Genomic DNA, 72,089 nt, shown 5'->3' on the forward strand with positions numbered 1-72,089 from the left:
ACGCTCCTCGTCAGTTGAAGCGACGGCGAATTCCTGATGATGACGTGTCACACAGCTGGATGACGTGTCACACAGCTGGATCTCTGGAGCACTCCGGAGCCCGGAGGGTTGTCATTATGGAGGAGGAGACATTATACGTCACGTATTCCTACGTAAAAAAAAAAACATCCACAAAGGGAGACAGGAAGGAGACACTTGATGTATCCTCGCCAGAACCTCGCCCCAAGCGGCTTGGGGGAGCCTCCTCTCTCCTCGCTCCCGGATCCTCCAAAAAAGCAAATTAACATTTTTGGGACGTGACCGATTTCCGGGTCACGGCCTGGAGGAACGGACAGAGTGCGGAGGAGGAGGAGGAGGCGAGGAGGCAGAAATGAAGAGTATCAGGATTCGGCTTCTCTTCTCTCCCTCGCTCTCCTCCGCTCGTCACTTCTCTCCTCCACTCGTCCATGTTTGCTCCGTCTCTTTAAGAAACCACGCAGTTTTTGCTCTTCCTCCTCTGCCGGGTGTGCAGCTGTTGGCCGTGGGCGTTCCCGTGCAGCAGGGGGGCGTGGTGGTGGTGGCCCCCCACGCCGCCTGTAGCGGGGCTGTAGCGGTGCCGCAGCTCCTCGTTGATGTACCTCAGCTGCACGGGCCGGGGGATGGGCTCCCCCAGGAAGTACCCCTCGTCCCCCCCCTCCTCCGAGCCCGAGGAGGACGAGGAGCAGCTGTAGCACCACGGCTCGCCGCCCGCCTCTCCCCGGTAGCCGTCGGCCCCCCAGCTCGCCCTGCCGCCGCCGTCGCCGCCCCCCGGTCCCCCCCCGCCGAGGGCCCGCCACCCCCCGGAGCCGGCAGCGTCCTGCAGCGTGAGGTCCGAGGTGGTGCGGGGGCAGGGCCGCTGCCCCCCGTAGGCCTGGTGGTGGCGGTACCCGGCGGGCGCCAGGCCCAGCAGCTCCCGGGCCGTGTGGCCGGAGGGGAAGCGCTCGTGGTCCTCCTGGACGCGGCGGTGCGGCGGCTCGGCCGCCGGCGCCGCCGCCGCCAGGTGCAGCGCGTTGTCGGAGCGGGAGCGGCGAGAGCGCTTGTGGCGGCGCCGCCCGCCGCGGTGGTGGTGGTGATGCTGGCCCTTGTTGCCGTTGCCGTTGTTACTGCGGTGGTGCTTGTGCCATCCCGGCTGCTGCTGGGGGGGCTGCTGCTGCTGCTGTTGCTGTTGCTGGGAGACGGGCTCCTGCCCGCCGCCGCCGCCGTGCCGGCGGGGGGTCCGCTCGCTGGCCGAGGTGACGCGCAGGTTCCCGCTGCTGCCCGACGGTCCCACGAAACGGGCGCCGGCGTCGAATGGCAGCGGGTGGGGGGCGTCCCAGTACTGCAGAGGGTAGCCCACCCTCATGGGGTGGGCGTCCATGTTGTTGCCGAAGGGGCGCGAGGAGGACAGCGACTCTGTGCTGTGGAACTGGCTGAGCGTTCCCATGATGCTCTTCTCCGGCACGTTGACCCCAGAATCCTTGCTGAGGTCAGGCATGGAGAACCTGGACAGATGCTCCTGGCGCTCCTGGCGCTTAGTGACCCCGTCCAGAGAGTTCCCTGCAACGACCACAGGCACAACTTAAGACTTTCGACTATGCAAGCTTTCTGGTCTGTGTGTGTACAAACAGGGAAGGTGTGTGTTGTTAAACCTTTAAACTGAATGACATTTCCCTTGGGTACTTGGGTCAAATGAATGTGTGTGTGTGTGTGTGTGTGTGTGTGTGTGTGTGTGTGTGTGTGTGTGTGTGTGTGTGTGTGTGTGTGTGTGCGTGCGTGCGTGCGTGCGTGCGTGCGTGCGTGCGTGCGTGCGTGCGTGCGTGCGTGCGTGTGTGTGTGTGCGCGCACACGTGCGTGTGCATGTGTGTGTGACCACAACATGGTGATATACGATATGACTGCATGTATTGTGCTATCATTAATATCATATCACATCATATACATTCATTTTCCGGCAGTCCCCCAAAAAAAGTTCGCCGTCACATTGCCTTCACATTTTGTTACTAATGTTTGTGTCCTGCTGTAGGCTATATTTATCAGATGCATAGAAGTAGAGATGGATGTGTTCAGTGTAGCTGAGCCAAGAAGCATTTGACAAGCGTATACCCCATTGTGAGTTATATTAGCTGCCAGCTGTGTTTATTTCCACCTGCCAGGACACATCTGTGACCAGTGGCTGGAAGGTAACTGAGTATATTTACTCAAGTACTGTACTTAAGTAAGTACAATGTTGAGGTACTTTGTTCACTTTACTGAATTATTTCAAATTTTCAATACTTGTACTTGTACTTCACCACATCTCAGAGGCAAACATTGTACTTTTTTACTCCACTACAATTATATGAAAACTTTAGTTACTAGTTACTTTGTTGATTTTGATTATTATTACAAAACATACATTAATCACTTCAGCCCGATATACAGTATACTTCGGCTATTTGAAAATAGCCGATCTACAAGCTCACAACGCATCACACTGTGAGCTTGTAGATCTGCTATTCTCAAAAGATGTTTTTATACATTTGAAAACTTGTGAAATGACACATTCTGCATATTGAGTACTTTTACTTTTGGTCCTTTAAGTATATGTTGATGCCAGTGCTTTTGTACTTGTATTCAAGTACATTTTGAATACCGGACATTCACTTGTAACAGAGTATTTCTACATTGCAGTGTGAGTACTTTTTCCACCACTGTGACAAAGGGCCCATGGCTTGCAAACGTTTGTCAGCGGGTGGCAGTATTGAGTAACTTGCTCTATGACAGCAGTGAAGGAGTGTGGGTGGCAGTGAATAGGTTTGTCAGTGATGTGCAGTGGTGGAAAAAGTACTCACAATTTTTACTTCAGTGAAAGTATCAATACTGCAATGTAGAAATACTCTGTTACAACTAAAAGTCCAGAATTCAAAATGTACTTGAGTACATTTCAAGTTTTCAAATGTATAAAAATCCTTAGAAAATAGCAGATCTACAAGCTCACAATGTGTCGCATTGTGAGCTTGTAGATCTGCTGTTTTCAAATGGCCAAAATTTAGGGCTGTCCTAAAGGATCCCAAAAACCTAGTGTTGTCCAAAAAGAAAAAAAAAAGAAAAATCACACCCAGTGTGAAGTGGGCGGTGTGGTCACAGTGGTCATCCAGCCTGATCTCCAGAGAATACCGTAACATTGCACGGAACGAGTGCACTTCATTCCGTGGATAGTCGCCTCGGAACTCCCAAATTGCGTTCATATGTACGGCGAGTCCCACGGTGGGCGTAACCAGTCGCAACACGGAAAAACCCGGAAGCAGAGCAGTCCGCACAATAAAATTTACGATTCTGTGCCTATCGGTGACTGCGCGCCTCCGAAATGGTTTTGTCACAAAGGCAGCGCCGTACCATATGCACGCAATTCGGGAGTTCCGAGGCGGCTATCCACGGAATGAAGTGCACTCGTTCCGTGCAATGTTACGGTATTCTCTGGAGATCAGGCTGGATGACCACTGTGACCACACCGCCCACTTCACACTGGGTGTGATTTTTCTTTTTTTTTTTCTTTTTGGACAACACTAGGTTTTTGGGATCCTTTAGGACAGCCCTAAATTTTGGCCATTTGAAAACAGCAGATTGAACTTGAAAAAAACATAACTTAAACATAAATGTGTTTTTTTTTTTATGTGTAAATGTGTTTTTTTTAAAGTGCATAGTCCTATTTATAGACACATGTGTCATGTTTCACTAGCCAATCACAGTCCTGAATAGACTGTGATTGGCCAATCACGGTGCAGGGTTAGGGGGGTACACTGGTGGCCAATCACAGCGCAGGGTTGGGGGGGTGCAATGGGTGGGGGGGGTACAATGGTGGCCAATCACAGTGCAGCGAATGTCGATGTCCAAACCTCACATATAGGGGCGGTTTCACCGCCCAAAAAGTGTACTGCACCTGCAGTGTTGGACATGGTGATGGAGTCCATGGATCCGCGGGGGGTCTGTTCCAGGGGCGTCAGGGTCTCGTTGAAGCTGCGGGAGTTGACCGGGTTCCTCCTGGTCAGAGGGGGGCGCCCGTCCCTCTGGAACTGGAAGCCCCCGTGCATGCTGACGGTCCTCTTGTCCTGGAAGGCGTGGTTCTGTATCTGGTTCTGGTTGTGGCTCTGGGCCTGGCTGGACATCTCGTTGAAGCTCATCTGGGTGCGCAGCTTGCTGGGCCGGAACTCGTCCACACTGGGACTGCTGTGCTGGATCCAGTTCTCGTTGAAGGAGTGGCCCCTGATTGATTGATTGATTGATTTATTGATTAATAATTACTGTATTAACCCATTCAATCCGGGAACGCATCTGTATCATTTTTTTTAAATTTCTTTGGCTATTCAAAAATAGCAGATATACAAGCTCATAGCGCGGCGGCACCGAGTATGAGCTTGTAGAACGTCTATTTTTGAAAGATTGTGAACATTTGTGCACAGTTTAAAAAAAACCGTTTATGTTGCTAGTGGTGCTCCAACTTTTCCATGTCAAGGACACCCAAAATGATATGTATTTGGCACAGATCGGAGTTAAGAATAATCGATGTTGAGAATAATCACGATTATTTTTTTGCAATAATCATATTGCACCATTTTATTTTGCGTGTTGGTACCCGTAATTATCAGTCATTTTCTTTGTTATATTTGGGGTTTTAGTCACATCTCTGCCCTGTGCAATTTTTGTTCACAAAAGCCTAAAAGTCACAGACAGAAATGTCATTTTTATTCATGATTTCGTTGCTGACTGGCAGAAACGTCAAAAAGGTCAAAACTGTTACTTTTCTGAAACTGAAAATACACGATCTACATGCTATATAAGCTCATGCATTGTGAGCTTATAGATCGGCTATTTTCACAATACGTTTGCTTGAAGCTCTTGTATGACAAAGTAGGGCATTTAATAACGATAATTTGGAGATATAAGGTTTCTGCCCGACAGCAATGATTCGATATGCTCCAACGTTCAATGTCCGACAACACAATTAAATCATTAATCACAATTATTTATACGACACTCGAATCGCCAACAATGTCACGATCGCGACGACAGCCCCTTACCTGAGCGCCGCCATCATTTGAGGGGTCCTCTTGGCGTTGGCTTGAGGCTCGTTCCCCCAGGAATCGGGCCTCTTCCCTGGGTTGACTGGGCTCTGGGCCGGGGGGTGAGGAGGAGGGGGGTTGGGGCTGGGGTTGCTGTACCCCTGCCGGGGGTTGCATTGGGCCAGCAGCTGTATGGGCGTGGGGGTTGGGGAGGGGTCTCGTTGGGTGGGAGGGTACGGTTCATCCCGGCTCATCCACACCTAATAATGATAATAATAATAAATGCATTTTATTTCTATTGCACTTTTCATTCACAAAGATTCTGTATATTTTCTAAACTGATATTTTCATCTTCCGTAAATAATCAAATGAATACCTGTCCACATGTCAAAACACACATAAACACACATAAACACAGTGTTACAGCCGGCTGTATTTTAGCCTGTATTGTTTATTAATTATTCTGCATCGAGATTAATTATGTTATTTGGTATTTTGTATTTCTTGTATATGTATTATTTCTGTGCTTTTCTCTGTAAGGTGGAGAGGTGGAGAATTGATTGCCAAATGACTGACTGACAGCTGCCTGTGAAAAATTGATTGTTCAGGTCTGTTGATTCCTGGAGAATACCAGCTGCCCTTGGTAGAGACAAGCCCCTTCCATAACCCTGTAGGCCTACACCTTTTTTTCCATTTGGGATGACGGTATCCACTGGATACCGTCATCGGCATTGACTTTGAAGGAACCCTGGATACTATCCAGGGTTACTTCAAAGTCAATGCCTTCTCCCTTTCACCCGCTGGTACCACTCTCTGGTCTCGGACAAATATAACGTCTCTAAGGTGTTGCAGAGATATTTCAAGGATACTCTGAACTGCGTTATAGGGTCCCGCGGAAACGTGTGTTGATCGGCGTTGCCGGTTGGTCCTTGGCAGTGGTGTAAAATAACTAAGTACATTTACTCAAGTACTGTAGGCTACTCAAGTACAATTTTGAGGTACTTTTAGTACTTTTACTTCTACTCCACTAAATCTCAGAGTCAAATATTGTACTTTTACTCCACTACAATTATTTGAAAACTTTAGTTACTAGTTACTTTGCAGATATACATTATTATATTATATGACATACATTACCACTTCAGCCCTATGTTACAGTATACCTAGGCTATTAGCCTATTATCTATTAGCCTATTAGCCTATCTACAAGCTCACAACGCGTCGCATTGCGACACGTTGTGAGCTTGTAGATCTGCTATTTTCAAACATTTAATACTTTTACTTTTGCTAATTTAAGTATATTTTGATGCCAATACTTTTGTACTTTTACTCAAGTAACATTTTGAACACAGGCCTTTTACTTGCAACAGAGTATTTTTGTAGTGTGGTATTGCTGAGTACCACTGGTCTTAGACGTGTGTGTCACCTGGTTTAGGCTGGGGGTGCGGCTAGGGGTGCGGCTAGGGGTGCGGCTGGGGGTGTGACCCGAGGAGAGGCTGAGGCGGTCCATCTGGACGGACAGGGGGTCCACGTCGGCGGACAGGCGGTCGGGCATGGGGGGCGGGGCCGGCTGGCGAGCAGCCTCGGTGCTCCGCTGGCGCTCCAGCTGGTGCTGCTCGGCGTTCCGGCGCTCCTTCTTCCCCACCTTGGTGCTCTGGCGAGACTCGCGGGAACGTGCGCTCTGGAACGCTGAGTCCGACGAGTCCGACTCGTCTGGGTCCTGAAGGGTTCACACACACGCACGCACACGCACACGCACACGCACACACACCTGATTAATAACCTTAATAATTACATATGAGCGAACGATTAGATTAATTAAACATAATGTGATTATCGGAATATATCGTCTCTGTCGGGTGGAAACCTCATATGTCCCAAAACTGTTACTTTTCAAGATTCTAATTCATAAAGAGCAGATCTACAAGCTCAAAACGAGCCTGTAGATCTGCTATTTTTGATACGTTTGTGTGACAATGTAGTATGATCAAGTTAAGTATAGAGCATTAATTCACGAAAAAACACAAATGGTTAAAATATGGAGATAAGAGGTTTCTACCCCACAGCAACAATATACACTTAATTCATATTTATTTTGACAGCCTCTATATACTGTAAACCGTTTTCTATCTTTACTTTTATCCATAGTTTTATCATTGTTTTGTATTGTCATTTATCACTGTAGTGGCACTGGTCACCCTTAGCCTAACCCAACCTCACTAAGACAACAGTAAAAATACCTGGCAAATAAAAGTATTCTGATGCTAATAAATATTGATAAAGATATATTACACACTATATAGATGGGTTTCCTGTTTGTAAACATGAGAGGATGATGCGCGCGCAGTGGAGGACGAGCCTGTAGAGGGCGCTATTACCCGCAGCAGCTCTGGCCATTGTACATTCATAAAAGAAATGGTCTTCACCGGGTTTAATGAAAGTAGATTAAATGATGCAGTTTGTAATATCTTCTTTACTCAATAAAAATGATTTGTCGGAAGTTGGATCTGTTTGTATATAATAGCAGCATTATGCCTATTATGCCTATAATAGCAGCATTATGCCTATCTAAATCCCGAACAAAACAACAGAGTGAAGGGCGCTTCCGGTTCGTTCTACCCCAAGCATGCGCAGATTGCGCACTCTGCTCTGTGATGACGTCGCGCGGAAACCCATCTATAAGAATTATATATATCTGAATCAGCTTCATTGTCCCATCAGAGGTTTTTACAGGTGTAAAGAAATGGGTGATTTATTATTATTATTTTTTTTCCCTGTGCAATCTCCATCATTTGTAGTTTTCAGGAAAGGGAAGAAGAAGAGAGATAGAAAGGAGGAAAAAAATACGATGATACATACCGTTGTCGGGCGAAACCTTGTATCTCCATATTTCAACTTGGAGATAAATTAACGCCCTACTTCAAAAGTAGCGAAAATAGCCGATCTACAATTGTAGATCGGCTATTTTCACTATTTTAAGACATTTTCTTAAATAATATAAAAAAGGAACGGGTTTTGGACATACAAGGTTTCCCCCCCGACATCGGCGATTATTAGTGCATGGGTTTGTTTATTCTCCACCTGTCCGGCGCTGCAGGATCGCGAGCAGAAGATGTGTCCCTGTTTGGGCAGGAAGGGACGCCCCAGCAGGGAGCGCTTACAGCGGGCACAGCAGAAGCACTCCTCCGTGGCGTGCCAGTGCTGCCCGTCATATGTCATCTGACCCTGGTCGATGCCTGCAGCAGATGGGGGGAAAAGGGGGGGGGGGGGGTCAGCCCTAAATTGATATACATTTGGCCACGGACCCCATCTGAAAATGTTTTGTGCCAGGGACCCCCAGAAGCAAATATATCAGTTAAGTTTCGCTTAAAAAAATATCAATATTCAAAGATATGCACACTTTTTTCAAAATTAGCAGATCTACAAGCTCATAGCGAGGTGCCGCACGGTGCAGCTATGAGCTTGTAGATCTGCTATTTTTGAATAGCCAAAGCTAGGTGGTTAAAAATGATTGTGACGCTATTAACACATTTTGCTGGGGACCCCCTGGTACTCCCTCAAGGACCACTGGTGGTCCCTGGACCACTGGTTCAGAACCACTGCTCTAGTCCATGGGTCTTCAACAGGGGGTCCGGGACCCCCAGGGGGTCCTAGTCCTCAGAGTTACTACAGGGGGGCCGCCAAATCTTTTTGTGATAGGGGGGAACATTTGCCGAAAATAGCAGATCTACAAGCTCACTGCAACGCGTTGTATGCTTGTAGATCGCTATTTTCAGCAGAGATGTTTAGTGTAGAGGGGGGGAAAAACTAGTAGGCCTACAAGTAGGCTACAGAGCGAAAGGTCAAGTTTACAATTATTGAGGGTTTAAGTGGTTAAATGTCTGAAAATACACATATGAATCCAACATATTGATCGAAATTCACAAAAACGAAATAACAACATTACTGATGATAGTGCTGTCAAACAAGTCTATGAAGCCTTCTATGAAAAGTTTTATACAGTATAAAGTGGGGGTCCCTTCTCCATCTCTCTCTCAGCTAAGGGGTCCGTAGCCTCGGAAACCCATGTCTTTTTTTTTGTTAAGGGGTCCGTGGCCTGAAAAACTTTAAAGAGCCCTAGTCTTAGAGAAACCAAGGGTTTCCCGGCAGTCCATTGCGCCGGGCCTGTTTTTTTTTTGTTGCTGCAATGATGCAATATTGCAATGCACGTGCAAGGCTCAGGAATGTTTTTAATAAATGCAAATAGCCGCCCATATTACAGTAAAGGCATCTGCTATTATATATTATTCATATTATTTCGAGAAGGGCACTGTGGTAACCGTTCCTCGCCCCAAATCACACTCGCCCCCATGTATTTCGCGGACGGAGGCCAACGAAGACCCGGGGGTGAGCGTGTTTTGGGGCGAGCGTTCTTCCAACAAAACAAAACAAACGAACAGCTGATTGCGCGTGCAGCGACACACAAACACACACACACACACACACACACGCACACATTTAAATTGACAGTTACTGCGCTCCCAGCAGTTACAAAAGTTACGAAACTACCTACGACGCAGTTTATCTTCTGTCGCCGAGTCGTGGTGTTTGCAACATGATATTTATCAAGTTTATGTTCGCCAAGCGACAACAACGGAACATAATTAGACTTTATTGGACTAAAGAACAGGAACATAATTAGACGTTATTGGACTAAAGAACAGGAACCTGGCTGATGTGATGGATATAATCCCGCCCCTCCGCCCCCCCAGGCATTGTGTGGAGAATGTGAGTGGAAATGGTCAATGTATGTTGAAATGTCAGCTGTCTTTAACGTACCATAAACCTGTAGCCAACCACGTAATACAATAATAGTAACGTTAGCCTAGCTTGTGGCAACACGGATGAGTGCACGCGCGCGCGTGCGTGTGCGCGCGTGTGTGTGTGTGGCATTACTGTTCTAACCTGTTTTTTAGACGTTGGTTCTGACTATAACCAAGTGTTGTCTTGTTAGGATGTTATGGGATCAGTGTATAGTTCTATACCAGGGGTCTTCAATGATTTTTGTCATAGATTTCATAGGTAGCTTCATAGATTTATTTGACAGCACTATCATCAGTGATGTGTAAATTCATGATTCATGTTTGTTTGTTTGTTTACACATTATATTTTCTATTAATGTGTTGATTTTCAGTAATGTACCACTTACCCTCAACTTAGTACTTTGTAAAGTTGACCTTTGGCTCTGTACTTTGTTCACTCTTTTTTCCCTGTACACCAAATATCTTTGCCGAAAATAGGGAGCTTGTAGATCTGCTATTTTCGGCAAATGTTCCCCTCAGAATAAGGATGCTAGGGTTCAAGTGGTTAATGTAAGATCAAATAAATCCTATCACACAAACATTTGGTGGCCCTCCTATTGTAAATCTAAGGACCGGTAGGGGTCTCGGACCCCCTGTTGAAGACTCTATAACCAGGTGTTGGCTGTGTACTGGCATCAGTGTGGGTTGGTTCTATATTATAACCAGGTGTTGTGTTGTCAGGCTGTACTGGGATCAGTTGGTAGAACTGGACATTGGTTCTATAACCAGGTGTTTAGTGTTGGGTTGTACTGGGATCAGTGTGGCAAAATGGCAAGTTTGTATGGAATGGAGTAGAGTAGACTAAAAGATTTATCATTGACTAAAACTAGACTAAAATGTAAACAGTTTTTGTTGACTGAAACTGAATACTTCAAGTTTTGTTGGACTAAGATAAAGACTAAAATGTTTGACTTTTAGTCCACTAAAACTTGACCAAATAAAAACAGGATGAGGTTGACTAAATATGATGAAAACTAACAAGGGCGATTGAAACTGGACTTACCGTACATTTAAAATGGCTGATCAAATCTGGCACAGTGGTACAAAGCTTAACACAACGTTGAATAAATGTGACTAACAATAGCATAATGCAGTTGTGTTTTCCATCATCACACCAACTTGTTAATATGTTGAGGAAAAAAAAAAAAAAACTAATTCTGTTAATGAAGAATTGCATTCAATCTTTATTAAATGTATCCAAATTTTTTCTCCCCAGCCGTAGCACCGGGCCTAACTTTTTTCCTGCAGGAAACCAATTCCTATTTCTGCACCAAGGATTGAATATGGTGTTTATAATGACATTATGGTTATACATTCTGTTTGTTTCACAAGACATGGCACTTGTAAACGATATAGCTGAATTGGCTGAACACTGGCCATATACAGAAAAAAATATGTTTTAGTCATAAAAAAAAAGAAAAAATGAACTTTATTTATAAAGCACATTTACAATGATCAGTTGTCAACCAAAGGGCTGTACAAGGTCAGATTAGTGTTTTGTCTTCTTTTGCTTCGACTGAAGTTTCTTTGTTTGGTACAATTGAACAAACTTTTGTACAATTGAAACAAAGTCTTGTTCTAATAGTTGTTATTCATTAATCATAACTGTTCTTTTTTTCGATCTTTCTTTGTGATACTCAAGGCTTATGGTGTTCCTCCCAACCCACTCAGGACCATAGGAGCCATGCATGTACACAGGTACCAGAGCCACGGTGATGACCCCAGACGGCAACAGTGAGGAGTGTGACATCCTGGCTGTGGGGTGTTGCAGGGGGACACCCTCCCTCCCTCGCTTGCATGGAGGACTCTGAATGGCATGGCCAGTGTGTGTAGAAGTCCAACCCGTCCCACCATATCAAGCTCAGCTTCTTCTCAGTCCTGTAGAGTCCGTTCTCCTATTCAGCTGTGAATGCTGGACGCTGAAAGCCTGCTCTACAGAAGTCCCTGGCCTCTGTGCTACACCAGATCGCTGTGTGCAGTACTAAACATCAACATCGAACATCGACCAGGATGAACATGTTGCCGATGAGCATCTGTAATGGGGGGGCTACCAAGGGTGAGTGAGAAGATGGCAGCCAGGAGATAGGCCTGTCACAATTATTACATAATCCTCTAATCGCAATTATTATATATATTCGCAATTATTTTTGCATAATCGTCATAATCGTCATAATCAATTCCATGTTAAAAAATGTCATATTTTTAAAAAAAAATCAAAAATAGTGGAAATAGCCGATCTATAAGCTCAAAACGCGTCGCGAGCTTATAGATCGGCTATTTCCACTATTAATGTTTATTTTTAGGTATAAAGTAATTAAATGTGTTATTTGTCATATCTGCCCTGTGCAACTTTTGTTTACGAAAGCTAAAAAGCCAAACAGAAATTAAAATTTTATTCATAATGTTCCATTAATTTTCAACGACAGAAACACAATTAAATCGTTAATCGCAATTTTTTGAGTGATGATTAATCGTCAACTTAAATTTGTAATCGTGACAGCCCTAGCTGGTCGCCGGTCACTGCCGTTTGACCAGGAGGAGCTCCCGGCGGTACAGTATGGAGCATGGAGATGACTGGAGACACCACTGGAGTGAACTAGAGAGAGGGGGGTTCCAAAGTTTGACCCCGGCCATCACATCGCGCAACTGCTGAAGTCAAGTAGAAGACGGCTCAAGGTACGAACCTTGTTTTTGTTTAGTTTTTCTTTGCTGCTGCGGCTTGTGTTGTATGCTCTGTGTGTGTTAATGTGATTCAAGCTGTTCGTACTATTGTAGTAATTTTGGGACCCAATACCGAGTGAGTGGGTGGCAATGGAACATGTTCAGTGACTCTGAAGTGACATGTTCTGGCTCTGGAATTGAAGGCTGCATGTGGTGGCTTTCTTTTCTTTCTCTCTTTCTCTCCAGGAACCGTTTTTATTTCTTTGCTGCTGCTCCTGCTTGTGTTGCAATGCTGTGTAGTAATGTGATTCAAGCTGTGGCTCCATTTTCAGTCAGTGACTGCATGCTCCTGGCTCTGGAATTGAAGGCTGAATGTGAATCTATCTATATCCATAGGCCATTTTTGCCTCTGCCACCAGGGGGGAGCAAAGGAAATATATGAACATATAATTTTTATATATGCAACATATATGTTTCTCATATGTGACATATTCGGAATTGGCCGCCTGCATACGTATATGTCTCTACATATATGTACATATATCCATATATGTGGAATATATGTGGACATATAAGCTATATATGAGACATATATATTCTTTAGATATAAAAAAAATATATATTTTTTTATTTATTTTTATAGTCCGGCTCCCAGGGGGGGCAAGGCCCCCCCATGCCCCCCCTAAAAATTGCCTATGTGCATTTGATGGGGCCGCTCGGGCCCCTTCTGTTGTGTCTAACATCAGTGCGTGTTGAAATAAATCTCCATGGTTTCCGTTGTCTGATATCAGTTCTTGTTGAATGGTTTCTGTTATGTCTGATATTCGTGCATGTTGAAAATCTCCATCACAGTTTCTGTTGTGGCTGACATTAGTGCAGTGCATTTTATAATAGTTTTTAATTTTATCTTAAAGACAGTACAGTGTACCAGACGATACAAAAAAAATGAATAAACACCACCAAATAAAAAAACAACAACATTACAAAAAAAGACACCAAAAACAAACACACATTGCTAGGTTTACAGATGCAGCTGCCTTTCTAACACCTTCTAGGGTCTTGTTCTCACATCAGTCCATCTGAGAATATGTAAGGAGTCCATATTTTATCATAAATGTCCAACTTTCCCTTAATTTTGTAAATGCAAGTAATCTAGAGGTATATAACTTGATATTTCTGTCTTCCATTGGGCCAGTGTTGGGGGGGGGGGGGGGCTTTCCAATTTACAGCAATACATTTTTTTGGCAGCGATGAATGCAAGGTTGCTCAATTTTCTTTGGTAACTGTCACCATGTTTGAAATGACCGATCAGGCAGAGACGAGGGGAGGGTATCAGCCTAAGGTCAAGACAAGATGACATAAAGGAACATGTATCCTCCCAAAACGGGACAAGTCTATGGCAGGACCATGACATATTGTGCAGTGCAGTGCATTCGACTCCATATACAGTATGTGCATTTGACGGGGGGACCCATTAGGCCAGTGGTTTTCAACCAGTGGTCCGGGGACCACCAGTGGTCCTTGAGAGAGTACCAGGGGGTCCCTAGGGAAATTAGTTAACATGGCGTCACAATCATTTTAACCACTTAGCTTTGGCTATTCAAAAATAGCAGATATACAAGCTCATAGCGCGGCACCGAGTGCCGCGCTATGAGCTTGTAGATCTGCTATTTTTGAAAAACCTTGAAAAACTGTGCATATCTTTGAATATTTATATTTTTTAAAGCGAAAATTAAGTGATATCTTTGCTTCTGGGGGTCCCTGGCACAAAACATTTTCAGATGGGGGTCCACGGCCAAATGTATATCAATTTAGGGGTCCTTGGCATGAAAAGGGTTGAAAACCACTGCATTAGGCAATTTTAATATAGGAGTGTGACGGGCGTAGTAAGGGATGATGAGGTGTGAGGGGACAGTGGAGCTAGACCGTAGCCCGTGCAGTGATTTATAGGCTAACAGGAGGACCTTGAAGTGTGAATGATTCTGAATTAGGGAGCCGATGAAGGGATTTAACCCATTCAATCCGGGAAAGCATCTTTTGTGTCATTTTAGATTTCTTTGGCTATTCAAAAATAGCAGATATACATTGTCACGCTATGAGCTTGTAGATCTGAATAACTCAATTATTTGCCTCTGGGGGGGGGGTCTCTGGAACAAAAATATTTTGAGAGGGGGGTGGTTCGGCGGACATATACATATTATTTTGGGGGTCCTTGACATTTGAGAACCACTGATATTATAGCAACATAGGTTTTTCAAAAAAAGACATTTGAAGAACCCCCAGAAGCAAAGATTTGAGTCACAAATATTCGCTTTAAAAAAAATAATATATATATTCAAACTAAAGATTTGCATAAATGTTCACGATAAAAAAAAAAGATCGATAAGCTCCGCTATGAGCTTGTATATCTGCTATTTTCTTTTATACCCAAAGAAATCTAAAAATGACACAGATGCGTTCCCGGTCTTAATGGGTTAAGGACCGAAGTGATATGATCAAATTGACTGCTTCTAGTAGCATACAAGATGTATTGGTTTCATACTGCAGATATGGGTAGACCGGAGAAAAGGCTTTTAAGCTCTCCGTTACAGAATATTAATGCACTTAGACCTTTCACCAGACATTCACCAGAAATAGCCGATCTACAAGCTCACAGCGAGCTTTTAGACCTGGTATTTCTGGTGAAGAGATTCGGGTGTAGAGGGAAACAGGGAGCAGACACAGTGTAACCGCGTGGAAAAGCCAACATCTTATCCACCAGCCTAAAGGGGAATTCCCCATTGGCCGAGGTAGATAGATTTCTGTCCCTCTTTCGGTCTTCTCCTTCCACACATCTCATTGATCACCTTCCATGATTGGCTGTACTGTTGTTCTCCCTGAGCAGCTTCCACTCTGCGGACCTTTTGCATCAGCTCCTCACCGACCGATTTAGTGTCTCGCGTTGTTCTGCGGACGGGTCTTGACCAGCTGCGTGGCGTGCGTCCTCCACTTTTTGACGTGCTGCTATGACATCCGGGTGTTGTCACCCGGATGTACAAGCTCACAACTAGATCTGCTATTTTTATACATTTTGAAAACTTGAAATCTGCATAATGTCTATGTTTTACTTTTGGTACTTTAAGTACATTTTGATGCCAATACTTTTGTACTTTTACTCAAGTAAATTTTGAATTCCAGACTTTTACTTGAGTACTTTTTCCACCACTGCGTTTTGAGGAAGAAGTTATATGGCTGCTTATATCTAACCTTTATATTATACCGTCCCTTATAATACTTCTACAATACATTATGATATTTGTCAGCTTGTAAGAGCCTAGATGTCTCCACCAGGCCTAATAGCTATTGTTTTGGTACAGCCTATCTTGTTATGGTTCAGTTTGTCCTTCAGGCAGCTACAGTATAACTATGATCTCTGCCCTGTGCTCGAGGCAGAACTACCGTACCACTGACATGAGTGTTAATGTACTTCTGACCATGATATCATGTACATAAAGCATAACCACCTCCACCTAGAATATTGTCTCGACTCCAATGTGCCTTATCGATTGCTGATTGATCCAGAATTCCACGGCAGTTTCACTAAGTCATAGAGGGTTTTAAGTGGTAGAGAGGCAATAAAGAAAGTGTGTTTAGTAGTGGTACGTACCTATGTGTTCTCCACATGCGTCGCAGTACTCTGCGTAAAGGGTTTCGAAGCAATTGCAGCAGTGGGGCCGGCCGTCCTTCATGATGTACCGCTGACCACCAAGGGGCGCCTCGCACTCGAAACAGCAGAAGTGCTTCATGTGCCAGTGGCGGCCCTCCGCCTCGGTGCACTCGTCAGCAAAGATGATCTGCATGGTGGCCAAACAGAACAGACCCCAACACGTTCTGATAAGGTCAACGCAGGTGACACAGGAGAATTCTGGGATAAAAGATTAATCCTCATTATACAGACGGCTTAGTTCTGACTAAGCCGTCTGAGTGGTCGAGATAGGCTCTCCATACGGTGGTCATTATGAGCATGATAGCACATCTAGCCGTTCTCAAATTAAATATTTGAAAACGGCCTAATCACAATTTTACTGATCACATTCACAATATACTGTAAATATCACTAAATCTCAATATAAATATGAATAAACACAATATAAATACATCTGATCACAAAAATGACTAATCACAATATAAATATTACTAATCACAGTATATAAATAAATCCTCTTATAATTCGACAAAGCTCTGAGGTGGTGAGCCGGTTCTCCTCAGTGGCTGGAGCAATTGATCTGAATTTGCACACCATTGACCATTACCATGTGCACGGAACAGCAAAGCTTGTTTTTCGCGTTCCAGCTGTCAGCTGTTTATTAGCGTTTTTGTGTTCGCTGGCTCCCGGGTTGCCAAATCATGTGCGCATATCCCCCCACGGGTATGGTCTAGTATTACTAATCACAATATAATTATTCCGCCACTGTTCAGCTTTGATATTAACAAAGACAGAACCCTGCTGTGCTAGGCTGGGTAGCTATTAGTGCTAGCAGTTTGCATGTGAAGTAGCTAAACATAGCTAAATGTGTCGTTAATTTTCTTTTCTCAAAATTCCAGAGAATATCTTACAATGAGATTGAGCTAACAGTGAAGCTGTGTTTCTCTTTGTGAGGGTATAGACACTCAGTTTGGTAAAAGTTGGCCTGACACAAAGCCATCTCAATGGCTCTGGACTGGCTGAGTAAACAGGGACTTGTTATTGTCTCTGTCAGACCCACATTTATTTCCAGCATAATGGAGGGGATGCTAGGAAAAACGTTGCTATTTTGAGAGTGAATTGCCCCACGATATGAATACATTTTAATGATATGTTTTATTTTGATGGTAACTGTTGTATAATCGCAATATTGCACTCAAGGGGTGTGCTTTGCCGTCATTAACCCATTAAGACCGGGAACGCATCTGTGTGTCATTTTTTGATTTCTTTGGCTATTCAAAAATAGCAGATATACAAGCTCAAGCTTGTAGATCTGCAATTTTTGAAAATTCGTGGCAAAACCTTGGAATATATATATATATTTTAAAGCGAACATTTGTAAAATATTTAGTTCCAGGAACCCCCAGAAGCAAAGATTTGAGTTACAAATGTCCGTAAAAAAAAAGGAAAGAAATCAAATATTTGCACAACTTTTCATGATTTTTCAGAAATAGCAGATCTACAAGCTCATAGCGCGGCACCCTATGAGCTTGTAGATCTGCTATTTTTGAATAGCCCAACGAAATCTAAAAATGACACACGGATGCGTTCCCGGTCTTACAGAGTTAATTGGCACTTCAGCGATGCTTGCGGAACTCGGCGCAAGCATCGCCATTATAACACCCTCTGGTGTGTAAAGAGCTGTCGATGGTACTTTCCTGTAAATATCAAATAAGAAACGGTGAGTCATGGCCTTTCTGAGACATGGCAAGAGCTCTGGGAATGTGTTTTTCTTAATCCTCGTTTTAAGTTCTCCAAGCTGGGTTGGATTTGCTCTGGTCACTCGTTTTTATGTCTGGTGGGGATATGTTTTATCCTTGAATGTTTCTTGGTCAGACTTAATTAAATTCATGCATTCCCTTTTGGGAAACGTAGACTGATATCGTTGCTGTCAGGCAGAAACCTCTTATCTCCATATATATATATATATATATATATATTTTTTTTTGGGGGGGGGGGGGGATTAACGCCCTACTTGATCATACTCCGGCGTCGCACAAAAGTAGCAGATCCATCAAAAGTAGCAGATCCATCAAAAGTAGCAGATCCACAAGCGTGAAACGCGGCGCGTTCTGAGCTTGTAGATCTGCTACCTTTCCTATTTTTGAATTTGAATCCTGCAAAGTAACAGTTTTGGACATGAGGTTTCTCACCTGACGGATACAAAAAAAGAATGAAAGAGGCGAAAATAGCCATTCGATGTGTTGTGAGCTTGTAGATCGGCTATTATTGCTATCGTACAACAAAGTATTGTAGCGTCCCCCATATCTTTGCCATAGCTCGCTCTGCTGAGCGCTTTGGCACAGGGGGGGGGGTTGTTGGGGGGGCTGGTGAGCTTGTGGGTCATGGGTTTGATCCCGGCGGCGCTGCACTGTTCGTTACACTGGTGTCAGAAGGGGGGTGTCGCTCATGCGAGGGACTTGGTAGAGTGAAGGGCAATGGGCGCACTTAGATTCAAACCATGGGGGAAAGTGTAGGGTCCCCAAACCCCCCATACCTCGACCGTAACTCGCTCTACCAAGTGAGCTAGCTCTCTTTGTTGGCCGGGCTGGTGAGCTTGTGGGTTCATGGGTTTGATCCCAGCTCGGGGCGCTGCACTGTTCATTACAGCAGGGGTCTTCAACAAGGGGGTCCGGGACCCCTAGGGGATCCTCAGGGATACTACAGGGGGTCCGCCAAATCTTTGTGTGATGGGGAACATTAGCCGAAAATAGCAGAACTATAAGCTCACGACGCCTCGCAGCGCGAGGCGTCGTGAGCTTGTTGATCGGCTATTTTCGGAGAGTTGATGTAGAAGAAAAAAAGGGCAGACCCAGAGCCAATGGTCAAGTTGACTAAATATTGAGGCTTTTAAAAATGTTAACTGTCTGAAATTACACATTAGCATGAATCCAACTATCTATGAAATCTATGAAAAAAGTTTAATCTGCCACACAGTTTCATACAATACAGTATGTAGGCCTAGTAGGGGTCCCTGCTGCATCTGTGTCTCAGCTATAGGGGGGTCCTTGGGCTGAAAAATGTTGAAGACCCCTGCATTACAGTAAAGGGCTGGAGTGGTTAAGAAAATGCTCTAAAAACCCATCGGGTACTATGGAGGACATGTTACTGTACCTCGTCGCAGGCAGTGCAGCGAGGCTTCAGCCTCTCGGCGTGGTGTCGTCCACAGTACACCTTCCCGTCCAGGTAGAAGTAGATGAGGTCCACCAGCAGCTCCTCACACATGCCGCACACGAAGCAGTGAGGGTGCCAGCAGACCCCGTGGCCCGCCCGCGCCGCAAACACCACCACCTCCCCGCCGTTGATCTGCCCGCCGCACTGGAGTAGACAAGACGGAGACAATACAGACAGAACAAGGAAGGGAGAGAGAAGAAGAAGAGATATATACACACAGATTAAAGGAGTAGTTCACCCACAAAATTAATTAATTTCTAACAATTACACACCCCATGAAGCCTTGAATTCATGGAGATTTTTTTGTTTTTGTCGCATTCCAGAGACAATAATTTGATTACCGGCGGAAAGATGCTTATGTATTTATCCGGTAGGAGACTCAAAGGAGTCTCTTTGAGTCTCCTACCGGAAATAACACCCCGTCATCAAATTATTGGCTCAGGAATGTATTAAAAAAAAAACATCTCCATCAACATCAACTTATTTTAGTTTCATCACGTCCCATTTCACTTGTTTATTCTGTATCCTGTATGAGTTCTCTCTCCCGATTGGATGAAATTAGTATCTCAACCTAAAATAAAATAATACAACAAAGGGCTTAATTGTTTAAACCAGTGGTTTTCAACCTTTTTCATGCCAAGGGCCCCTAAATTGATATAAATTTGGCCGCGGACCCCCATCTGAAAATGTTTTGTGCCAGGGACCCCCAGAAGCAAAGATTTGAGTTAAAAATGTTCGCTTTAAAAATGTATATTCAAGGATATGCACACATTTTCAAGATTTTTCAAAAATAGCAGAGCTACAAGCTCATAGCGCGGCACTCGGTGCCGCGCTATGAGCTTGTAGATCTGCTATTTTTGAATAGCCAAAGCTAAGTGGTTAAAATTATTGTGACGCTATGTTAACTAATTTCCCTGGGGACCCCCTGGTACCCAGCCAAGGACCACTGGTGGTCCCCGGACTACTGGTTGAGAACCACTGGTTTAAACTATTCCTCATGTTGCTGGGGACCCCCTGGAACCCCCTCCAGGACCCCTGGGCGTCCGCGGACCCCACTCTGAGAACCTCTGGCCCTGGTGTTCCTCTATTATTGGACATTCTCACAGACAAATGCTGCTGTTTTTCAGGCTGTTAGCGCCGTTTATTTGTTCTCTTATCTGGTCTCTGCAGTAATGCGTTTGCGTTACATTTTCTGTTTTATTGTTTTTATTTATTTCATTTTTTCTCCTGTGTTTGGTGATGTATTGTTTGTTTTTTGTCTGTTTTGAACCGGAATGTCGATTACTTTTAGCCCCTATCTCGCCAGTCCTCAAGAGGCCTTGGTTTTGACCAGGCCATGATTAAAAATGAGAATCTGTTGTAAATGGGTTTTTGCCTATATGCGATCGGGTGGTGCAGAAGTAAAGTGTCTGACCACCGCGGAGGTTGTGGGTTAGAATCAGTGGTGGAAAGTACATTTACTTAAAGGTAGGGTAAGTGATTTGCAATTATTCAAATAATTGCGAAATGGGTCTATGTTCTGATAGTGCTCGTTACTATAGAGTGTCCTGTCCATATAAGGAGTCTCCATGTCTCTCCAGCTCTTTATAAAACAGAAAATGCATTTTCGTTTCAGTTTCAGTTTCATTTCCAATTTTATCCAATCAGGATAGAGAACTCAATCAGGATATAGATTAAACAAGTGAAATTGGAAGTGATGACACTAAGGAATGAGCAGGAAAAATTTTAACTGGAACACTATAAAAAATTAAGCTTAAAAATGGGTACTTTCTCCTGATTGGCTGAGATTTTGACACCTACCAGAAAATGTATTTTCTGTTTATTAAAGAGCTGGAGAGACGGGGAGACTCCTGTTACTGAAAAAACACTCTATAGCAATGATTACTATCAGAATATAGTGCTTTAACCTTTTAACAAAATACTTTTTGTTTTAACCCAAAAATATCACTTACCCTACCTTTAACTACTGTACTTAAGTACAATTTTGAGGTATTTGTACTTTACTTGAGTATTTCCAATTTTCTGTACTTTTACTTCTACTCCACTACATCTCAGAGGCAGATATTGTACTTTTACTCCACTACATTTATTTGAAAACTTTATAGCTACTAGTTACTTTGTTGATTTTGATTATTATTATAAACATACATCAACCACTTCAGCCCTATATACATTTCGGCCATTTGAAAATAGCCGATCTACAAGCTCACAATGCGTCACATCGCGACACATTGTGAGCTTGTAGCTCTGCTATTTTCAAATGATTCTTTTACATTTGAAAACTCTACTTTTGGTACTTTAAAGTAAATTTTGGCACAAAACAGTTTGAGAACTACTGATTTAGAAGGCATTTCTCAGGTCTTAATGGGTTGAATAAAGGCTGAATAAAATCAAATGAAATCAAAGTGTAACCTGTTGGCAGGAGGCTCCATTGACTGTGAGGGGGAAGGGCCGGACGTTGCCCCGCCCCAGGTTGTCTTTCTTCCGTTGGTTACTGAAGATCTTCAACTCTCTCTTCTCCTCCTCGTCCAGACCGTTACAGTAACACACCTAGAGGGCAAAGTAATTCATCACTGTTACAGTAACACACATGGAGGGGGCAGGGCAATGCAAGTCATCACTGTTACAGTAACAGGGGGCGTACTTCTGGAATGTTATTTAGATTCTTTGGGGTTCCTTGAAGTCTAGATTTAGACTCTTAGATCACCTTTCTAAGAGTCGACTGTAGGCTGTAGAAGCAAAGTTCTAGCCATGTCCTGTTGTGTGTGAATAATTAGCAAACCCAATTTAAAAACAATTGAGACATCTTTATTTGACTTCCTCGGAACCCCAAGAATCGAGGTGTGCCACTTTTTCTTCTGTCAAGAGTTAAATGAACACTCAGTATTTTAGGTTGAGTGGCAGTGTGGTACCTCATTGTCATGTGGTGGCAGCTGGTGAAGCAGTTGCTTGATGCGGTATTGTTCTCCAGGACTGTTAACATAAGGAACCTTGTCTTCAGGCAGGGAGCTGTAGTACTGATGCACCTAAAACACAACATAAAGCAGCTGTAAGGAACCTGTCTTCAGACAGGGACTTTGTCGTCAGGCAGGGAACTGTAGTACTGATGCACCTAAACACAAAACCAAGCGGCTGATTCCACAACACCTGCATAGTTCATGTAAAAAGTAGATCATACTTTTTGCATGTCATATACTGGCATATACTGATGACATCAGGGATCTCCATATATGGGCATAAAAGGGACACAGACAGACAGGGACAATAGGTACTCTGACATGCAGGTCCCCGACCGACACTATGCCTCAGACTGTCTGAGTCATAGTAGCCGATCTACAAGCTCACAACGCATCGCATCGCGACGCGTTGTGAGCTTGTAGATCTGCTATTTTCAAATAGCTGATGTATATGTTAAAGTGCTCATGTGGCCCATAGTCGCTTCTTTTGGGCTGGTTTTCCTAGACCTGGTTGTGTGTTTCTCTCACAGAATCTGGCAACACTGCTCAGACACATCGGTGGTGTGAGGGCTGTGTAGCGGCCCGAACTCTAGATACTAGTTATTACATAATCACCTGATCGCAATTGTTTTAGATAATCGCAATCATTTTTTGCATTGACTTTTGACATGCAAATTCGTTTTTGCGTGAGTACAGAAGTCCTGACGTCACTCGTTCATCCCCCGGTTCGTAAAGTAATTTCTCTATGGAGAATAACATTGGGTCATCTAATCGTCTCATATAAGAATTGTGTAAAAATAAACAAACTGTCTCTGCGATATTGCTCTGTATCGTTTATGATCGTCAGTCACTTATATCTGATACAGTCTGTTTCTGGCGAAAATGTAACTAATTCGGCGGAAGTAACATTAGCGTTTTCTCACCGTCAGTTGATGCTTCATATCCATAAGAGTCAAACCGCCGGGGTCATTTGTTTATTTTTGCAACACAGTTCTTATTTGACGCGATATTAAACACGTCTATGGGGATTCAGAACGGGGGTGGAAAACCGCGAACCAGGTAGGATGTGTAAATTACGTCAGACTTCGGTGCTCTATTGTGTCTCCATTATGACCACAGATATGCTCCACAAGTGTGAAAAACACATTATAAATTTCAGCTGGTCTTTAAACTGGACAGTCTGGAGGTGGTTGTAGATGAGAGACTGAGGAGATGGATAGATAGATAGATAGATAGATAGGTAGATAGGTAGATGGATGGATGGTTATCCTGGTCAATCCCTCTCATCCCGGCCTCTATAGGAAGAGATAGCGGAGGATGAAAAGGCCATCATTGAGCCACTTCATCCCCTCCATCACAAAGTAAAGCCACCTGGACAGTCCTTTGTGCCAGTAGCCATCAAAGTGCACCATCACACCTGACCCCCATGAGAACTGAAGACCTGCACTCACTGTCCGTCTGCTCTGTTCTCTGACATTACTGACTCTCGCTGGACTCTGACGCACTTACCAGTGTTGCCATGTCTGCTTATTATAAGCGTCTTTGGGCTTGTTTTTCTGTAAAGTTGCTTATTTTGGGCTTGAGCTTCCAAATGTTTTTCCAATTATTATTTATAACAGTGGTTCTCAAACATTTTCATGTCATGGACCCCCAAATTAATATGTATTTGTGCCTAAACCCCTTCTGAAAATGTTTTTTGCCAGAGAGCCCCGTACCAAAATTGTGTTGTTAGAATCTTCCACATATTCCACATTTTATTTCAAGATTTTTTAAAAATAGCCGATGCATATAGGTTTAAAGTGCTCATGTGGCCTATAGTCGCTTCTTTTGGGCTTGTTTTCATAGACCTGGTTGCTTGTTTCTCTCCCAAGATCAGGCAACACTGGCACTTACACATCCACTACAGACCTGTGATAGATACCTGTAGCTGTTGTGAGACATAGTGTATGTGTGTGTGTGTGTGTCACACACACACACACACACACACACACACACACACACTAATACATACTTGTTTTTGTGGTGGGGTTGTGGTTATTCAGCCTAATCAATGTAGTCGGTAAGAAGAAACACTTTTCCACGTCGATATATAAAAATGTCAACACATTATCAAAAAATCATGCTTCTTCATTAATCGATTACTTGAAAAAGTGATCGATAGTATAATCACTAAGAAAACAATTGAAGTTTCAGCCGGAGTAATGACTAACACCACAAGGCACAACTTTGTGTGGTAATTACTTGGAAAATGCAAGTAGACTCATTTCCTAAGCCAAGCCCGAACATTTGCTCAATCAAAGCTATCACGGTATAACTGGCACAACAATGTTATAGTTTTGTCTTTCCTTTTACTCAAGTACTGTAAAGTTCTATTAAAGTTGTATAATGCAAATTCACAACTAACGATTTTTAGCAACCTCTGCTGGTCACTACCGTCACTGCATACAATTTCCTTAGTCCTCGATTACCCAGAATTCCATTCGTTTTCACCGGAAGCCGGAAGCGTTTAAAAAAGCGATCTTTTAATTGTTTTATACTATCTACGGATCGTTTCTCTTAGCCAGTGGAGCATTAGTTACCATGAGCTGTGCTTTCTTTTTCTGTTCTTTTTCGATCTTCTAATCCTACATTCTCTTAAAATCAGCGTGAGGTTCCTTTTTGTTATTAGCGCGGAGTTCCTGGCCAAACAGGAAACCGTTGCGGTAGTTCCTGGCCAAACAGGAAACCAGTGCATTTCCACCTCCGTTTTCCGGCCAGATGACGTCATTTCCCCGGGAAAGTCCCCCCAGTCCACGTTCAATAGAAAATATATAAATAAAAGGCTTCCGGGGGTGAAATTCATGGAGTGGGTGTTGTGAAACTTTTGCCACTCACAAAAGATATACAATTTAACTTTAGTTTTGTTGAAAACGTTACCTAGTATGCCTTTAACTTCATGGGATTTAATTATTTCCATGTAATCTTACTGATGTTGCAGCAACAAAAAGAACATCACAATCTGGGACTTCAAAGCAAGAAACCTAATTAACGGCTACAACAGAGACGATCTACAAGCTCACATCGCGACGCTTTGTGAGCCTATAGATCTGCTATTTTCAAAAGATTTTAATACCGGTACATTTTTACACATGATACCTTGTAAAACGGGACATTCTGCATCATGAGTACTTTTACTTATGGTAAAGACAGTATTGTCTGAAGTAGTCTGAAGTAGTCTGTTTGGTGGAGAGTCACCTTTATGAGAGGCAGCTTCATCCCTCAGTAGCTCTTAGTGCCTCTATAAGAGATGCAGCTTCATCTCTCAGCAGCATCCTGTGAGAATGGCTGACTGGACAAAATGACTGTTATCAAACTGCTGCAGTCATGTACTGTATTAACACTGTATGCCCTGGGAGGCTGGCTGCATTATTACACTGATGTAGTTAGGCCTTCTACCATACATTATGTTCTTAATAATTATTCTATCCTTTTCTAAATCTCCACAATATTGTGTTCTTGTCATGAACTGGCTCACATCATGACAAAAAGGGAGACGACACACAGGATTAAACTTAACGTTCTTTTATTTATAGCTAAAAAAGGTGCATAAAGTATGAGATGTGAATAATCAGTGATATCAGTAGTGTAAAAGGTGTATGGATGTATGAGCATGTATGAGCATGTATTGTATGTGCGGATGCAAAAGCAACTGAAACCAAACCAAACAAATCCAAGCACTGCTGCCTGTGTGGGAGAGAGAGAGAGAGAATGATCTCAGCCAGCCTGCTTTTATACCCAAGGGAATGATTGGGACCAGGTGTGTCTCATTCCCAGGACACACCCCAGCAGGCTGGCCCTCTCCTCCTACACAGGGATAGAGAATACCATTAGAATCACAGCCACCACTACACACATATTAGGATGGGTCATCACACCCCCCCCCATAAGACAGGAGACCAACCAGGTACTCCGTAACATTTAATTCAACTTTACAGTTCTCCTCAATCATACTAATACCTGACCCATCCATCCAACCACCCACTCACCCCCTCAGTCACCTGTAGAAACAGTATTAAGAGTGATAAGTGACAGTGTAATTAGATGGATACTGGCACAAAAATATAGGTTAACTGTATTTGGCAGTTTTACATTTTCAACAGCACAGCCTTATCTGACCAAATAACTTTACCTTGACTTCAGAATATCAGTAAAAGGTACCACAACAGCACAACCTACTTGGTCTACGGCAATCTTCCATGCGTGGTAAAGGGAACGACTCAGGTTTTGTAACACTGTTGACTTTTAAGTCTGTGTAAGGTCGAAAAGTGGGCTTTTTAACCAAAAGACACACAGAGTCCCAACTGCAATTTGAAGGTTCTGCCAAATTGGTATCTAGCATGTACCTAACCTCCTTATCCAGTTGAGCTCGTGTTTCATCTCCAATATCAATATCGTGCTCTATCAGATGTGTCTGTGATGGTGTGTTTGAAAATAGCAAAGGACAGCTATTAACCATAGAAACCAACTCCTTCCTTTTTGTCTCCTCCAAATTTCCAAGTACTTTGGGTAAAGCTTTTAGTGCCTCAGAGCTGTTTACCCGTACTTGTAACACATTCTCATCTGCCGGCCAATCTCCCCCTCCATTAACCTCCCCCGCCGAAGAACCGCCCACCGTGCCTGTGCACAATGAAGGCTCAACGTAAGGGACGTCACCGGAGCTTTGGGACGCCGACACACGAGAACCGTATGGTTTCACCAGATTCACATGACACAGCCTAGACTTTCCTTTAGGCCACACTTTATCCCCTGCCAAATCATTACCAAGGATTATGTCAACCCCTTCTACTGGTAACTCAGGACGCACTCCTACCACCACCTCCCCACTAACCAACCCACAGACTATGGTCATTCTATGGAGGGGTACGGGAATGATCTGCATACCCATACCTCGCATTAAAATGCAATCGCCCGTCTCTGAAACTGAGGACAATGGAATTACACCCTGACGGATAAACGTATGTAATGCACCTGTATCTCTCAAGATGTTAACTCTAACTGCCTTTTTACCAGGCAGTGCTACATAACCCTCTGAAAGAAATGCTGAATACTCAGCCTTAGAGTCACACCCAGTGGGACACCTGATGTCCGAAACACCTTCTGTTTTAACAATTAGCTGCGGTGAGGGAATTTGTGCAGCCAAAGCGGCCGGTTTGATTGGTGCCCCACTTAACATCTTCTCTCTAGCTTTGAGAGCAAAACACTCCTTTTTCCAATGCCCACTTTGATGGCAAAAATGACAATTAGGGTCATCCTGTTTCCCTGAACTATGTTCAACTTTGGAAAAACTTGAATCCCCCTGCCCCCCAAACCGTTTTTCCGTACGCACTGGACCACCGGTCTGATGCGTGTAGTCACCACCAACTACCTTTTTGTGTGTTAAACAGTATTCATCCGCCAAGATGGCTGCTTCTTGGGGTGTTTTAACTTTTCTCTCAGTTATATAGGTAGCGATATTAGCGGGTACACAGTTTTTTAATTGTTCCAGCGTTAGCAAATCACAAAGCTCTTTGAAACTTTTAACCTCTGACGCTACACACCATCGGTTAAACTGGACCAACATCTCTCTCACAAATTCCACATACGTTTGATCTTCATTTCTCCTCCAATTCCTAAAACGTTGTCGATAAGCTTCTGGTACCAATTCAAATGCCCGCAACACTGTACTTTTAACCACTTCATATTTTTGACTGTCTGTTACTGTTAAAGAAGCATAGGCCTCCTGGGCCTTACCTGTGAGAACACATTGGAGTAGTAGAGTGCGCTCACTATCAGACCAGCCCCTGGCGTCTGCCACACGCTCAAACAGGGAAAAGAACAAATCCGGATCACTCTCTGCAAACTTGGGAAGTAATTTCAAGTTAGACCCAACATTAAATTGCTTCGTTTCATGAACACTCAATTTGAATTTCTCCTGCTCCAATTCCAACTTTAGCAATTCAGTCTTTTGTTTCATCCTTTCAATTTCTTTCTCGTGTTCAAGTTTAATTTCAAGCAATTCCTTTTGCTGTTCAAAGCTTAACTGCATAGAAGAAAATGAAAACGTTTTACCAACTTCTACCTCATCGTCCGATAGGACCTCCTCCTCTGGTAACACGGCCTGTGACACCAAGCTGTCCATCAGAAATATCTTGACCCTATACTTTAACCGCTTGTCACGGATCTCAATTTTGTAGTGTTCTGCTATTTTTAACAGTTGCTCTTTTGTGCATTTATCCAGTACATCCACAGAGGGAGCCTGAATAAACTCCTCGACCAAACTCATTTTGTCCTTAAAAAAAAACTAAACATGCAAAGGTTTCAACCAAAAAGTGGAAAAATACCCCGGAGCCCAACTCCCCTATCTAACCTGCCTACCACAAACTGACTCACTCGCTCAACCCTAGTCTTCAGTGGCCCTCCCGAGTCCCCCATTCCGACAAGGCATCTCAGTGGTACCACCCCATCCCATCTTTTGTGGAACACAGTCTAAACCTTAAAAAAAAAACAGTGATTCCCATATGGAGAACCACTGTTGAAATCTACCGGGAGTTGGAACCCCAAAGACTAAACCACTCACAAAATCCAAAAACCTGCACGTAAAAAAAAAAAAAAGTGTTCCTACTGCTCTCTCCCCCCCAACCAAAATACAAAACCTATGTGTCTCTCCCAAAACAATGTTCAAACTAAGAACAAAAGCGAACAAGCAAAGCCTAAGTTTACCAAATGAATTGTGTGATATCAAACATAAGTTGTATATTATCACTAATTTAGGCTAAAAAGTGACGAGCCCCCATCTTGTCATGAACTGGCTCACATCATGACAAAAAGGGAGACGACACACAGGATTAAACTTAACGTTCTTTTATTTATAGCTAAAAAAGGTGCATGAAGTATGAGATGTGAATAATCAGTGATATCAGTAGTGTAAAAGGTGTATGGATGTATGAGCATGTATGAGCATGTATTGTATGTGCGGATGCAAAAGCAACTGAAACCAAACCAAACAAATCCAAGCACTGCTGCCTGTGTGGGAGAGAGAGAGAGATTGATCTCAGCCAGCCTGCTTTTATACCCAAGGGAATGATTGGGACCAGGTGTGTCTCATTCCCAGGACACACCCCAGCAGGCTGGCCCTCTCCTCCTACACAGGGATAGAGAATACCATTAGAATCACAGCCACCACTACACACATATTAGGATGGGTCATCACATGGAGTCAAAAGTATAACGTTTGCCTCTGAGATGTAGTGGAGTATAAAGTATAAAGTATCAAGGAATGCAAATTCTAGTAAAGGAGAAGTACCTCAACATTGTACTTGTGGGGTACGAGATATTGCTTTGTTAAAATAAGTGTTCAATAGCTGTATCTTCTGATAGTACTCATTGCTATAGAGTGTTTGTTCAGTAACAGGAGTCTCTCCATGTCTCTCCAGCTCTTTATTAAACAGAAAATACATTTTCAGATCGGGATACCAATTATATCCAATCATGAGTGAGAACTCACACAGGATACAGATGAACGAGTGAAATTGGAAGTGATGCCAAGAAATTAGCAGGGAAAATTTTTTGAACCATAAACACTTGATAAATGGATACTCTCTCCTGATTGGCTGAAATTGTCAACCCGCCTGAAAATGCATTTTCTGTTTATTAAAAGAGCCGGAGTGACGGTTAGACTCCTGTTACTGAACAAACACTCTATAGCAGGGCTGATGCAACTTTGATGATGAAGAGGGCCACTATATCTCCAGAGGGCCACATTGCATATACTGTCTGGCCATTCTTTGTCACACACAAGTAGTTTTTTTTGTGCTATTATTTTATTGGAATCCTGAAAAGTAACATCTTTATTTAATTTCAAATGCATTTAGTTATACTTTATGAACTTAAATACAAATACATTGGACATAAAAAAGACAATAGAATTTTAAGCTACTAATATAGACTGATTGACTGTACTTAAAGCGGGTCATGTTTGCATGTTTGGAATTCTAACAGCTGAAATCAATAATATATCAGTATTCCGAAATTAACCTGCGCCCGCATTAAGTGAAGGTTGGGGCCTGCATGTGGCCTCCGGGCCGCCTGTTGCCCATGCATCCTCTATAGCAATGATTACTATCAGAAAATAGTGCTTAAACAAAGCTTTTAACAAAAAAGGAAAAGTACAGTACAGTACTTGAGTAAATGTACTTTGTTGCCTCCAACCACGGGTTGAATCAGGGGATTCAGACGGCAATGCAAAGCACTAATTAGTCATTGTGTTTGGCGGTGCAGTCATGGCCGTCACCCTGCTATAGACTGTGACCTTGGTTCCTTCCTCCACAGTGACAGCTGTGCCTGTGCTGCTTTTCCCCGCAATTATTCCTCCGTGAAAAATGTCTGACTGACAATTCTCTTGCTTCGAAATGTCTGATCCCTAAAAAGCCCTTTGTTCTCTCCTATACCGGGCTCCACACATCGTCCTAAAGCAGTGTCGCCAGAGAGACACGAGAAACCGAGGTCTATGAGAACGAGCCCGAAATAAGCTCACACACGTTGTGAGCTTGTATAGATCGGCTACTTTTTTTAATAGCCGGAGTATAAAAATGGGCATATGGCTTAACCCTTTAAGACCGGGAACGCATCTGTGTGTCATTTTTAAGATTTCTTTGGGCTATTCAAAAATAGCAGATCTACAAGCTCATCCACGGCCGAATACATATCATTTTTGAGAACCACTGATATTTTTTTTTAACTGTTAGGATTTAGAAGACATTTGTAAAATCCCCCAGAAGCAAAGATTTGAGTAACAAATGTTTGCTTTAAAATATATATATATATATTCAAAGACCCACAATTTTCGACAAGCTCATTATGTAGCGCTGCACTCGGTGCCACGCTATGAGCTTGTATATCTGCTATTTTTGAATAGCCAAAGAAATCTAAAAATGACACAGATGCGTTCCCGGTTTGAATGGCTTAAAAGGTTCATGTATATTTTGTAATAATAGCCAACGCAAGCCAAGGCTTTCGGACGCGTCAGTTTTCCCATGTTATCTTGGGGGGGGGGGGGGGATGTGGGCAGTGTCGGCTTGTTGTCAGTTTTCCACTGTGTACAATGAGGTGTTTGGCTCACTTGAAAGAAAACTACAAGCCAAACAGGCTGCCAAGTGGCATCAATCAACCACGGTGCTTCTTTCCTATTGGTTGGTGCCTGTTCAAAGTTCACAATGTTGTCCAAGCTTCAAATTATGTGTTGTGTTCGGCCGGCAAGGAAAGCTCCGCTTGATTCAAAGCCGATAACGGGGTGCTTTTCAGCCCTGCAGTTCTTCTCTGGCTCAGAAGGTGTTGCTTTTTCCCCCCCTGCTGGCTGCAGAGTTGATTACAATGGAGATTTGACCGGACTTTACTCGACTTTACTTTGATTTTATTACCTTGATAAACATTGTCATAATGTCATCATTGGGGCGGCAGTGGCTCAGGGGTAGAGTACCTTGCATGGTTTCCTCCGCCAACGGTGTATGAATGTGTGTGTGAATGGGTGAATGTAATGCACAATCTATGTAAAGCGCTTTGAATAAAAGCGGTATATAAATGCACCATTTACCATTTATAAATACTTCGCTAGTTTAATGTCTTATTTCCATTATTATGATATGCGTTTTTGTCAATTATGGTGCCATACATTTTAAAATTGACGATAAAGCAGGGTAACGCTTCTGGGTCTTCTACTGGTTCTACCAAGTGAAGACCCGCCCACAAACCCATGTTTTGACCCATATTCCGTCAAAAAGTGCAAAATGTTCTAATCAATCTTGAAAAACTCAAAACACAAAAACTATTTGATAGATAGAAAATCTAACCACTTAAGCCCTATTAAAAGAAATATAGAAAACTACCCAATCTAAAGGCTCACAACGCGTCGCAATGCAACAAGTCGTGAGCTTGTAGATCAGCTATTTTGAAAAAGAATCTATGGAAACAGTCAAATAAATTGAACGCCAGGTACGCCAGGTTGAAGGTGGTAAAGAAAATAATTCGGCACTGTGGTTGCATCATTACCAGCAACACAGATGTCATCTAAAACAGTGGTTTTCAACCTTTTTCGCGTCAAGGACCCCCAAATTGACACATAATAGCCCACGGACCCCCATTTGAAAAGATATGCCAGGGACTCAACCATTTTAATTTCTTGGGGGTCCCAATCTACACTGTATCATCATCATTAGTGTTCATTTAACTCTTGAGAGTGTGCAAATGGAACCAAATGGACCCTCAAGAGTTACAGACACATAAGGATCAATTTGGTTTCTAACTATTAATTTGGCTGGGGACCCCCTGGAACCCCCTCAAGGACCTCTGGTGGTCCCCGGACCACTGGTTGAGAACCACTGATCAAAAAGGTATGATTTTTTACTTGCCAGTTGTGGCACAGTGAATGTTACAGTGTGTACCTGTCCTGTGTTTTCTGAGTTATTTGCGTCTTGCTCCTGTGTGCGGTTCTATCTCCATATATTGTGACGAGTGCTTTTGACCTTCTGCCTTTCTGTGTGGATTATTGGCTTTCTGCCTGCTCCCGTGGATGTGTGGTCTGCCTGGACCTGCGTCAGGGTTTTGAACCAGGCTTCTTGCTTCACTTTGAAGCAAAGGCTGTCTGTCTATCTTGCTCTAAAAATAAACGTATTTCTGCACTTGGGTTCAACTCTTCGCTGACGCACACACACTCGTAACGCCAATTGTGTGCCTGGTGGTGCCTGGTCAAGGCCATTGGTGGAAAAAAAGTACTCAGATATTGTACTTACGTAAAAGTAGCAATGACACAATATAAAAAAATACTCTGTTACAAGTAAAAGGCCTCTGTTCAAAATGTTACTTGCGTGAAAGTATTAAAGTATTGGCATCAAAATATGGTACCAAAAGACATTTTTGAAAATAGCAGATCTACAAGCTCACAACGCGTCGCAAACAAACAACAGATGCTTTTTAGGTATTTTTGGGGGGGTTAATACATCGAGTATGTAATGTTTTCTATTTGTGTTAATGTACATTTTTGTCTTGGACCCCAGGAAGACTAGCTGTCGTTTAGGACTCATCTAATGGGGATCCGTATAAGTAAACGGAATAATGAACAAATACGACCATGAAAAGGGACACAGAGAAACAGATGTAGAGACCTCCATATATGGGCATAAACGGTACACAGACAGACAGACGGGTACAGCTAGTTTGATATTGGTACAGGCTACATAACCGGATGGGACATGCATTTCCAACTTGTTCCCGGCTGGCATCCTGCAGCAGTCTAGGACACTGAATTTGATAATAAAGAACAAAAGGTCAAGTCAGTTACTTCAAAACAGAAACGTTTTTCTTTTGTTGTCTTTTTTGACTGTGACAGTGATATTCCTCCTTTTACCTCGAAACAAGAGGATTACTGCAAGGTATTAGATCATGAGATATTGTAACCGTCTTCGCAGCAAAACTTGGACACAGCTGGACAGATGAACGTGAAACTTTGCACATTGCACACTCCCAGTATAGGTTAAGGGAGAACCACGTTTTGGCCCATTGAACCGTAGGTTGAACAACATGGCACAACTTCAGCCACGCTCATATTTCCACTATATTTTTAGCGTGCACAGGTTGTGCAAACTCTATTTCCCACCGTAGCTTCCTTGTGTCCTGATGGCTGCCCATCACGACTGACACAGCCCTGGGTAGACAACCCCAGCCATCGAGGAGCGCACTTTTATTCTTATTTTGTTGTATCTGGTCCTGTGACGTTACTGCTTACATTTTGGACCATTTTTCTTCTCACTTACACATCAGAGCAATGGGCTACTTTATTCACTCTCACAAACAAAGTTCAGCTTATAATCATTGTGTGTGTCGACCTCAATCAATAAATATACGAGCTGACATCGTGTTGCCTTTCCCTAAGAAAGGTGACCTCCAGCAGCCTGGTAACTCAGCCTGATCTCCAGAGATCTCCGTAACATTGCACGGAACAGTGCACTTCATTCCGTGGATAGTCGCCTAAAAACCCAGAAATTGCGTGCATATGTACGGCGAGTCCCACGGTGGAAAAACCCGGAAGCAGAGCAATCCCCACAACAAAATTTACGATTCTGTGCCTATCGGTAGATAACTCAAACGGCGCTGAGTAGGCACAGGCGAACGTCACACCGTTCAGGACGGCAACTCGGTCGCCTTAGCTCCCTCGGTGGTCCTTCACGGGGTGACAGTTCGCCTGTGACTGCGCGCCTCCGTCATGGTTTAGTCACAATGGGCGAGATGCGAGGCGGCTATGCACGGAATTTCGGGTTTTTCCGTGTCTATTCACGGAATTTCAAAAGATTTCAAAAACGTTCAAAGAGAACGTTGTCCTCTGGAGATCGGGTTGGGTAACTAGTTAGTTATATGCTTGTCACTGCCATTGCTTCCAAAATCTACAACTCTCTTCTGCTCAACCACATAACACCCTCATATTGATCCAATTCTTCGTAGGAACCAGAACGGCTTCTGTAGGAAAACATCAACCCTACCACAGATCCTAGCTTTAACACTCGCATGACTAGCCGGTCAATCTGGACGATTTTGAGAATTTAAAGTGGATTATCTTCTCTCATGAAGCTCAGAGGAAATTCCCCTTTCATGACTTTTCCTAACTATTTGATTCAAATCATCTCTGTTTTTAAAAAAAATCTGAAACGTATTATAAATTTGAAATTAGCCCCATATATACCATCCCAGTCGTTATATTTCGGCTAATTTGACCGCTCTCACCCTCTCTCCCCCAGGGAAGAGCAGTTGACACCTCGAGACCCCCCGCAGATCGGCCCGCAGACCAGCAGAGAACTGCTACGCAGCGAGTCTATGATGCCATGTCTGCTTATTATAAGCGACTTTGGGCTTGTTTTTCCACGTCTTTCTATTATTATTATTATTATTATAATTATATATATAATTACATTATAATGGTAATAATGTTCTACTCCACTACAGCTCAGAGGCAAATCTTGTACTTTTACTCCGCTACAATTATTTGAAAACTTTAGTTACTAGTTACTTTGCAGATATAAATATCTTTTCATACTTGTTTAGATTAGAGCTTCATGCATGTCCTTTTGTAAATTATTTTTTATTAGGTAAATATTTATATAGAAAGGTCTAACCAGGGACTGGGGTTGCAAATTAGCCTCGGCTATAAACCCCATTTACAATGCAATGGTTTCATGTTTTTATAACTTGACTCATTGTTTTTGTATTGTCCTTGTCAAATAAACATAAATAATAATAATAAAAAGGACTCCCACATCAAATCACAAATCATGATGACATATAGGAGACAGACAGAAATACACTGCTTCATGCCTCACTGTTTTCTCAGGGCACAACGCATGCAGTAACATTTTCATAGACCTGACTGCTTATTTCTCTCGCAAAATTTGGCAACCCATTTCACTGCAAAGCGACGGAAAAAGATCAGATCTACAAGCATACAGCTTGTCACGCAGCAACTCTTTTATGCTTGAAGATCAGATATTTTGCACAGGATTGAGCATACCGATGTGTTCGCTACAGATCGCGCTGTTTTATAATGCTGTGCCAACAGATCTGATCTACAAGCATAGGGCTCGTCAGGCAGCGACTGTTTTATGTTTGTAGATCAGATATTTAGCGCAGGAGTAGAGCAGGAATGAGCACATTTGTGGAACATAGCGATGTGTTCACTTGTTGCGCTGACAGGGAGGAGGAGAGGAGGCGCTTTTGTTTTGTTTTGGCTTCAGCGTTCATATAGATTCCAAGTTTCCCTCGAGTTTAATGTAATGCTACAGATCGCACTGTTTTATACGCTTTTTGTTGGGCCCCTATAAGTGGGGTTGGGACACCTCATTAGTATTAGTTTCCTGCACTGTGATTGGCCCACTTGGCCCACTTTCCTGTACTGTGATTGACTGACTCTATTGGCTGACTCTATTCAGCACTGTGATTGGCTAGCGAGACACATGATGACATTAATAACCTATAAATAGGATTATGCACTTCCAAAAATCATTTTTTTTGGAAGTGAGCTTCCATCACTATGATGACCACTGTGATGACCACACCGCCCACTTCACACTGGGTGTGATTTTTGTCTCCGCCGTAGGTGGAGAATATGTTTTCGCTTCGTCCCGCCGTGTGTGAGCAAACATTGTTAGCCAAGCTAACATTGGTCAAGCTCCACGTGACACGTGTCAATATGTTGACACCAATGCTTTTGATTGGCTAGAGGGACGCATGACGAAATAAAATTCTATAAATAGGTGTGTCACTTCAAAAAGTTTTTACTTTTTGAAGTGAGGTAAGACAGGATCAATCAGTCTTGATTGGAACAGTACCTTCCAGTCCAAATCACCCGTCCGTGCGTGTGTGTGTCCCTCTGAGAACACCTAACATTGGTCAAGCAAAGGCGCAGAAGGCCAAAGCTAAGAAAGCATACTCATCTACAACAGGGACATCAGGCAGTCTCCTCCACAGTTGCCCCTGTCAGCCTCACAGCTGAAGAGCTGGAGGAGGAACAGCAGAAGGTTCAAGAAGAAGAAGAAGAATCGTATCCAGAAGGCTTTCCGTCGTACGTCGCTCGTTCCTCTGGGCAGAGACAGAATCTACAGGATGAAGGACAGCAGGACACACAGATGGACACCATACATAGCCCCACCTGTATCCCTGCCAGTTGCCTGCCAGTCATACGCCCCAACCAATGGGCCTTCTACAGCTCGGTGGAGCAGCTGATGGAGGCATTGAACCCGCGAGGTCACAGAGAGAGCAGCCTCAAGGAGACGCTACACCAGGAGAAAGACAGAATCACACAGATACTGAACAACACTGCTGCTGTCAAATATAATTATAAAACCAAGGCCCCAGAATCCCTTGCTACAGCTGAGAGTTTCGTGGAGAGCCGACTCAGAGATATGCTGTTGGACATTGAGGAAAGAATCTACGAAGGAAATCTGGAAACGCTGAAGATAACGGAGAGAGAGACATGGAGATCAGCATTGGAGAGAGGACAATATGAACTGCTGGCTGCTGATGGCAGAAAGAACGGAGAGATGAATGGTGGAGAGGAGATGGAGGTGGATGACTCTCAGCCAGTGAACAGTACCGTCCACTGCCTTGCTCATGCCCTGTTTCAGATAGAACAGGAAATCGAACGCAGGTTCCTCCAAGTTCCTCTGGGCGGCGAGGAGTCCAAGAAAGACAAGAAGAACGGTAAAAACAGGAAGAAAAAATGACGACCCGTCCAGTGACAGTGACAATGGCAGTGCCAGTGGTAAGATGGTTTTGGAATGTTGGAGAGAATCTCTGCAGTCCTGCTCCAGTCTTTCCCAAGTGTTTGTCCATCTGTCCACTTTGGAAAAGAGCATCATTTGGGCAAAGTCTCTCCTCAACGCTCGCTGTAAACTGTGCAGACGGAAAGGAGACGCAGAGACTATGTTACTGTGTGACGGATGTGACCGAGGACATCATTTGCAGTGTTTGAGACCCAGACTGAAGTCTGTCCCGGAAGGAGACTGGTTCTGTCCAAGCTGTCGTCCCAAGCAGCGCTCTGTCCGTCCCGTGTCTGTTTTCGCTTCGTCCCGCCGTGTGTGAGCATGGCCCCTAGCCAAGCTAACACTGGTCAAGCTCCACGTGACACGTGTCAATATGTTGACACCAATGCCTTTGATTGGCTAGAGGGACGCATGACGAAATACAATTCTATAAATAGGTGTGTCACTTCAAAAAGCCGTTTACGTTTCTTGAAGTGAGGTAAGACAGGATCAATCAGTCTTGATTGGAACGGTACCTTCCAGTCCAAATCACCCGTCCGTGCGTGTGTGTGTCCCTCTGAGAACACCTAACATTGGTCAAAAAGCCGTTTACGTTTTTTGAAGTGAGGTAAAACAGGATCAATCAGTCTTGGGCCAAAGCTAAGAAAGCATACTCATCTACAACAGTAACACAGAAGAGGACTATAGAGTTGAATTGATCCCACAACAAGGCCGAAATCTTAATACTGTAACAATTGGCCGCCTTGATCAAATACATTATGTAGCACTAGAGAAAACTGACATAGATCAAACACACCAATCAACTGCTGAAACTGTTCAAGACAATGAAGATGAAGAAGACAGACAAGCATTTGAACAAACCAGTCAATTACAACGACTCCCATATGACACATTGCTTCAAGAAGAACATCTTTTAGATGCAGACACTACATATTCAGTCGCCCCTGCAGAACACCAAAAACCACGCGCATTCTACCAAGACGACCCGTTCTACCAAGACGACCCGTGCTATTAAAATAACACGGGTCTGCTGGCGGAGACTTGTGCTCCGAGGAGCACATTTTCTAGTTTAATAAAGATTTTACATACAGAATCTGCAGCTACCGTTACAAGTTAGCCTATTTTATAGATCATAGATCATACTGCCTGCCTACAACAACATACAGTATGTGAGTGAGCTCACTGACTGAGCAGAGTGCAATTGAAATGTTAATAGCTATTTAAAAGACAATGGAACCCCCACTGTGTGGGGGAGAAGGTGTCAGCTCGTCTGGAGCACAGAGGGGAGACAGTGACCAATAGAATAGCTGGAAAAACAGTCTTTTTGATCCCCAAATCAGGCAGTGTATGGGATGATGAAACCCCAGTCATGGAAGTGTTAAGGAGAATCACAGAAGAACTACGGGTATCAAATAAAGCCTCCATCATTTTGTAAATGTAACGCCCAGGCTTTGAACCCGGGTCTCCCGCGTTGAAAGGGTCTTAACCACTAAGCCAAAGGGATATTCCTATCGCTTGGGGGAGATATTAGACTTTCAGGCCATCAGGCTGAGGTAGTGAACCACTCTGTTACATAAAGCATGTGATAGTGTGAACAGGAAAGCTATGATGCATATACAGCTGAAGTATGGAATACTAGAAGAGATGGTGAAAGAAATAGCAGAAATGAGAATACTACCTGTAAATGAATCTGTACCTGAGATTGTCAGAGAACCTACCCCTTTCAAAAAGAAGTCATCTTTCCTTCCCACATCTAATCTTAGTCCTTCCATTTTAACTTTTGGTCAATTGGTAGAACATGACCTGGCTAAAAAGTGCCTAATAATTAAAGGTAAACCCAACATGACCAAAACTGAAATGGAAGCCATACATGACCTTGAAGCAAGAAATGACATCATTATACGCCCAGCCGATAAAGGTGGTGCAGTAGTAGTCATGAGCTTGGATAATTACAACTTGGGTATTCTAGGTCAGCTCGCTGACACCAACCACTACACCCCTCTACCCTCTAACCCCACTGCAAAAGTCAAAACTAAGATTGATGTTTTTATTGATTTATCTTAAGAGAGGCTTTATCACAGACAAGGAAAATAAATGTTTGGTCAAAGATCACCCTATGTGCCCAGTAATTTATGGTGTTCCTAAAATTCACAAAACCCTAGAGAACCCCCCCCCTCCGCCCCATTGTGTCCTCCATAGGCAGTCTCACTGAGCCCTTGTCTCAATATGTTGATCATTTTCTGAGAAAACATGTGTTAAATTTGCCTTCATATCTTGGGGACACCACTGACGTTCTGAATCTGGTTCATAATTTGAAATGTGAACATGCTGACACCATCTTAGCTTCACTCGATGTAACGAGTCTGTATACATGCATACCGCATGATGTGGGTTTAGAAGCCATCACCCACTATTTAGATACACGCCCGGCACATATCATGCCCCCCTCATCTTTCTTGACTGAAGTCGCTGAGATTATTTTGTCTAACAACTTCTTCAAGTACTCTGGTAATTTTTATTTGCAATGCCAGGGGACTGCTATGGGTAGTGCTTTTGCCCCGTCATATGCCTGTCTGGTTATGGGCTTCTGGGAAGAACGATTTATACACAATCCTGTAAATAACACATTTCTCCCTAAAATAGCTCTCTGGCGCCGTTACATTGATGATGTGCTCTTGATCTGGAAGGGCACCGTAGATGAGCTGCAAGCGTTCCTCCTCTATGTAAACTCCACCACTAGGTACTTAACTTTTACCTTGGAGTTTAACAATAATGAAATACATTTTCTAGATCTTTAAAAGTACTGATGGTTTGTTTGACACCACTATCTACCGTAAACCACTCAGTAGGAATACTTTATTAAGAGCGAATAGCAACCACTCTAAACAACTCATTCGGAATATTCCTATTGGCCAATATCTGCGCCTTAGGCGGAACTGCAGCTCCACCACAGACTTTGAATCTAAAGCTACAGAGCTCACTAACCGCTTCACAGAAAGAGGTTATAATCCAGTGGACCTAGACGCAGCATATAACAGAGCCCTACATACAGACAGAACGTCCCTACTAATAAAAAAACCTAAACAGACACCCACTCGGCTCTGTTTCTCAACACAATATTCTCCAGCGGCAGGGTTAATTAAGAATGCTTTCCTAAAACATTGGCACGTTTTAAAAAGTGATCCCAAACTTGTTAACATGTGTAATGATCCTCCTCTCTTTTCTTTCAGACGCTCCAGAAGCCTCAGAGACCGTCTTGTCCACTCGGACATGAACACACCCTCCCCCCCCACTTGGCTCCCTAATCCCCCACAGGGTTTCTATAAATGTGGCAACTGCGCCCAATGCTCTAATTCATCTAATGCTAAATGTTTTACCCATCCACGTACAGGTACAAAAATACAAAAGATCCTCATTTATAAATTGTAACTCAACCCATGTGGTATATATGCTCAAATGTCCTTGTGGACTGGCATATATTGGTCAAACCAAGAGACCACTTAAACTCCGTATAGGCGAGCACAAAACTGCTATTCGCACTAACAACCCAGAATATGCCATGGCCAGGCACTATAAATCAGCAAATCATGGCTCTCCAGCATCCCTGAAATTCTGGGGAATAGAAAAAAGTTCAGTTTCATCACGGGGTGGAGACATAATTAACAAACTGCTTCGTAGAGAAGCATTATGGATCCATAACCTTGACACCCTAGAACCCAATGGTCTAAATGAAGAACTGAGCCTTTCATGCTTTCTATAGACGGTCCCCGAGGTTTCCTGACATTGCTTTTGTGTGCCATGTACTCTTGAGAGTGTTCCCCTTTTTCTTTTTTGTGTCTTAAAAATATTATTTAGTCAAAATGTATTCAAAGTATTTTTGCATTGGCCTAACACTGTTTGGCCCCTCTTTCTACTTGTACACTGTTTTAACCTAACCTTACCAAGGCATTATATGTGTAGACTATTTTTTATATTTTGTAATATGCTAAATGGTCCACATGCCCAGAATTAAGCCTAATCACCACTGATAGGCGCAACCTTGAGATTGTGACATGCAATACTAGGTAATTACCACTAAACAGAGGGCCATCCACCATTGGTTTATTGAGAGCACAGCCCATGCTCACCTCTGTATAAAAATGTCTACCTTGATGCTGCCATTTATGACTGAGGAAGGTCGAAAGACCGAAACGTCAGTCTGTTTTACTTGCACCGAAATTAAATAAAAGGCCTAAACTGTCCGTGTTGCTCCAGCGTTCTCCTTTCTGTGAGAATACTACCTGCTTTGTGCAGAGCATTGATTGACCAACTAAGGAATTCCAGACAACCAGAAGCGTCCTTCAGGGTGACAGACACACTTGCTCTGTCATTGTCATCCACTACATCCTCAGGCAAGCTTATAGATCTCCTCCAAAGGTCTCACCGTAGGCAGAAGGTCTGGTTGTCAGATGTGACTGACTGACCTTGACTATGTGGATGACATCGCACTGATATCTTCATATCCTGCTGAAGAGCTTATAACATCACTAGAAGTGTCAGCAGCCAAAGTGAGCCTAATGCTGAATGCCAAAAAGACAGAATGCCTGCTTCTGAATGAAGACTCCAATCATCCAACCATCTGCTCCATTTACGGCAGTGACAAAGACTGGATTTCTTTCGATTGTGACAACATTTCCCATTTTTGCCTGACTGAAAACCTCCTTTTACTTTTTTTTTGTTGCATGCACTGTATGTCGTAGAAACTATTTCCACCTGTCGCTTCCTTGTGTCCTGATGGCTGCACCCCAAGTCTGACACAGCAATGGGTAGACAACCCGGCCTGGCAGAGATCTGTGCTCCTTGGAGGCCCTTTTTCTAGGATCTGGTCCTGTAATGTGCTGTTTAAACTTCGGAAAACTTTTTTCTTCTCATCTTATATACTACTATAATTGTCAAAAGCTCTGAAGTTACACTATTACACTAGTACACTATATTTTTTGGGGGGGGGGGGGGGGAATGTTCAGAACCCAAGATATGATGATTTGAAAATGTTCTGCTCCATTCACTTCTTGTTTAACTTTTTACTGAAAAAGGCTGTATCTCGGTTCCTAAGCACTTTTTTTTTTTACAATGAATTTTGGTTCTGGCACTCAGAGCCAAATTGCCAGAAATAAGTCAGGCACTGAATGAGTTAAGATTATCTGACACCCTGAAACTCATGTCATACTGGTTACAGTGGTAAGGTTTTTCTCAAGTGTGGATAATCTGGTGTCTCTTCAGGTGACTTAACTGACTGAAAATCTTGCCACACTGTTTACAAAGGAAAGGTTTTTCTCCGGTGTGGATACGCTGGTGTCTCTGTAGATTACCTAAATCAGTAAAACTCTTGTCACACTGTTTACAGAGGAAAGGTTTTTCTCCGGTGTGGATACGCTGGTGTTTCTGTAGATTACCTAAATCAGTAAAACTCTTGCCACACTGTTTACAGTGGAAAGGTTTTTCTCCGGTATGGATACGTTGGTGTTTCTGTAGATTACCTAAATCAGTAAAACTCTTGCCACACTGTTTACAGTGGAAAGGTTTTTCTCCGGTGTGGATACGCTGGTGCTTCTGTAGACTACTTGACTCAGTAAAACTCTTGTCACAGTGTTTACAGAGGAAAGGTTTTTCTCCGGTGTGGCTACGCTGGTGTCTCTGTAGACTACTTAACCGAGTGAAACTCTTGTCACACTGCTTGCAACAGAAAGGTTTTTCCCCAGTGTGGATATGATGGTGTTTCTGTAGACTATCTGAGTGAGTGAAACTCTTGTCACACTGCTTGCAACAGAAAGGTTTTTCCCCAGTGTGGATACGCTGGTGTTGCTTCATGTTACTTAACACACTGAAACCCTTGCCACACTGCTTGCAATAGAAAGGTTTTTCTCCTGTGTGGATACGCTGGTGGGTCTCCAGGTGACTTAACCATCTGAAACTCTTGTCACACTGTTTGCAGATGTAGATTTTCTTTCCTGTGTGACTCGGCTGATGTCTCTTTACTTCTCCCGCCAGAGCTAAATTATTGGTAAACTGTTGATGTCTGTTAGATTTTGGTTCATCTGTGTCTCCTTGTTTCTGGCTTTTGGTTACAGAGCAGTTTATTTGCTTCCATGAACACACACTCCTTCCTTCCATCATCAAATCTACTTCTCTACAAGGACTGCGGTGGTTATGAGAGTTCTAGGTTTGACGATACGGCCTTCTGTACTTTACTCTCTCCCCTCTTCTTTATCTCTCTCAGGAAACTCCACTTGGCCTGCACTGAGATGAAATGAAAGTCTAAAGACAGCTCACACCTTATGTAGGCTGACCAGGAGCTGTGCTATGACATCACACAAACCGTTGCAGTGCAAGCCTTCGCAGGAAGTCCATATTTGAGCAAGACGTGACATCATCCCTATGACATCATCAATATGACATCACATGAAAGCCGTGCAGTTGCATCCGTCTGTCCATCTCTGAACAGCACATCTCAGACACCATTGGACTGGCCTCGATCTCCAGGCTTTTATTTTCTTTTCAACCAGGCTGTTGACATTCCTGGCATAGGAAGTGTGAGTCAACCTTTCATTTCCTCAACCAACCAGAGCGCAGTGGGCGTCGCTCCAAATGTTGTGACGTCAGGGCTCTCAATGCTTAACATTGGGGGAGGAGGAGGGGCACAGAGCGGGGCGGGGGCGGGCGCACAGATCGCTGAACCAATAGGAGCCCACGGATGTTTTCTCCGGAGATTTTGAATCCGCCCCTCTATGCCAGATATCAGACGCGCTTTTTTGTGTTTTTCTTTTAAACACACAATCATAACTTGCTTTCAGTCCAATGTCTGCCTGTATATTCTCAATGTGAGCTCAATGTATATTCTCAAAGCTCACAGATATCAGCTATAGGAAGAGGGGGCCTTGGGCGATGAGACGTGTTGTGAGCTTGTAGATCTGCTATTTTCAAAAATAATCTTGAAAGAAATAAAAACATTTTGGATGTTTTGAAACATTGAACAACACCAATCTTGTATGAGGGTCCCTGGCACAACATATTTGTCAGACCCAGGGGGTCAGGCCTACATGAGGCTTTGTCTGTCCCTCTTTTCCTCCCGGTCAACGTTTTTCCTCCCGGTTCAACGTTTTTCCTCCCGGTCCCTCTTTTCGATTGGCCAAGCTTAGCGTGACGTAGTGCTCTGATCTTCAGATTTCAACTTATAAAGTGGTTTGTAGGTGTGTTACGTACTAGGAATGTATTCTGCGTCTGGCAGAACCAGGTCTCCTGGTCTTGTTTTAGATGGGGGTCCGCAGACAAATACATAATTTGAGTGTCCTTGACATGAAAATGTTCGAGGACCACTGCTTTAAACAATATTTAGGAAGCAAGCCCAAATAAGAAGCAACCACCAATATTTACAACCAAGGGACTTTACAGAAAGTCCTTGACATAATGCATATAAGCTGAGTGGAACAGCACATTACAACTACCATAACTTAATTAGTTATAAAGTGTCATTGCTATAAGTTATGCATAATTATACACATTTATAATGAGAGTTATGAAGAATTATAAGTGCATTATGATGCATTATAATGCATTATAAATGTGGTTATAACGCATTATAGACCTTTATAAGTCTTACCAAGTCTTTATGCTGTAAAGTGATTTGATTCGTTCTTCATTATTGTAAGCTTTTATAAGCACGTTTCATGAGCACCACTGTGCTATACTCCTTCCTATTAATTCCTCTCTTCTTTGACCATCGTTTAGTAGGCCTAATAGGCTCAAATGGAGGCCTCATCTCCCAGGGTTAAAAGCATAGACTGTAAAAAACAATATGGACGAAGGGAACCGTCACGTGACCTATTGGTTTCTACAGAACCGTTTTGAACAAGCCCCCAGAACCACGGTAGAACAGTGAAGCTGCCTTCGCCTGGTGGTCAAATCTGGGATAGCAACACTTCCCCGTTTAAAATGCTACTGCGCGTGCGTCTACTGTTAAAGCCTACTAATGTCCCTTCAGAGGTTCCATAGAATTTGTGAAACGGCGACATCTGCTGGGTCACTAATGGGAACAGCAGGCAATTGTGTCCTTCCGTATGAGATTCCATTTCAAGAGCTCTCCCTTGCCGACCCGGTTGAAAGGCTGATTCTGAAAGCTATGCGTCTTTTGGAGTAATTGGCGGTAAGCCTGTACCTGTTCTGGGCTGAGGGCGGGGGGCACCCAGGCGTATTCCTCCAGGGCGCAGCCGGAGTCGTCGTCAGAGGTTGAGTTCCTCTGGAAGTCGTACATCAGGTGTTTGGTGACGCTCTTCTCCATCTCCAGAGGCATGGCGCTCACCGCGACATGTTCCTCCTCCTCGCCGCCGCCACGCCGCCGTCAACACAGGACAGGACGCTGGCTGGCTGGCTTCAGCACAAAGAGGCCGGTGGAAAGGCAGGGGACTGTGTGGAAAGCAAAGGGAAGAATACCTGCGATTAAGCCTGATTTATCATTTAAAATATCGTCTCTGTCGGGTGGAAACCTCCTATGTCCGAAACTGTTACTTTTCACTCAGGATTCAAATAGAAAAGCAGCAAAAATAGCAGATCCACAAGCTCGAAGCTTCAAGCTTGTGGATCTGCTATTTTTGGATACTTTTGTGTGACGCTGTAGTATGATTAAGTAAGGCATTAATTTGACGAAAACACACCAAAAATTTAAATATGGAGATGAGAGGTTTCTGCCCGACATCAACGATATAGCCTACTATTTTGAGCGCTTGATATAAAACGTTGTCTGAAAAACGTTTTTATTTTCTCTCTCTCTCTCTCTCTCTCTCTCTCTCTCTCTCTCTCTCTCTCTCTCTCTCTCTCTCTATGGCCACTCCGGGGCTCCGTAGAGCAGTGGTTCTCAAACTTTTTCATGTCAAGGACTCCCAAAATTATATGTATTTGGCCGCGGACCCCATCTCAAAATATGTTGTTCCAGGGACCCCCCCAGAGGCAAAAAAGTTCGCTTGAAAAAATATATATTCAAAAGTTTGCAAAAAAACTCGCGATTAAAAAAAAAAAAGTAGATATACAAGTAGATATACAATAGTAGATATACAATAGTAGATATACAAGTAGATATACAAGTTCATAGCGTGGCACTCGGTGCCACGCTATGAACTTGTATATCTACTATTTTTGAATAGCCAACATAACCCCACTTTGAGAACCGATGCCGTAGAGAGTGAGTGAGAGACAAAAGATAGAAAACAAACAAAAAAACAACAACAACGGCGGAACATTGTTGAGAGAGTAAAAATGAAAATAAGGAGGATTTAGAGGCTGCAGTCTTATTTCCCAGTCGTATAAAATCCACTCTATCAATGCTATGGAGAAGTGAAATTACACGACTACCAGAAATGTATTATTTATGAGGAAAGCTATAGAGAACAACGCAGTTCATTTATGTAGAAGCATGGGTTTTCAAAACAAAAACATTTAGAGGGGAATCTCGGACTAGCCTTTTTCATACCTTTTTATATGATTATATCCTAGGAGGAATGGTACAGTAGAACATTTTCACAACTCCATACCAGTGTTGATTTTGACAGCAAATTTTGATTTAGTTTTAGTCAGTCTTTTGAATAAAATTCCATTTAGTTTTAGTCATATTTTAGTCAACTGGAATGTTTTAGTTTTTGTCTAGTTTTAGTCGACCAAATATCATAAGGTTATAGTCTACTAAATCTACAGTTGATTTAGTCGACTAAAATGTAAGTTGGCGGTGCCTCGATGGCGTCGTAATGGCTGATTTTACACTTGGTTGCATGCTGAAAATAGCAGATCTACAAGCTCTACAACGCGTCGCGCTGCGACGCGTTGTGAGCTTGTAGATCTGCTATTTTCAGAGTGCAACACCAGAGCGCAACCAAACATAAAATTACTTGTCTTTTAGTTCTACTGGATCTCTTCTCCACTCGTCCCTCACTAACATTTTAGTCTAGTTTTTATTTGTAGACGAAATTGTCAATATATTTAGTCTTAGTTTTAGTCATCATAGCTTAATTTTGTCAGTGAAAAAAGGTAGTCGAAGTCGACTAACATTTTTCGTCATAGTTTTAGTCGACGAAATCAACACTGCTCCATACCGAGTCCACCTTAGCTAAAAACCCGAGCGGACGGTCCATGCTCTAGATCGCGTATTTTAATTGCGTTTCTATTCGATTTTTTGGGGTGAAATCTGACGTTCACAATAACAGAACACTCCCCACTGTGTTTGTCTTGAATGCGCCCCATCGGAAGTCTCGCTAGACAAGATTTCACCCGTGAAGGTGAAATCTCGTCTAGCGAGACTTCAGTATGACTAATTATTCTTTTCTCCCAAAAAAACACTTTGGAACTGTCCCGCTATTGCTCCATTTCCTCAACCACACACATCAACAGAAACAATCTCCATATTGTAACTTTTTGTGTTTATTTTTTTGTAAATTAACGCATTATACTTGATCATACAACAGTGCCACACTATACCGACTATTAAGCATCAAAAGTAGCAGATCTGCAAGCTGGAAATGCAGGAGCCATGCAGCTTACATGTTACAACTAATTGGCTCTACCGGGCAGAACAAAATGAGTGAATCAGAAATGTAATTGCGTTTCGATGACAGGTTTCCTTTTGGTGCATAAATAAAGCTACAACAGTGTACCTTCTCCTGTGAAGCATTCATGCATATGTGATGTGATGTGTGCAGCTGCTGCTACCGCCAAACAGCCCTATTTCTGGCTCTGTCATATTGATCTGCATGCTCTGATGCATTGGTTCTCAAAGTGGGGTCCCGGGGACCCCCAGGGGGTCCTTGAGGGGGTTCCAGGGGGTCCCCGGCACAAGTAGTTCAATGTACGATCACAATCATTTTTAACCACCATTTTATTCATTTATACATTGGCTATTCAAAAACTGCAGATCTTTTTTTTTTCAAGATTTTGAATAATTTTTTCTTTTTTTCAAATCTTCTCTTCTGGGGGTCCCTGGAACAAAACAAATTCAGATGGGTCCTTGACATGAAAAAGTTTGCTCTAATGCAGTGCTTCTCAAACTTTTTGATGGCTGGTGGACTGGTAGGGCATTCCACATTTTGGTGGCATAATAGTGGAATGAATTCATCCCCATGTTTGTGCCAAATCTGGGTGGTAATGAGAATGTTGCTGTGCCCAGCAAGGTACACCAATGAGCCAGTCAAAACCCTTAGGCACATGCGTATCTATATAGCGAACGTTGTTCGCAATGCGACGCTGTGCCGTGAGCTTGTAGATCTGGCTATTTTGGTTCAAATATACATGTAGGACTGTACGTATGTCTCATTGTTTATGGTGTAGAATTTACTCTACATTGAGAAATGAGCACAAAGTACTGATAAAGTGGATTAAAAGAATATGTATTTTGTTACTTTTTGTATAGTTTTGTACATTACAATAATAACGTGTGCTTGTCACACAATCCGAACACACACACTGTGTGAAATGATATTGTTATTGTCAGAAAGCTTGGTGAAGCCACTAGGCCTAGGGTTTTGCCTGGACACATAGGCATAGTTTTAGAGTGTGTGAAAAAAAACCACTAGAAATTAAGCTGATAAATGGGTACTGTCTCCTTCTGATTGGCTGAAATGTTGTCACCCACCGGAAAATGTATTTTCTGTTTACTAAAGAGCTGGAGAGATGGGGGAGACCCCTGTTATTGAACAAACACTATAGCAATGATTACTACTATGCGAATGGCGCTTTAATCTTTTAACAAAAAAAGTTTTGATTTAACCAAAACATATCACTTACCCTACCTTTAAGTACAGTACCTGAGTAAATGTACTTAGTTTACTTTCCACCACTGCTGAGACTGACCTTGCTGACGCGCATGACTGTTCCTCAGTTGTGTAGTAAACTAAGTACATTTACTCAAGTACTGTATTTAAGTACACTTTTGATTACACTACATCTCAGAGGCAAATATTGTACTTTTACTCCACTACAATTATTTGAAAACTTTAGTTACTAGTTACTTTGACGATACAAATTATGATATTATAAAACACACATTAACCACTTTAGCCATACTTTATACATAGGCTGTTTGAAAACAGTCGATCTACAAGCTCACAACGCGTCGCATCGCGACACATTGTGAGCTTGTAGATCTGCTGTTTTCAAACATTTTAGTACCTTTACTTTCGGTACTTTAAGTCTATTTTTATGCCAATACTTTTGTATTTTTACTCAAGTAACATTTTGAACACAGGCCTTTTACTTGCAACAGACTACTTCTACATCGTGGTATTGATGATTTGACTTTTTAAAATGTCAGTACTTTTTCCACCGCTGCTATTCCTTTACAGTTGTGTCTCTGAGTCTGAGACGTGCGACCCCAAGGGTTACATAACATGCCAACGGTACCGCTGTAAGGGTGTACAGTGTTTTATCACCGCTCATAACATGCCAACGGTACCGCTGTAACAGTAAGGGTATACAGTGTTTTATCAGCGCTCACGCATCACGAGCGTTCTCTGACGGCTGACTGAACATGACTCATGACAAGACTGAAAGTGCAGCCATCGTGTCACATCCAGCTCTGCTCTCACACGCCATCATCACCAGTGGTGATAGCTTTATTTTTCCTAGTAAATACCGGTCCATATCTATCGGTCAGATGAGAATTAATTACATCAATAAACGGAGGAAGGAATTAACGTATTATAATAGTATTTGGGTTTATTCCAGAGAAGAGATCTTACAAGCGTCGGAAAAGCATGGTTCAGGATATATTCTTCTGATGCTAAAACAGAGATACAGAGTAATTATACACATAACGTGGGGTTACGCCTTTCGTCATCACGTTGGCCGTCAGTTGTGCCTCGACTGTCTCCGTTTCCTGGGCAACCAAGGTTGTGGTATCATGTATGCACAATATTTATAACAACAAATCCGTGTGGCAATGAGGTTAACCTGCTATCTAATATTGTTGACATACCAGAAAGAGCCCATCAGACCAAAACAACGTTGCAGGCTGCCACACACATACAAATGGAAAATGGTACACTTTCGATCCATCAGAAAATGGTACAAAATTAGACCCATCAAGTGGCTTCCACACGTGTTGCTGGTAAAATGGAGGGAAAAAATACTAGAAAAGTTGTCTGGACTCCACCAGAGGATGGATGAATGGATGGATGGATGGATTTTATGCAGTGGTGGAAAAAGTACTTTTTTGCTTAAGTAAAAGTATCAATACTGCAATGTAGAAATAGATCTGTTGCAAGTAAAAGTCCGGAATTCAAAATGTACTTGAGGAAAAGTACAAAAGTATTGGCATCAAAATATACTTAAAGTACCAAAAGTAAAAGTACTCGTTATGCAGAAAGTAGTTTTCAAATGTATAAAAATATTTTGAAAATAGCAGATCTACAAGCTCACAATGCGTCGCATCGCAACGCATTGTGAGCTTGTAGATCGGCTATTTTCAAATGGTCGAAATGTATATAGGGCTGAAGTGGTTAATGTGTGTTTTGTAATAATAATCAAAATCTACAAAGTAACTAGTAACTAAAGTTTTCAAATAAATGCAGTGGAGTAAAAAGTACAATATTTGCCTCTGAGATGTAGTGGAGTAGAAGTAAAAGTACTGGAAATTGGAAATATGCAAGTAAAGTACAAATACCTCAAAAGTACAGTACTTAAGTAAATGTACTTAGTTACTTTCCACCACAGATTATATGCAGTGAGGGATGGATGGATTATATGCAGTGATAACAGAGAGAGGATGGGTGGATGGATGCTGTAGATGTTGATTGATGTTGAATGTGACACAAACTAAAACATCTCCATGAATTCCAGGCTTGATGGGGTTAAATTGTTGTGGTGTTGTGTGTAATTGATAAAAAATAAGTCATTTTTGGGGTGAACTATTCCTTTTAAGGTGACGTTGTCATGCACATTTCACCCTCCTCCTCCCATCATCCTCTGTGCTGTTCTGACAGCATCTGTGTGGGTGGAGAGAGAGAGAGAGAGAGAGACACACACACACACACACACACACACACACACACACACACACACACACACACACACACACACACACACACACACACACACAGAGAGACACAGAGACACAGAGAGAGAGAGACAGAGAGAGGAAGGAAAGGAGAGGGATGAATGGATAGATGGAGCAATGATTCTCATCCTTGTTGATTTCAAGGACTCCCAGATTGACATGCATTTAGGCTCATTTCATACCATATTTATCTCTGGTAAACCAACCTATATACTGCAACCTGGGTCCATTTGGTTCAATTTATACACTCAGCGTTAAAGACCCGTAACGGTCCATTTACAGTTAGACCGTCACGGTCCAAATGGACCGTGCCGGTCTAACGTAGCTTTCTAACGTAGCTTTCTAACGTAGCGGTTGAGATGTAGTGGAATAGAAGTAAAAGTATAGACATTTGGAAATACTCCCTTTGCCTCTGTCTCTTTGTAAAAGTACCGTAAAATTCTTAAGTACAATACTTGAGTACATTAACATTACTTTACACCACTGCCCATTTCATACCATATTTATCTCATGGTAAACCAACCTGGGTCCATTTGGTTCAATTTACACACTCTGAGAGTTACAGACCCGTAACGGTCCATTGATGATTGTGCTAAATAATTGGGATTATCTCAAATAATTGCAATCAGACGATTATGTCGACGAGCAACAGAGTATAAAGTTATCATAATTGTCACAGTGAGAGCCGTACCAATGTTCTCCATGAGAGCCAGAACACCGTGCACCCATCATTTGGATGTGTTTTGCATATTAGCATAATGTCAAGGTTAATGAGGCTTGACTCCTACCTGCCATGGTTCAGTGTCTTTGCGAATGTCAGCATCATTTTGATGAAACATGCATGAAGAGAGCAGTGGTGGAAAAAGTACACACATATTTTACTTAAGTAAAAGTATCAATACTGCAATGTGGAAATACTCTGTTGCAAGTAAAAGTCCGGAATTCAAATTTTACTTGAGTAAGCGTACAAAAGTATTGGTATCAAAGTGTACTTAAAGTACCAAAAGTAGAAAGTACTCATTATGCAGAATGTCCCGTTTCACAAGGCATCATTATGTATAAATTGTATACAAATCTTTTGAAAATAGCAGATCTACAAGTAGATCGGCTATTTTCAAATGGCTGAAATGTACATAGGGCTGAAGTGGGTGATGTATGTTTTGTAATAATAATCTAAATCTACAAAGTAACTGGTAACTGAAGTTTTCAAATAATTGTAGTGGAGTAAAAGTACAATATTTGCCTCTGAGATGTAGTGGAGTAGAAGTAAAAGTATGGAAAACTGGAAATACTCCCTTTGCCTCCACTGTAATTGAATCACCACACAAAACATCAGAAGATTCTAATTGCTATTTTACCGGCCACTTAACTGTGACATTGTTCAATTAAAAAGTATAATTGTGACACTGATTAAAGGTGCTGTAACTGATGTTTTCTTTTGGTTTAAACAAATGTACTTTTGTTTAAAAAGTTAAAGCTCAATATTCTGAAAGTAGCTAATCATTGCTACATTGGGCAGGTGGGGATACCAATTTCATCCAATCAGGAGAGAGAACCCGTTTATCAGCTTCAGTTTGATAGTGTTCCAGTTCCAATTGGTGTGTCTGCTCATTATGTTTATTTTGGCATTACTTCCAATTTCATTTGTTTATCCTGTATGTATGACATCTCTCTCCTGCAGTGTTGATTTCGTCGACTAAAACTATGACGAAAAACATTCGTCGACTACCTTTTTTCACTGACGAAAACTAAATAAAAACTAAGCTATGATGACTAAAACTAAGACTAAATATATTGACAATTTCGTCAACAAATGAAAACTAGACTAAAATGTTAGTGAGGGACTAGTGGAGAAGAGATCCAGTAGAACTAAAAGACAATTCATTTTATGTTTGGTTGCACTCGGGTGTTGCGCTCTGAAAATAGCCGATCTACAAGCTCACAAAGTGTCGCGCTGCGACGTGTTGTGAGCTTGTAGATCGGCTATTTTCAGCATGCAACCAAGTCTAAAATTTGCCATTATGACGCCATCAAGACACCACCAACATAAATTTTAGTCGACTAAATCAACTGTAGATTTGGTCGACTATAACCTTATGATATTTAGTCGACTAAAACGAGACAAAAAGTAAAACATTTCAGATGACTAAAATATGACTAAAACTAAATGGAATTGTATTCAAAAGACTATTGACTAAAACTAAATCAAAATTTGCTGTCAAAATCAACACTGCTCTCCTGATTGAATGAAAATGTGACATAGACTGGCCACATGAAGTCTGAGATCCATATGTGAGCCATCATGTGTTCGTTATTAACCCATTTAGACCTTCTAAAAACAGCTCCTAAATCCTAACAGTTTTCTGAAAAAAGTTGCTACTGTCAGTGGTGGAATGTAACTAAGTAGGCCTACTCCAGTACTGTACTTAAGTACAATTTTGAGGTATTTTTTAAAACTTTACTGGGGTATTTCCCATTTTCAATAATTTTACTTCTACTCCACTACATCTCAGAGGCAAATATTGTACTTTATACATAGCAGATCTACAAGCTGTAGCACGATTTCAACAGCCCCCTGGACAGTCTTCCGGCACCGTTACTTGCAATAGTCCGGTCTTTCTTTCGTTCTTTCGTTCTTTCGTTCTTTCGTTCTTTCGTTCTTTCGTTCTTTCGTTCTTTCGTTCATTCTTTCTGCCCTCTGGTCTGCAGCTGAGCCCCTAAAGCCTGTGCATTAAGCCAGGCTTAAAAACGTAATGTTAAACTTAATCAGTGGTGGCCTCAAAATATTTCGTTCCAGGGACCCCCAGAAGGAAAGATTTGAGTTAAAAATGTCCTCTTTAAATGAGCATCTTTATTCAAAGATGTGCACACATTTTCAAAAAATTAGAAAAATAGCAGATCTACAAGCTCGCAAGAACTTGTATATCTGCTATTTTTGAATAGCCAAAGTGTAAAAGAATGCGTTTGAGCTCAAATCAAAAAATGACACAGATGCGTTCCCGGTCTTAATCAGTTAATGCCAAGCCATGCCAAGTATTTCAATACTGTCACAAACATTGTCACAGCTTCACATGGTCATGCTGACCGTGGATGCTTTGATTGTCAAACCTTTTCCATTTCAAGGACCCTCTAGTTTGAGAAATACAACAACGTGCGAACACAGCAGCAAGACGTGTGAACTGTTGTGCTAAAAGAAGGTTAGCCAATGGAATACAACCACCCCAAGGACCTGCACTATCTGTACCGAGTGGGCCTCTGACATTGACCTACTGCACATATAAACACTATCTATACCGAGTATAGACCTCTGACATGGACCTACTGCACATATAAACACTATCTGTTCCGAGTAGACCTCTGACATAGACCTACTGCATGCACATATAAACACTATCTGTACCTATAGACCTCTGACATAGACCTAATGCCCATATAAACACTATCTGTGCCTAGTGGACCTCTGACGTAGACCTACTGCACATAAACACTATCTGTGCCTAGTGGACCTCTGACGTAGACCTACTGCACATATAAACACTATCTGTACCGAGTATAGACCTCTGACATAGACCTACTGCACATATAAACACTATCTGTGCCTAGTGGACCTCTGACATAGACCTACTGCACATATAAACACTATCTGTACAGAGTAGACCTCTGACATAGACCTAATGCCCATATAAACACTATATGTGCCTAGTGGACCTCTGACGTAGACCTACTGCACATATAAACACTATCTGTACCGAGTATAGACCTCTGACATAGACCTACTGCACATATAAACACTATCTGTACCGAGTATAGACCTCTGACATAGACCTACTGCACATATAAACACTATCTGTACCGAGTATAGACCTCTGACATAGACCTACTGCACATATAAACACTATCTGTACAGAGTAGACCTCTGACATAGACCTACTGCACATATAACTCTATCTGTACCGAGTATAGACCTCTGACATAGACCTACTGCACATATAAACACTATCTGTACCGAGTATAGACCTCTGACATAGACCTACTGCACATATAAACACTATCTGTACCGAGTGGACCTCTGACATAGACCTACTGCACATATAAACACTATCTGTACCTAGTGGACCTCTGACATAGACCTACTGCACATACATACTGTAAAACGGAGCTGATACCCTTAAACACACTTGAAATCTGGGTCTTTTTGTATGTTATTTTAAATGGTTTGGGGGGAAAATGCTGCTAATTGTCCCAAAAGTGACTGCAAAATCTTGAAAGATTGCGCCTTGCCAACATGTATAATGTGACAGCAATGTGACATAGCTCTGTTTAACACTCGCATGACGGCATTTAGCCGACCTACCACACAAGCGGACGTGAATTCAAATTGACCTTTTTTTCCCCTGCGATTTCATTGGCCACTGTCTCCCCTCGGGGACTCCTTTTAAACATCGATTAGCATTTCAATCGTCACACTTCACAGGTAGACTATGCTTAATTTGGCTTAGAGGCATAACAATTTCATAATATATTACTTGGAACGTGTGTCCGGGAGGAAAATATTCCCAGAAACCTGGCCAGTGGCAACCCATGTCGTTAAATACCCGCAGTTCAGTCGTTTTTCCGTTGGGGAAAAAAAATATTCACTGAGAGCGACGGAGTAAACAATGTTTACTTACATAGATTACCTTTTCAAAGCTACATTTATGCCTGCTATCTGCAGCCAGCATCTGTCTCAATGTGCACAGATGCATATCTCATTGAAGAGCGTAAATATGACAAGGGAAAGTGCGCTCCATTGGGAATGGTAACTGAGATCCGATGTGTAAAATATTATGACAAAAACAAGATCAGTGTAGTTATGAACTTGAATTAGGCTTTATAGGTTCCTTAACCATATAGGTTATGTGACGTAGACCTATGTTTACTCATGCCTATAAAGCTACTTTGAATTGAATTGAATTGATATGCATTATCACCTTACCAAGGACCTCGTTGGAAACAAGACCGCAAGGACTTTTATCCACAGACCTTTTAGACAAAGTATTTTAAATGTAACTGTGCTGTTTTAGATTTTTTTGCCTAATAAAATAGAGAGATAGAGAGAGAGAGAGAGAGAGAACAACACATACAGTAACGCATACACACACACACAGCGAACACGGTTTATCTGATGATGCACGCTGCGCACACGTGTACGTGCTCCCCCACACACAAGACACACCGCCAAACGCTGCATGTGGGGGGGGGGGTGGGGGGGAGAGAGAGAGAGAGAGAGAGAGAGGAGAGAGAGAGAGAGAGAGAGAGAGAGAGAGAGAGAGAGAGAGAGAGAGAGAGAGAGAGAGAGAGAGAGAGAGAGAGAGAGAGAGAGAGAGAGAGAGAGAGAGAGTGGTGGAAAGTAACTAAGTATATTTACTCAAGTGCTGTACTTAAGTACAATTTTGAGGTCTTTTTTGCTTTACTGGAGTGTTTCCAATCTTCAATACTTTTACTCCACTGCATCTCAGAGGCAAATATTGTACTTTTTACTCCACTACAATTATTTGAAAGCTTTAGTTACTTTGTAGATTTAGATTCATTATTACAAAACATACATTAACCACTTCAGCCCTATTTAAACTATTTGAAAATAGCCGCTCTACAAGTTCGTAGAGCTTGTAGAGCGGATATTTTCAAATGATTTTAATTCATTTTATACAGTACATGGGATACCTTGTTTAAAACGGAACATTCTGCTTGAGTACTTTTACTTTTGGTTCTTTAAGTATATTTCGATGCCAATGCTTTTGTACTTTTATTCAAGTAAATGTTGAATTGCGGTATCGATACTTTTACTCAGGTAAAACCATGTGAGTACTTTTTCCACCACTGCTCTCTGGTATACTGCATGTTATCTTCAGTGTGAGGGGGTGTTAGTGTAGTGATTGACGGGCGATGCAATCCCTCCTGAACCCTGCCTGTGTGTGTCAGTATGTACGGATGATGAGACACAGAGGAGACTTTTGTCCTAAAAAAGTTTTACACCAAGTGACTGCAACAATGTTGAAATACTCCTTCTGCTATTTGTTTCAACAGCTTTACAGTGTTGTCCTTGCTTACCTTTATAAGCCTACTATAACTCAGTGGTTCCCAAACTTTTTACTTGTCTCCCCGGGAACTAAACTAGTGAAAATAGCAGATTTACAAGCTCACAATGTGTCACGATGCGACACGTTGTGAGCTTAGATCGGCTCTACTTAAAGGTTTCTTTCTTCTTTTTCTCATATACAGTATGAAGTTCTTTAGAAAAATGTTTGAAATTCTTATCTCAGAAAAAGGTTTGATTTAACCTTTTTTTTAATATTATTAACAATTTGTAAAATAGTTTTTTTTTTACTTTCAACCCATAAAGATGTGTCCGCGACCCACAAAACGGTCCCGAGCCAGTGCTTGGGATACAGTGGTATAACTAGTTGCAATGTGACAACGCTCTGTTCGCACATTTCTTTTATTCCTGTTGAATTGTATGTACATGCTTGTCTTAGTTTCACAGCTTTTTTTAAAAATGATTTGTACTTTATTGTATTTTTTAGACAAACATTTACTTCAGCATTGATGCAAGCATATTTAGACAAAACATACAATAAACATCACAAGAACATTCTTATTCAAATAACGACATTACTGACCATTATATGATATGATTCTTCTCTGGGGCGTGCATTAATGTGCTTTAACCAGCCTATAACCAACCAAAATCTCAACTAAAGTGGCGAGTATTAACTCATTCACTGCCAGACTTATTTCTGGCCGTCGATTTTCGTACCTTTTTGAAGTAGACACAGAATATTTATCTCCAGTATGATGGATCCCCTGATGATTGCTAATCACAGAGGGATTCACTTTGTGGTTTCACAAATGTCAACGAGGTCATCGCAACCTCGTTGACATTAATTGTCTGCCTTTGAAAATAGCACTTCTGGGCCAAAAATTCATTGTAAAAAAAAAAGTACACAGGAGCCGAGATACAGCCTTTTTAATTAATAAGTTAACCAAGAAGTGAATGGAGCAGCAAATCTTCGGATCATGATATCTTGGGTTCTGAAAGTGACAGTAAAATGACCTTTACTGAAAAAAGACCATTACTGCATCAAAATAAATCGACAAACTATCCTATAAAAACTGGTCAAACTTTGGCCACATTGTCAAATAATATAAGAAAGTGGCAACATTTTTGAAAACAGCTGATCTGCAAGCTCACAACTGCTGTAGCCTATACTGAAAGAGAATGCCTTGCTATAGACAGGAGTTTTACACCTCTGTAGCCAACTGGAACGCTCGCTCCAAAACACATGGACTGCTCGCCCCCTGTGGTTCTTGTATTCGACTTACTGAGGTTAAGAATGGGAATAAGTTCAGGGTTAGGCAAAGTTTTAATGAGGTTACGAGTAGGAATAAGGTTAGGTTTAGGCATAGTTTTACTGAGGTTACGTTTAGGAATAAGGTTACGTTTAGTCATAGTTTTACTGAGGTTACGTTTAGGAATAAGGTTACGTTTAGTCATAGTTTTACTGAGGTTACGTCTAGGAATAAGGTTACATTCAGGCAGAGTTTTACTGAGGTTACGTTTAGGAATAAGGTTACGTTCAGGCAGAGTTTTACTGATGTTACGTTTAGGAATAAGGTTACGTTTAGTCATAGTTTTACTGAGGCTACGTTTAGGAATAAGGATAGGTTTAGGCATAGTTTTACTGAGGTTACGTTTAGGAATAAGGTTACGTTTAGTCATAGTTTTACTGAGGCTACGTTTAGGAATAAGGTTAGGTTTAGGCATACTTTTACTGAGGTTGCGTTTAGGAATAAGGTTACGTTTAGTCATAGTTTTACTGAGGCTACGTTTAGGAATAAGGTTAGGTTTAGTCATAGTTTTACTGAGGTTACGTTTAGGAATAAGGTTAGGTTTAGTCATAGTTTTACTGAGGTTACGTTTAGGAATAAGGTTAGGTTTAGCCATAGTTTTACTGAGGTTATGTTTAGGAATAAGGTTAGGTTTAGGCATAGTTTTACTGAGGTTACGTTTAGGAATAAGGTTAGGTTTTAGCCATAGTTTTACTGAGGTTACGCTTAGAAAATACCTGGTGGCGACCGTTCCGAGGTCGCCCCAGTTGACCCGGTGCGAGTGTGTTTAGGGGCGAGCGTTCTCGTATTCCTGTAGCCTACTGAGAGAGAATGCCCTGCTATAATAGACACTGCCCAGTCCAAAGAAAAACACCTTGGTGGACACGCCCCCTAAAGGATGTTTTATATTTGGTTGCGTGTCGGTGTCTCGCAACGAAAATAGCTCTGCCGGCGCTAGAGCAACAGAGCGGACACAGCTGCACCACCATGTTCATTCATGATTGATGTGTCAATCACAACTGAATCATGTGTCAATCACTTTACCATGTGGCTGGTTAAGTCGAGCCCTGCTGTAATAATAGATATCGTTGCTGTCGGGGCAGAAACCTCTTAATCTCCATATTTTTTCCCGTAAAGTAACCCCTATACTTGATCATACTACATGCAGCGTCAGAAAAGCATCAGAAGTACAGTAGCAGAGCTGCAAGCTCGAAACGCGACGCGAAGTGACGTGCTTTGAGCTTGTAGATCTGCTACTTTTGATGCTTTTTTAAATCGAATTCTGATAAGTAACCGTTTTGGGCATATGAGGTTTCCACCTGACCGAGTATTTGAATTGGTCAAACTAGCGATAGATTACATCTTCCATTACAAACCTTAATGGTCTCAGATATTTCATGAAAAAGCTAAGACGATTTCTTCAACTGGTCGGCTGTAGGCTGTAGACAGACAGACAGACAGACAGAAAATGGAGGGGATTTGCCAAACCTTGCCCAAATATTGAGTGTTTACGTCATAGATAGGTCACAGATGTCTTATAACACTTAAACCTCATATGGTTGAGCGGAGTCCCTCAGGGCTCTATGCTAGCGTCTTTTCTGTTTTCTGTTATTGTGTGGAATTCGCTTTTGCTGAAAATAGCGGATCGACAAGTGAGCTTGTCGATCGGCTATTTTCAGCAAGCTTTTTTTGATCGGGGTCGGCTCTGTACTTGGTTCACTCTTTCCCCCCCTCTACACCAAAGCACTTAGCCGAAAATAGCCAATCTACAAGCTCACGACGCGTCCATACACCATTGCTATCCCCACAATACAGATGCCGGGGTTAAAGAAGGACGATGAGACAACAGTCCCGTCTTTAAACGAACAGCACTTCAGTCTTTTTTCCACAACGCAAAACAACTTCTTCACCACATTCGACACATCCCCAGAAATATCATGCATTCTGAGCACACACTGCGTGCTTTGAAGCATTTTACAGCACCAATCTGCACTTGTTAGCTGTGTGTGTGTGTGTGTGTGTGTGTGTGTGTGTGTGTGTGTGTGTGTGTGTGTGTGTGTGTGTGTGTGTGTGTGTGTGTGTGTGTGTGTGTGTGTGTGTGTGTGTGTGTGTGTGTGTGTGTGTGTGTGTGTGTGTGTGTGTGTGTGTGTGTGCGTGCGCGCGTGCGTGCGTGCGTCTGTATTACTATTTACGACATTATGAGGACCATTTTCCTGGTCCTCACTAGAGAAATGGTTGTTTTATAGTAAAAATAAAGAACAAAAAGGTTGGGGTTAGAGTTAGGAATAGACATTTAGAGGTTAGGTTTAGGGTTTAGAGACAGTGTTATGCCTGATTTATGCTTAATTGCACGGTTAAGGTGTCATGCGCCGAGAAATAGCCAATCTACAAGACCACAACGCGACACACTGCGACGCATTGTGGGCTATTAGATCAGCTATTTTTCGCGTTGGGCTTACGGTGAAAAATGGCCCAAAAAAATAAAAATAAATCATAAAATCACTGTCCAAAAGTGTTGATGTCCTCACAAGTATAGTAACACAAACCTGTGTGTGTGCGTGCGTGTTTGTTTGCCTGGGTGAGTGTGAGTGTGTGTGTGTGTGTGAGAGAGAGAGAGTGAGAGAGAATTTGTTCCTCATGTTAAACAAGCATAGTGATTTAGTTTTTTCCTCTAGGCACTGCAATACCCCTCGTCTGCAAAACTGTGGAACATCAAACGCTTCCACAATTCGCCCGGGAGACATTGGGGGGAAAACTGCGGCAGACACATGCATGAATTGCTAAAGAGTGTAGGTCAAAAAAGGTCAAATCGTTGAGCATTTAAGATGCGGACGTGTAGGGGTGGAGTTACATTAGCATGGGTGGCTCTATCAAGACTCAATTACGTTATGTTTTGGGGGCGAACATTCTGCCAAGCTCACAGCGGTGTATGGACGTGTTGTGAGCTTGTAGATCGGCTATATATTTTTTTTGGTGTAGAGGGCGGGGGAAAAAAAGAGGGCCACACTGGTGGGTATTGCAAGTGGGGCCCCAAATAATTGGCAAGCCACTAAGATTAACAATATTATATTTTAAAAAATATATATATACGTAAAAATGTCATGGTATTATTTCAGTGTTCGTGAAATCATCGGCTGAAAGGTTGTAAGTGATGACTCATTCAACTGTTCTTTTATTAATGTATTTCTTTTTTTCATTTCTGGCGTTTCTAAAAAGTGACTTAGCCTAAGTCTTATAATGTCCTTGAGCAATACACTGACTGAATACATAACTGCTGCTTAGGAGCAGGCTGCCGGTGCCTTGCATGCTCTCCTCCTCTGCCGTCGGTGTGTGAATGTACTACAATGCACATTGTAAATCACTTTGTTTAAAGGCACTATATAAAAGCACCATTTACAAGTTAACCACCAAGTCATTACCTATCCCAGGTCCCATTTTAACCACTTATTATTATAACCATTATCTTATACTTTGGCTATTCAAAAATAGCAGATCTTCAAGCTCATAGCAAGCTTGTAGATCTGCTATTTTTGTTGTTGTTGAAAAATCGTGCAAATCTTTGAATACATACTGTATTTTAAGACAAATCTTTGCTTCTGGGGATTCGACAAATGTCTTCTAAATCCTAACATTTTTTTTTAAAAACGTATGTTGGTGTAATATCAGTGGTTCTCAAACTTTTTCCATGTCAAGGACGGCTCAAAATTATATGTATTTGGTCTCGGACCCCCATCTCAAAATATGTTGTTCCAGGGACCCCAGAAGCAAAGATTTGAGTAATATTCAAATATTTGCACAGATTTTCACGATTAAAAAAAAATAGCAGATATACAAGCTCATAGTGCGGCACCGAGTGCCGCACTATGAGCTTGTATATCTGCTATTTTTGAATAGCCAAAGTATAAAATAATGGTTAAAGTGGTTACACAGATGCGTTCCCAATTCTAATGGGTGACCGTGAAAGAATGTTTTTTTGTTAGAATTCTGCTCAACACAATCTCAAACTGTGCTGGGTCGTGTGTGTGTGTTTAGAAGCTGCCTTCCTTTGTCTCTTAACAAGAAACCGTCGCGGGCAGAAACCTCGTATCTCCATATATATTTATATATATTTATTTAAATATTTGTTCTTTTACAGATTAACGCCCTACTTTGTCATACAACAGTGTCAAAGGAGTGAAATAGGCAATCTACAAGTTCACAACACGACACGTTGTGAACTTGTAGATCGGCTAATTTAAAAATGTTTTTCAAATAATATTAAAAAACTTTTTTGCAGTGGCGTAAAGTAACTAAGTACATTTACTTTTACATTTACTGTACATTTACTTGAGTCCAATTTTGAGCTATTTGTACTTCCAGTTTCCAATACTTTTACTTCTACTCCACTACATCTCAGATCCAAATATTGTACTTTTACTCCACCACAATTGTTTGAAAACTTTAGTTACTAGTTACTTTGTAGATATTATTACAAAACATACATTAAGCTCTTCAGCCCTATATATACATTTGAAAACTTGTGAAATGGGACATTCTGCATAATGAGCACTTTTACTTCTGGTACTTTATGTACATTTTGATACCATTACTTTTTACCGGACTTTTACTTGCAACGCAGTGTTTCTACATTGCAGTATTGATACTTTTACTTAAGTAAAAAATGTGAGTGCTTTTTCCACCACTTTGGGACATACAAGTGTTTCCGACCGACCGCAGCGGAATGCTTTGAAGCAGAAACACAGAGACTGTGCGCTGAGCGAGGGCGAGCGGTGCCACTTACTGTAGATTTAACATTCAAAGGGCTTGATTTGTCACAAGAACAAGCCGTGAAATGTTAGCGTGACACGCTCTGTCTGTCTGCACACTGTGCTAACAATGACAATGGAATAATTACAAAATATTAGACCGGATATGAAATACAATAAGAAAATCTTATCTTATAAGCTCTACACCTCAACTATACTGTAACAAATCTACAAGACTTGAGTATGTCCACTTTCAGTGGTGTAAAGTAACTACTTTAAGTAGTACAGTAAGTACATTTACTCAAGTACTGTACTTAAGTACAATTTTGAGGTATTTTTTTTACTTTACTGGAGTATTTCCAATTGTCGGTACTTTTATTTCTACTCCACTACATCTCAGAGGCAAATATTGTACTTTTACTCCACTACAATTATTTGAAAACTTTAATTACTAGTTACTTTTTAGATTTTGATTATTATTACAAAACATACATTAACCACTTCAGCCCTATGTACATTTCGGCCATTTCTACAATCTACAAGCTCACAATGCGTCGCATCGCGACGCATTGTGAGCTTGTAGATCTGCTATTTTCAAACATTTCAGTACTTTTACTTCCGGTACTTTAAGTATATTTTGATGCCAATACTTTTGCACTTTTACTCAAGTACATTTTGAATTGCGGACTTTTACTTGTAACAGTATTTCTACATTGCAGTATGGATACTTTTACTTAAGTAACAAATGTGAGTAGTTTTTTCCACCACTGTAAATCAGTCAGAACTCCAACTATAACCCCTAAACCTAACGTCTAAATGCCCAACACCAACCTGAACCTGTTCCTAATTGTAAACCTAATGCAGTAACTCCCCACATCTAACCATGTGTGTGCATGGAACCAGCTGTGATATCAGTGATGCTGGTTGCCATGGTGTCGGTGGTTGAGTAACTACGGCAACCGCTGTGAGGAACACTGCTCTTAGTTATGAAAGGCGTGTGTGTGTGTGATAATGAGTAAGTGTGTGTGCGCGTGTGAGTGTGTGTGCGTGTGTGTGTGTGTGTGCGCGCGCATGCGCTTGCGTGTGTGAGAATGAGTGTGTGTGTGTTTGTGTGTGAAATGGTAGTTTTTTGGTTAAACTAATGAAAGGATTCAGGTTGCGTTTGGGGTTAGGATTAGACATTGAGAGGTTATAGGGTTAGTTAGGGGTTATGGTTGGAGTTATGGTGATTTAAACATTGTTGCGCACTGGCGTTGTGCACCAACATTAGCAGATCTATAAGCATTGTGAGCTTATAGATCTGCTATCAGGCTACAAGGACAACTCAGGCTTTAGAACAGTGGTTCTCTCTTTTTTGAACATCTCACCGAATACCAACCGATTTTACATTCAACTGGACTGTTACAGTTAGAATGTGATTATGTGGTTCCTGGATCTGTACGGAGTGGACCTCTGACTTAGACCTACTGCACATATAAACACTATCTGTACCGAGTATAGACCTCTGACATAGACCTACTGCACATATAAACACTATCTGTACCGAGTATAGACCTCTGACATAGACCTACTGCACATATAAACACTATCTGTACCGAGTATAGACCTCTGACATAGACCTACTGCACATATAAACACTATCTGTACCGAGTATAGACCTCTGACATAGACCTACTGCACATATAAACACTATCTGTACCGAGTATAGACCTCTGACATAGACCTACTGCACACATAAACACTATCTGTACCGAGTATAGACCTCTGACATAGACCTACTGCACACATAAACACTATCTGTACCGGGTAGACCTCTGACATAGACCTACTGCACATATAAACACTATCTGTACCGAGTATAGACCTCTGACATAGACCTACTGCACATATAAACACTATCTGTACCAAGTAGACCTCTGACATAGACCTACTGAACATATAAACACTATCTGTACCAAGTAGACCTCTGACATAGACCTACTGAACATATAAACACTATCTGTACCAAGTAGACCTCTGACATAGACCTACTGCACATATAAACACTATCTGTACCAAGTAGACCTCTGACATAGACCTACTGTACATATAAACACTATCTGTACCGAGTATAGACCTCTGACATAGACCTACTGCACATATAAACACTATCTGTACCGAGTATAGACCTCTGACATAGACCTACTGCACACATAAACACTATCTGTACCGAGTATAGACCTCTGACATAGACCTACTGCACACATAAACACTATCTGTACCGGGTAGACCTCTGACATAGACCTACTGCACATATAAACACTATCTGTACCGAGTATAGACCTCTGACATAGACCTACTGCACATATAAACACTATCTGTACCGAGTATAGACCTCTGACATAGACCTACTGCACATATAAACACTATCTGTACCAAGTAGACCTCTGACATAGACCTACTGAACATATAAACACTATCTGTACCAAGTAGACCTCTGACATAGACCTACTGCACATATAAACACTATCTGTACCGAGTGGACCTCTGACATAGACCTACTGCACATATAAACACTATCTGTACCGAGTATAGACCTCTGACATAGACCTACTGCACATATAAACACTATCTGTACAGAGTGGACCTCCTACATACTGTAGACCTACTGCACATATAAACTCCTATTTCCTATTTGTCTCATCTGTTTAAGAAAGTAGGTACAGTAGCTGATATATTGCACTTTTACTTTAGCGCTAGGTATACTCTTAGTTGCTTGTTTTAGAAGAGAATGCACTTAAGACTTCTGGTGATTAGTAGTTTCCTTGCCTACCTATGTTGAATGCACTTATTGTAAGTAGCTTTGGATAAAAGCGTCTGCTAAATGACTATAATGTAATGTAAGTAAAAACAAATTGGAAATACTCGAGTAAAGTAAAAAATACCTCAAAATTGTAATTAAGGACAGTACTTAGTTACTTTCCACCACTGCTGCTGACTACCATCTGAGATATATCAAAAGCATGTCAGCACATCGTTAAGCACATGCTCAAGCACAAGCACCCAAAAAATATACATATTTTGGTCAAATTGTAATTGTAAAAATTTTGTGAAAGTCTAAAATAGGGCTTGAGTGGTTAACCACTTGAACCCCTGCATCCATGTTCTGCGACACGTTGTGAGCTTGTAGATCGGCTATCGGCTATTTTTGGTCTACTCTGGCTTTTGTGAGCAGCCTAGACAGTTTTTAAGTTGCTTGATTCAGTATCTACAGTAGATATTGATATTTATTTTAGGCTACCAGACAGGCCCCCTTCTACTGTCCCTGCTGAGAAATACGCTGCTGTGTGTGTGTGGGTGTGGGGTGTGGGGTGTGGTGTGTGGGTGTGTGTGTGCGGAAATCCTTGTCATTGAACCTGTCCCCTTTGCACGGAGACGTTCTTCTTCAAGTTAACACTAACATCTGATAAACTAATGTCATCATTGATTGTCAACTGAAACCAAACACTTCTAAAAAAAAACTATGTTGCCACTGTTCCATGCACTATATATAAAAAAAAAAAAAAAAAACAGAAATACATAACTCTATTTGAATGACACACGGCTCACTTTCTTCTTCTTGTCGGTTCATAATCCAATCATGGGGGATTACATTCTTAGCGCAAGCTTATTTGGATCACAGCTAACGAGAAATTAATTGAAAAAGTAACGTTAAGCCAATAGGAATACAGCGCTGTGTGAGTTCAGCCTGGAATAACACGGGACATAAAAAAATGACAGAGTGGGTGTTAATGCTGTTACCATTAAAGTGGGATCATGAATCACTCTGCGATTAGCGGCCTACATTAAACACAATGTTTTAACCGCGAAGCCGGGAGAGCCATCATTTTTTTCCCTGTATGTTGTATAGCTATTATTAATTTCCAACTGTAAAACTTAACGAACCAAACGCTTAAACTGAACCAATTAACACACTCACGCACACTAACACACACACACACACGCACACACAAGCTATAGTCCACATTTCCCTGATGTGTTAATTGCCGGACGACTGTTGCTGAAATGTAAAGTGTCTCTCTCTCTCTTCTCTTTCTCTTTCTCTTTCTCTTTCTCTTTCTCTCTCTCTCTCTCTCTCTCTCTCTCTCTCTCTCTCTCTCTCTCTCTTACCTACAGATGGGATTTCTCAGGGAAATTCAAAAGCTGTAATTAAAGGGTGACAAATTTCTGCCGCTCTCCCACAGTGTGTGGGATGGCCAGGAATAGAACGGCAGGGAGGTTTTTTTTCTTTTTTCTCAAACAGGCAAAATCACACTCTCACACACGCAGCCAGGAAACCATGTGTCCTCAATAACGAGGGAGATGAATCCTGTTTCTGCCTCTACACCAGTCATCATTGTGCAAAAAAAAATACTGAAAGTATTTCGGGCTTCCAGGGGGGGGGGGTTCCAGGGGGTCCCCAGCTAAATTTGTTAATACAGCATCTCAATCATTTCAACCACTTTATCCAACTTTGTATATGTTGCATATTCAAAAATAGCATACATACAAGCTCAGAGGGCTTGTACATCTGTACATCTGCTATGTATTAAAACAAATTCAGATAGGGGTCCGCGGGCAAACACTTATCAATTTGGGGGTCCTTGACATGAAACATTTTAGAACCACTGCAATAGTACACTAATTTTTCAGTTGGTTTTTTTGCTAGGTGTTTGTTTGGCCTGTTTCCCTTGGCTGCAGCCCCTAAAGCCTGTGCATTAAGCATGGCAAGCCTTGGATCAAGACTATCATAGATGTATTTTATGGAGTCTGACTTTTGCTTTCGTATCTATGATAGTCTTGGTCTCTCCGCCTGTAAGTCACTGGACATCTGCGCTCAATGCCTGTACTTCTCTGTACATGTAAGACAAAATAAATAAAGTAGTGACCCTGTAGCCACGGATGTTAACTCGACAGTCGGAACCTGTGTTCACTGCATTAGTCCGTATTTTTCAATAGATTTGTTTTAATCCCGTCTGTGTCGGATTCTGTCTGAAGTTCCCGTTATTCCTCCATGGGTGGTAGTGGCGGGCGGATCAGGTGAAAGCCGGTATTACACTTGATGTAAACATGATGAAAACTAGGAAATAAAATGGCGTTCAGGCACAGACAGGATTAAAACACATATCTATTGAAAAATAGGGACTAATACAGTGCACACAGGTTCCCAATGTCGAGTTAACATCCATGGCTACCGGGTTAGCACTTAATTATTATTTTTTGTACATGTACAGAGAAGTATATGGCTTTGCGAGCAGATGACCAGTGACTACTAGGGGGGGTAGAGACCAAGACAATCATAGATACCAAAGCAAAAGTCAGACTCCATAAAATACATACATGATAGTCTTGATCCAAAGCTAAAGCTGAGCCTGCACTTTACCCCCTACCGTTGACCGTGATAAGTCTAAGAAACAGGCTGACAAACAGGGATGTTTGCAGGAGAGACAGCAGGAGAGAGTGATGCTGGGGTTTGGCTGCACAAAGCATGACGAGTTGCCAGATTGGGCCTCCTGCTGCAAACTGCATGGGGATAATAAGAGTATAAGCCAAGGAAAGGAACATCTTTCTCTCCTGAGAAAGACTAGAATACACTCCTGTTGTCATCAGAATTGGGCAGAAACCTCACATCTCCATATTTCAAATGTCCTACTTTATCATACTAACAGTGTCACACAAAAGTAGCTATCATTACTAGTTTTGAAAGAAAATGGGCATACCTTTTATGCCCATATATGGAGATATCTATATCTAACATCCCAGCATCCCAGCTCATATCTCACATGGACTCCAATAAACTCTATTCAATCCGGCTTCCGCTCATCACACAGTACCGAAACCGCTCATAAAGGTCACCAACGACATTCTCCTGTCCGCTGACTCCGGTTTCCTCTCCATCCTCATCCGCCTCGACCTTGAGGCCGCCATCGACACCATTAACCACTCATCATTCTCGACCCCACCCTTTCATTCCAGAGGTATGGGCTCTGTCATGACCTCTCCCCGCTCCCTCAGGTCTGGTGACGCCAACCTCCTTGAGGTCCCCAGGACCAAGTACCGTACCTGGGGCGATAGATCTTTTGCCTTTGCTGCCCCAACCCTGTGGAATGCACTCCCCAAAACTAGAAGCCCCACCACTCTCCAAACCTTCAAAACTGCTCTCAAAACCCATCTCTTCAATATGCCCCCAAGTGACCCCCCCTTCTCATCATGCCACTGTTTCTATAGATTTGTATTCCTTAGTCTTAGCCTTTCATTAGTGTTTTTTCCCTAATAAAGTTGTTTTGTTGTTTTCTCCTTCCCTCCCCATGTAAAGCGTCATTGGGTTCTTAGAAAAGCGCTATATACATTTGAGATATTATTATTATTATCTGTCAGTCCTTTTATGCCCATATATGGAGATCCTGATGTTATCAGTATATGGCCATACATGGGCAGGCCCATATATGGGCATATCGGGGGGATAGGAGGTTCTGGAAAGTCGTTATGCATTGGTAAATGTCTGTGGAGAAGGAAGGAGTGCAAACTGGAAAGTGGACTGATTCAGTAATTAAATGGCAGGTGTGGGGAATTCGACAGGTGTGGGGAATTTGCCAGATCAAGCTTAGGCTGGGGTTGCCATGGCAATCGATTGGCTCATTTGGGCCGTGACCAGAGCCTTTTCTGGCGGTTCTGGACAACCGCCTATACGACCGACTCGTCGCCGGGCACTGTACTGCCTCGGGTCGTTAACGACGCGTGTCGGCGAATTTGAAGTCGGTCGGTCGAACGGTTCTCGAGGAACGTGGATTACAGATGTACGTACGTACAGAGATTCCCTGCATTTATTGTAGGATAGGATACCAAACATACATAAACATCATCTAAATAACATGCTCAACATTCGTGGCCGAGAAAAACTAATCTACGGAACAAAAACATGAGAACAAAGTGTGTGTGTGTGTGTGTGTGTGTGTGTGTGTGTGTGTGTGTGTGTGTGTGTGTGTGTGTGTGTGTGTGTGTGTGTGTGTGTGTGTGTGTGTGTGTGTGTGTGTGTGTGTGTGTGTGTGTGTATTTGTGAGGACAAAATGTATAGTAGAATATGAAAAATAGATGTTGTGGGGACCGTTTTCCCTCATGGTCCTCACAGGAAAAGTGGTTGTTGAAAAAATATTTTAGAGATCCGGTTACTATTAGGAAAAGATTCAGGTTGGAGTTAAGATTTAGGGGTTTGGAATTAGAGTTAAACATGATTTATACTTGGGTTAGGGTTGCGTGCCAGTGTCATGGACCGAAAAATAGCTGATCTACAAGCTCACAACACGTCGTGCTGCGACGCCTTGTGAGCTTGTAGATCAGTTTTATTTTTACGTTTAAAAGACCAAAGAAATGACGTGTGTGTGTGTGTGTGTGTGTGTGTGTGTGTGTGTGTGTGTGTGTGTGTGTGTGTGTGTGTGTGTGTGTGTGTGTGTGTGTGTGTGTGTGTGTGTGTGTGTGTGTGTGTGTGTGTGTGTGTGTGTGTGTGTGTGTGTGGAGAGGCAGAGAGAGTCTTGTTGCTATGCATTTTTCCACTCCAGCACACTCCCACACCACATCTCTTCACATACAGTACAACATGGCGGAGGGGAGCCGGGCACACATACACACTCAGTGGTGAAAAGTAATTGAATACATTACTGTTTCAAGGTACTTTTACGTCATTTGAGTATTTATCACTTTTCGATCATTTATACTTATACCACTGCGTCTCAGAGGCAAATATTGTATCTTTGTCTTTTTTTACTCCACTACAATTATTTGACAGCTTTAGTGACTATAGTTACTTTGCAGATTTAGATCATTATAACGAAACACACATTAACCACTTTTAAGCCCTAAGTTATACTTTGTCTATTCGAAAATAGCCGATCTACAAGCTCACAACAACGCGTCGCAGATGCGTTTGTGAGCTTGTGAGATCTGCTATTTTCGAAAACGGTTTAGAGTACTTTTGCTTTGGTTAACTGCGAGTATATTTTGATGCCAATGCTTTTGTACTCAAGTAAAATGTGCATTTTTGTACATAGTGGTACAGTATTCTCTTCCACCACTGCACACAGTACAGTACCGTAGCCCATACCGTACCGTAGTCGAGTGCTTTTCCTGTGATGTAACAACTTCACCATTAAGAGAGCTCTTGAAGGATATGCATGTATGCATGC

At 42.2% G+C, this 72,089-nt stretch overlaps 1 protein-coding gene across 1 annotated transcript; it reads right to left on the bottom strand.

The window, feature by feature from the left end:
- Positions 1 to 463: 463 nt before the first annotated feature.
- LOC308096743 (prickle-like protein 2) lies at positions 464 to 46,054 on the bottom strand (the record flags this gene model as incomplete). Its single annotated transcript, XM_080444181.1, has 10 exons — positions 45,902 to 46,054; positions 22,349 to 22,462; positions 21,849 to 21,986; positions 19,377 to 19,580; positions 16,185 to 16,371; positions 8,118 to 8,272; positions 6,463 to 6,756; positions 5,055 to 5,296; positions 3,917 to 4,239; positions 464 to 1,554 (listed from the first exon to the last, which is right to left on the bottom strand). Exons 1-10 carry the CDS (start codon positions 46,034 to 46,036, stop codon positions 464 to 466), a joined length of 2,883 nt encoding a protein of 960 aa, XP_080300307.1. The 5' UTR covers positions 46,037 to 46,054.
- Between the last annotated feature and the right edge of the window lie 26,035 nt (positions 46,055 to 72,089).

The sequence above is a fragment of the Gymnoscopelus braueri genome (genome assembly GCF_963280865.1).
Source record: "Gymnoscopelus braueri genome assembly, chromosome: 12".
Lineage (NCBI taxonomy): Eukaryota > Metazoa > Chordata > Actinopteri > Myctophiformes > Myctophidae > Gymnoscopelus > Gymnoscopelus braueri.